The sequence below is a fragment of the Zingiber officinale genome, chromosome 10B, assembly GCF_018446385.1.
Source record: "Zingiber officinale cultivar Zhangliang chromosome 10B, Zo_v1.1, whole genome shotgun sequence".
NCBI lineage: Eukaryota > Viridiplantae > Streptophyta > Magnoliopsida > Zingiberales > Zingiberaceae > Zingiber > Zingiber officinale.
The window spans coordinates 85153253-85225341 of NC_056005.1; the positions used below are offsets into that span (position 1 = coordinate 85153253).

A 72089-nucleotide genomic window follows, 5' to 3' on the forward strand; every position below is an offset into this window, starting at 1 on the left:
ACAGAGATGAAACCGACGATGTGCTCAACAATAATGGAGCAGACTATCACGCAACATGCAATCATGCGAATGGTGCATGACACTAAGCATGACAATATCCTGAACAATATAACAATATCCATGAATAAATATAAAATGTGTATCATAGGATAATAAATCAAATCAAAGGTACACAGATCAGATAGGGTATCAAATAAACCCTAAGTCCTGAACATAATATATAACATGGTTGTGTCACTACCTCTATAAGCATGTATGCTCAGGTAAATACTAACATGATGTGCATAAAAATAAACAAACAAGCATGTAATAGATCGGGTAGTGATAAACCGAAGTAGATAAGAAAAACACAATCGTTGCTATTTGTTAAAAACATTACTATGCATATCAAATGACATAAAGTCAAAGTACCCGCCTCCAATAGAAAGGATCATATCCGGTCCAATTCCGACGTTGAGATACTCGTCTCGCGTCATAGTCCTGTAGTAAATCGTACAGTTTAGCTAAGTTAACTATAAACAAATAGCTAAACAAATTCCTAATCCACCCACCATCTAGGGTTAGCTTCATTAACCCTAATTACACCATACATATAAACAACTAATTATACATTAATCATTTCATTACCCTTCTTCTTACCTCTTCCTCACAGCTCGGATTAAAGCTTATCCTGAAAACTCACCTTAGCAACCTCTTCCTTAATGTCCTCAGCCGAAGCAAGATCGCTACAGCAAATTCCAAAAGCCCTATATCAAAAATATCATCACAACCGTATCAATGTTTCCAACCCAAAAACTAAATCGAAATACTCACCCAAACATAAATGCCCGAACTGTTGAGTCACTACCGGATGTGGTTGTAGTCGGATAACGTCGGAAACCAATGGTCAGAACAAACTCCAAGTCCAGTGGTCGCCACAGAGGAGAGCAACAACCCTCGGCCGGCAGTGAAGAACTAGCAGGGTCTAGTGGTGGCTGTTGGTGTCGACAGCGGCAATAGGGCACAAGAGGAAGGTGATCTGTGGAGGGTCGGCGCTGCTCCGTGCGACGCCGATCTAGGCAGAGGCGTCGTGAGGGAGGAGGAAGAGGGATCGGCCGGGCTAGGGCAGAGGAAGCCGCGACACTAGGTTAGCGCCTGAGCAGAGGAGCCAGTCGGCGACGCGATCTTTTACTGAGGACAGGCGCCCGGCGGTGTGCGGCTCGGGAGAGAAGAGGAGGAAGAGAAATCGACGTCGGGGATGGCTATCGCGTGAAGAGATTAGGGCAGAGACGAGCAAAGGAGATGGGGGAAAAACTCAGGAGAGGAGAGGAGAGACTCGAAGCTTCCCTTGGCTACTGCCTTTGTACCGGAGAGGAAGAGAGGAAACGACACCGGCGTCGGCGGCGCGTCGGTTGATGAAGAGAAGAGAAACGGACAGGTTGAGGAAGGGAGGAAGAAACAGCGCCGTGGGTCAGGGGAGTCTGTAACGGGTGAGGGAAAAAGAAATAAAGAAAAAAAATAAAATTAAAAAGGAAAATCAAACATTTCCTCATTAAAATGGGGAAGCCCAAATAGGCTCTCCTGGGCCCCTTTTTACCCCGTTAACTCGTCCATACGAGTTCCGAAAAATTCCCGAAAAAATTTCTAAAAATTTCATAAAATTCCCTTATGATGATTCGCCCATTTTTGGTATTTTACAGGGTCTATTGATTTAACGAGCTAAATCGCACCCTTTGATAAATTAAAGAAATAAATATTAAGTATATGTGCTTGTTATTATATCATGATTAAGAGTACGTACTTCCATAATAATAGAGGTATTATTCTTTTATATAGTTAGTATAAAAAGAAACTACCTCAGATGGTCCTGCTCAATACACTCATAATGTACTAGTATAATTTATTATTCAAGATAAACTAATACCTAATTATACTATAACCACTCCAATGGTTTGTCTCATTCCATCTTAGTCGTGAGCAACTGTTTATAATTTATAAGGAACTGATAACATGAACTTCTGTATGTGACACCATACACCATGTTATCTACAATATAAATTAATTGAACAACTACACTTATCATAAATGTAGACATTTGACCAATGTGATTCTTATATGTTTATACAAAAAGCTAGACTTTTAGTATACATTCTAACAATTTTATCCACTTGGAGGTGCTCTAGAGTACTTTGGAGGCGTCTCCAACTAACGATAACTTTTTACAGGAGGCTATAAAAAGTCCCTGGAGCTAGGAATTCAACAATAACTTTTGTATTCAATTCCTAGTTAATTTTTGAGCTATTAAAGAGTGTAAGAGGCTTCTTCGCCTTCAACAAAGGAAGTTCTTTTGAGTGGAGCTTTACAACTATCTTAGATTAACAACTGCTTAGGTTGTAACTAAGTAAAATATCTAGCCTTCTTACTTATTGTTTTTGTAAGTTGTTATTTCTTATAATGTTAATTGTTTATGCTTAACTAACTTGTATGTAACCTTGATAAGTTCAAAAAGCAAGAGATATTTCTAACTATAATCTCAGGGTTATTCACTCCCCCTCTATCCGACTTATATGGACCAACACTTGGTATCAGAGCTCAACCACCTCAGAAGGACTAACTATCAACTGAAGCAAGAAGATGATGGCCAGAGCTAGCATCTACCCGCTAAAATTTGAGAGGTGGTTCGCGCTATGGAAGCGAAAAATGGAGGTATACTTTAAAATTGATTTCGATATTTTACTAACTATGAAATATGATTTTGAAGTACCTATAGATGAGAATGGAGAAGAAAAGGAAGAGCATCACTAGAACAAAAAGCAACATACTAAGTTCATGGCAAAAGTAAGGATGAATTCCACCTCCTGAGTGTGCTACTATCTCAAGATATCAACCAAATTGGCACTTACAACTCAGAGAAAGAACTTTGGGAAAAATTATTAGAGTTGCATGAAGGAACCTCGGAGACCAAGTTGGCGAAAAGAAATGTGCTTTGTAACAAGCTCAACAATCTACGACTAGAAAAAGGAGAGTCAGTTGCTCAATTACATTTGAAGCTTAAAGAGTTGATCACCAGACTAACCAACCTTAGAGAAACAGTAATGAATTGAGATTCTCTAAGGTATGCCCTAAATGTTTTTCCAGGAACATCGACATGGACACCTATAGTAGACTCCTACTATATCTCCAAGGACCTCGAGATAAATATGCTAGAGAATCTGTTTTCAACTTTTGAACTTCACAAGTCTTGATGTGTAGATCTTAAAGATATAAAAAAAGTCAAACAACAACATTTCCCAAAAGGTCAAGAAGGACACACTAGATTTCCACACATCCATCGATGAAAATGAAAAAGCTTATGTGGTAAGAAAATTTTCAAAGTTCTTTAAAACTAATAAATCCAACAAGTCTCAGGCTAAAAAGCATCCACAGAGCAAGAGAAGAGTCTGATGCTATAATTGCGATAAGGAAGTACACATAAAAGAAAGGTTTCTGAAATTAAAAGGCAGACAAAGGATCAAGTAAGCCGAAACAAAGGAACCTCAAAGCAACTTGGGACAAGATGTCATCATCCAAATCTGAGACGAAACAATATGCTAGGCTAGCATTAATGGAGAGTCACCAAATGGAGAGCATCGACGAAGGGGGAGCTACTTCAAAGGAAAGTAATGAAGAAGGGGGAGAGTCAAACTTTGAGACTGACATGGTAAGTGAGGTATGTCTTCTTCCTCCTAACCAACTTTATGAAGGTATAAAATTAATGTTTGAATCTATATGTAAACTCAAGTCTAAGAATAATAAATTAATAAAGAACAATATGGAGTTAACAAATTATTTTAGCTAAAACATGTCAATTAAAGTATTTTGATAAAATGCAAAATTAATTGAACAAATAGAAAAGTTAGGAAAAGATTTTGCACGTTCAAACTCATATGCCCCGCAAAATAACCTTAAAAATTTTAGAGGATTAAATTGGTATTTTAGATTTCACAATGGCCAAATTTAAAAAGTGACTCAAAAAGTTATTCAAAAAATTTATCTTTTTAATACAGTAGGTAGAAACTTATATTGGGTGCTCAAATCATGTTTAGTTTGATTTAATTAATTTTTATACATGCTAAAATAAAAACTTAGTTTAATCTTGTTATTATTTAGGAAAATTAATTATTTCATATATCTACTATTTATGTTTTCTGTTTAAATATTTTTATTTGAAAATGAAATTCATTTTTTTTTAGATCAAATATTTTCTAGATTTTTTTGATAATTATCTTATTTTTATAAACTTTTAATAAAAAATGTATTTTAAAATTTTAAAATTCTTTCTGAGATTAATTTTAAAATTTTTTATTTTTTGGGAGATTATTATTTTATTTTGAATGTTGAGAAAAATTAGAAAGATTTTTTAAGTTAAAATTCATTTTTAAACATTTAAATTCAAAAATAATTATTTCAGTTTAAAATAAAGTATTTTGGTCAAAATAAAAATAATTTTTCATGAATATTTTTTTCTCCTGATCCTACTCTTTCTGTTTGACCATGACAAAAATTATCAACATTTTTCCAAATATAAAAATAATTTTAAATTATTTTTTCCAAAACTGAGGTTTAATTGACAAAAATTATTACTTTTGACAATTCATTTTGATAAAAAAAAAAATATTCCTAAAAACTCTATTTTAAACCCCAAGAAATTTTTCCTAAATTTTTCTATAAGTTTTCATTTTTTTTATTTTCTTGATTTGATAAAGGGGAAGAAAAATGTATGGGTTAAGTTAAGGGGGGATATATTGAAAATACTTTTATGTTTGCATTATTGCAAATTTTTTCCTGTACTTAATAATGTGAAATGTTATTTTATTATTTGTTATCTTAATTTAACTTGGGTTGATGTATATCGAAAAATAAAAGATTATAAGTACTTCGAATTAATTTTGATATGGTCAACTAAGTGAAATTAGGTCCTGTTGTGTTTGATGTCTTATGTCTAAGTATGAAGGAGTTTAGGAATATAAAAAGTTAAGCAGAAGACGTGGCTAGCGAGAAAGATGGAACAGGAAGCAAGTCGACGAACTCGGTGCATCCGAGAGACGAGATGCTGCAGAAGAATACACCAGTGAACGAGAAGAACGTGCATAATATTCGAGGGTTGAGAAACCAGGGAGAAAATCTGCTCGAGAAGAAGGTCGAAGTTGGGTTTAAGTGAACTCAACTACAGACGGTCGGATAATCACTCATAGAAGAGTGAGGAAGAGTTAACTAGTTTTTGGAAGTTAACTGGTCAAATTGTCGGGTTGGAGGTGCCCTTATGCCTTTTGGTGGGGATCTAGTGCACTAAACACACGAAAAGCGCAGCGAAAAATTTATCTATACCCTCTTCAGAAGATCCATATGAAAGAGAAAAATACATATCTAGATCCTTTCCAGAATATCCATACAAAGGATTGAATAATGTGATAACAAACTCAGTCATTCTGTCACGTTCTAGTAGATGACGACATGTAATATCTTCCCATTGTTTCATACAGGATATGGAAGAACCGAAGAATCACACATCATTAGACGCAGTTGTTTAGCTGCAGAAGGAACTGCCTCTTGTTGATTAGGACCCATAGTTTTATATCCTTACATTAGCCTGGTATACATAATTGGAACCCCTGTAAAGACAGTAATTGCATCTTCTACTGTGTTTCTATCTTTAGGGTATGAATCACACCATCTTTGCCATACACTTTGACCTCGAACGTACACTAAATTTTGGCATGAACTCAACCACTGATCCTGCATAAAGAGGTGCAAATAATTAAAGCATTGAAGAGACCATGCACATGGTGTAATGGTAGACAATGCAGAAAGTGGTCATAACATGTATACTCCCAAGCTTCAGTCAGAATTTGGACTAGAGAAATTATGCTGTTGTGAGTGTGGACAACACCTTTAGGTTTACCAGTTGTACCACTTGTATAAAGAATCAGAGCAGGATCATCTCCTTTCAGCAAGTTTGAATCCTCAATTTTCCTGATCGCGTCGGCAACCAAATTAGCAGTCGTTTCCCCTGAATATTGTTTCAAAATATCTCTTGATGGCATACTGGCAAGAGTTCAAAATATTTCTTCATGATTCCTTGATGGTCTTGAGTGCTCAATGTCATTGATATGTCTGAATCATTCATGGCATACAGAATTTCTGATTCTGGATAGCTGAGTGCAAGAGGAACTGCAACTCCTCCACTAAGCCATGTACCAAAGACTGCTGCAACAAATTCAGCAGAAGGTTTAGCCACAATCCCTACCCGGACACCATTAAGATACCTTGGACTATTAACAAATACAATTGATTTTGTGCACTCTTCTTTTGCATTTATGGCGTCTGCACCAAGCAATAAGTCTGAGATGCTTAAAGTAGAATCAATGAGTTAAACATCCGTATAGTTTTTTCTGCTCGGCCCTTATAGCAGCACATTCTTCGGTTATAGAGACATGAGCAAGAATTGCTTTAACAGCCTCCATATATCAATGTACTAGAGGATCTAGTAGTTTGAACAACTTCATTGAGAGCTTCATCCACCTCATCATTGTTGGTGCAACATCCCTCAGGTCAAGGTTGACCTGGTTGACCAAGCTTGAGTCTTGGTTTGGGTTTCGATGTTTGACAATGCAAGGTTGATTGAAGAAGAGTCAAGTAGGTCAAGGATGACCGGATACTTGACTGGGAAGTCCTAGTGAGTGAAGCTAGGCAGGAGGAAAATCCTGGTGAGTGAAGCCAGGTGAAAGACCTAGTGAGTGAAGCTAGGCAATTGGGAAGTCCTAGTGAGTGAAGCTACGCAGGAGGAAAATCCTGGTGAGTGAAGTCAGGTGAAAGACCTAGTGAGTGAAGTTAGGCAATTGGGAAGTCCTAGTGAGTGAAGCTAGGCAGGAGGAAAATCCTGGTGAGTGAAGCCAGATGAAAGACCTAGTGAGTGAAGCTAGGCAATTGGAAAAGTCCTGGTGAGTGAAGCCAGGCAAGAGAAATCCAGATGGGTCAAGGTTGACCAGACATCTGGTGAGAGTCCAAGTAGGTCAAAGGGATTGACCGGATATTTGACACGAGAAACAAAAGTCCAAGTAGGTCGGAGGGACTGACCGGATACTTGGCAAGAAGAGAAAAGTCCAAGTGGGTCAAAGGGATTGACCAGACACTTGGTGAGAGAGTCCTAGCTGGTCAAGGGTGACCGGATGCTTGGTCTTATGTACCAACAAGTCATGGTTGACTAGATGTTGGTTTAAGGGGCTTTGGACTTGGTTTTGGGCAAAAACCAAGATCTGGATTGATCAGCCGATTGATCCAGCAGGTTTGGATTGATCCGTGGATTGATCCAGCAGGTTTGGATCGATCCAGCAGATCTGGATCGATCAGTGGATCAATCCAGAAGATCTGGATCGATCCGCCGATCGATCCGGTAAGTCCCCGCGAACAGAACCCCTTTGGATCGATCCAGAGGTCCCAATCGATCAGTGGATCGATTGGGACGCTGCTGCTTCGCGCGATAAGCGTTGGATCGATCCGTGGATCGATCCAGGCGTTTTTCCATAGCACAGAGGCGCTCTGGATCGATCCGTGGATCGATCCAAAGCCTCCCCGATCGATTGGGAGCATTCCAATCGATCGGGATTCGACCGTTAGCGTCGATTTAAGCCGCAGGCGTTCATTTCCTTCGGCATCTCTTCACCGATTCATTCCAGATTCATCACAGCTCCTCCCCAGCACTCTCTAAGCTCCTCACCGCCAGTTCTTGAAGGTTCTTGGAGGTTCATCCAAGTCAAGAGGCGAGTTGCAACGAGAAGAAGAAGAAGCTAGGGTTTTTACTGCATCTCTTGTAAGCTTTTGCTTATTCTTTACTACCCTTTCTTCTACTTGTATTGAGAGTCTTGTAGGGCTTCTCCGCCTTTGGTAGTTACCGAAAAGGAGTGTTTATTAGTGGAGGTGTGTGTGTGTGCGTGGATCCTTGGACTAGTCACCTCTTGTGAGGTGGATACCAAGTAAAATCCTATTGTTAGTATTGTTGTAGTTTGTTTCTTTGTATTCCGCTGTGCATCACTTTGAAGAAACAAGCAACGAAGCTCGACGAGCACACGCGAAGCTATTCACCCCCCCTCTAGCTACTTTTCGGTCCTAACAGTCATAATCATAAATTGTGTTCCTATTCAAAAGTCGAAGAGATGAAAAATCGGAGATGTGGCGCTCCTGCTAGTATTAACCCTAGTACCAATTATGAGATGATTGTAAAAGGCTCATTTTGTATCATATATCATTATTAATAAAAGACAAAGTTTGTTATTATATTTATTTCAGTTCACTGCCAATTGAATAAGTATAATAATGTCCTTGGGTAGTAGGTTCTTATCTACAACATATCAATTGGTTGAATTAATAGTGAGATATTGTAGATATACATGGAAAACTACTCTTAACTATTCCTAGTCAAGTATTAATATGCAAGGACAATATTAATGCGTTGAGACTAGCATGTAGGTCAACAGATGACTTAATCTTACAAGTCATGGATATGAAATATCAGGTTAACACATGGATATATATTAGAGAATATATACTGAATGACCCTCCATGAGAATGTTTTATGGATAGTTATATGAGTGTCATAAACATTCTCATATGACTATTGGTATGAATAGTCCTTACACCTGAAGTCACTACAGTTCCCTATATAAGGATTGTGTACTTTGGTATCGACAAACGTCATCTGTAACAAGGTGGACAATAAAATCGATCACTGGATATGCAATGAATTATGCGGAGGGATGTGAGTGATGTAGATGGGATCTATCCCTTCCATATGACGAAAGCGATATCTGTGGGCCCCTTGATTAGTAAGACGCAAGAATGCATGGTCATGCTCAAATGAGTCAATATGCAATATTGAGCTTATTTGATTGAGTGTGTCTACTTAGAGATCAAGAAACATAAAAATTGATAAGAGGATGACACGTTCTATACCTCATTGATCAATCTAGATATCAAGGATAGAAGGATTGAGTCATACAAGATAATAGACACAGAAAGGTTATGTCGGATCTCGACATTCTCGCCACTTGGATAGCAATGATGCATTGCTAGATGCTACTCATTGCTTATGTTTCTAAAATGGTTTTAGATACATTATCAATATTACGAGAGCCTATTGGGTCACACATAAAGAACATGTTGATTTGGAGATGGATTATGGGGTTAAGTTTAATTCGAATTATACACATTGAGTTAGACTCGAATGAATTCGGATTAGACTTATTGAGTAATGGGTTAGACTCATTGGTTTATTGGGTTAATGGCTTATTGGGTTAATGGTTAATCCAATATTCTAAATCCAACCCATTAAGATTAATGAATATTAATAGAGATTAATATATCATTAATCAAAAGAAAGATCAAGAGACAAAAATATTTTGTATTCATTGGATGAATACAAAAGTCATTTGTAAAAGTAACCTTTAGGTGAAGTTATCTTTTTGGTAAAGTAATCTTTTTGGTGAAGTAACCTATTTGGTAAAGTAATCATTTTGTGAAGTCACCTTATATAGATGAAGTGACCTTTTAGATGAGTGTGCTCTTCTTGGCTTTTGCTCTTCTTCCTTCTTCCACTCTTGGCCAAAACTTCCATAAAAGGTTGCTAGCACAACCTTTGGTTGTTTCTTTCTCCATTTTGTGAGTTCGTGAGACGGATGGAGAACATGTTCATGTGGATACCATAGAGGGTGGACGTGTTGATCGTGCTGAGATCTACATCCTAAAGAAACGTTACTGCCGGGATTGTGAAGGGCACTCAACAAAGGTATAACTTTCTCATGTAGAAAATTAGTACTTAGTATATGGTTTCCTTTTGCATGGATCTTCTGGATAGGAACTTATTTTTCCGCTGTGCTTTTCGGCATGTTTAGCGCTATAGTTCCTTCAGTGGTATCAAAGCCACTTGCAAATGCATATACTAAGTTGTAGTAGATTTTGATATGCGATATTGAAATGCATGAGATTTTACTATAATTTAAATGATTATGAGTAAGATTTAGGCCAACGGTCTCGACTAAAGTTTTGTGGGTAGCGAGGTCTCGGGCATAGCAGCAACTCAAACAATGAGTATGCAACTCTGGGGCGATACCCCCTCACCCCGCATAGGGCACTGCCTCTTTGAACTCGCTCGCTAACTGGCTAGCGGGACCGTCGTGGCGTTGTGACTCATAAGTCTTTGTTTAAATCATAGTAGATTTTATGTCATAAAATATTATGAATGTTATGTGACATGGTGTATGGTTATGGCCCTTTACCCCGATGTGATTGGATGTGTGTTGTAATTTATAATACGGCATGCGTGTCGTGCCTCTCCTCTTTCACTTCTGTTGTAAATTTAGACTACCCTCTAATGTAACTCAAGGTTTTTTTAGGTTTTGTAATGTACAAATTAGAGAAGAACAAGTCTACTGGACGACGGTGAAAATGGAGGAGGACAACAACAAATGACGATCGAGGAAGCACTTGAAGAAGATGCTTTGACCTAGGTTGACCTTACAATATTCTCATTGGCTTGATAAGATCATAGAAAATGGGGTCATAACCATGTTACGTTTATTTTATGCATATATGTGATGTATGCCATGATATGCGAATTTTGTATGCGATGCATGTGTAGTTTAATCATGATTAGGTCTTTTTAAATATGCCTACCAAAGTTCGATACTCACTACTACCTCGATCATTTGTAATCAAGTTTAACAAAGCAAAGTGACTCGTTTTATCTTAGTAGAGTGCGATAGGACAATAATGATGTCTAACTATTGAACTTTGGGTGTGACTTAACTAAGTTGAGAACTTAGAGGCATATCCTATATAATGTAATTCAATTATACTAGTCTTGGGTGATTAGCCAAAGTTAACTCAAGATGTATTATAATGTGGATTTCATAAGATGGGCAAATGAACAAATAGTCTTGTTCACCTAATGATACAAGAGTTACATAGGATGTAATTGGTAAACGTTGTCTACCTAAGTTATACAAATCTTGGGAGATTAGCCAAAGCTAGCTCAAGAAAAGGTATAATATGGATCTTGTCCAATTGGTACATGTTGCCTACCTAAGTTATACTAAGTCTTGGGTGATTAGCCAAAGCTAACTCAAGATGAGCTATAATATGGATCTTGTCCCACATGAATGTTATCGCAATTGGATTTGAAGCTGGTAGTGTGGGTAAAACCACATCCATGACTTGCTTCTACCAAAGCTTTACAATTTAGTGGGAGAATCATTTAATTAAAGTCCTAGTTAAATGATCAAAATATGATACTTATTTCTGTATTTTATTGTTGTAGATCACCATGTCATCAAATACGTCAAATACTCTCTCTCTCTCTCTCTCTCTCTGCGATCTGTCCTTGATAAGGACAAGCTCAATGGAGCTAACTTCCTGAACTGGTATAGAAACATTAGAATAGTTCTCAAACAAAAAAGAAAACTGTACGTCCTAGAGCAGCCTATTCCTGAAGCACGCCCACGACTACTACTAGAGCTGATAAGGATGCTTATAAGAAGCATAATGATGATGCATTAGATGTATCATGTCTTATGCTCGCCATCATGAACTCTGAGCTTCAGAAGCAACATGAGAATATGGATGCTTATGATATGGTTGAACATCTTAGACAACTATATCAAGGACAAGCAAGACATGAGAGATTTGAGATCTTCAAGGCTCTATTTCAATGCAGAATACAAGAAGGAAGTCTCGTAGGGCCTTATATGCTCAAAATGATCGGGTATGTGGAGAACCTACAACGATTGGGATTTCCACTAGGCCAAGAATTGGCCACTGACCTTATTTTGTAATCATTGCCTGAAATCTATAGTCAATTTATCATGAATTATAACATGAATAAAATTGACAAGTCATTGTCTGAGATGTTGAACATGTTGAGAACTGCTGAACTCGACCTTAAGAAGGTAAAGCCTAGTATCATTTTGATGGTGCCAAAGGGAAAAGGCAAGTGGAAGCCTAAAGGTAAGGGTAAGACCCAAGCCAAAGGCAAAGGCAAGACTCATGCATTGAAACCTAAAGGCGGGGTAGCTAAGGAAGGAACCTGCTTCTACTGTGGTGAAAAAGGACACTGGAAGCGGAACTGCAAGTTATACCTAGAGGAAGTGAAACGGAAGAAAAGTGAGACTTCTGCCTCAGGTATAAATGTTATAGAAGTCAATCTATTTATTTCTTCTTCATGGGTATTAGATACCGGGTGTGCATCTCACATTTGTACTAATATACAAGGGCTGAGAAATAGTATGTCTTTGACAAAGGGCAAAGTGGACCTACGAGTAGGCAATGGTGCAAGAGTTGCTGCTATAGCTGTAGGAACATATTCCTTATCTTTGCCCACTGGGCTTGTTTTAGAACTTGAAGAGTGCTATTATGTGCCTGTCTTAACTAAGAACATCATCTCTGTTTCTTGTTTGGACAAGAAAGGATTCTCATTTGTAATAAAGGACAAATCTTATTCCATTTATTTCAATGAAATGTTCTATTGTAGTGCACATCTCATGAATGAACTCTATGTTCTAGACTTTGACAACCCTATCTATAACGTAAATATCAAACGGTTCAAGTCTAATGATTTGAACCAAACATATCTCTGGTATTGTCGCTTAGGTCACATAAATAAGAGTCGCATATCCCAACTCCATAAGGATGGACTTTTGGACTCATTTGATTTTGAATCATATGAAGTATGTGAATCTTGTCTTCAAGGCAAGATGACAAAAACTCCATTTAGTGGGTATAGCGAAAGAGCTAATGACTTGTTAGGACTCATACATATTGATGTATGCGGTCCTTTCAGGATAGCAGCTAGAGAAGGTTATCATTACTTCATTACTTTCACTGATGATATTAGTAGATATGGATACGTGTATCTGATGAGACACAAGTCAGAATCCTTTGAAAAGTTCAAAGAATTCAAGAATGAAGTACAAAACCAACTTGGTAAGCGTATTAAGATACTTCGATCAGATTGAGGTGGGGAATACCTTAGCTAAGAATTTCATGACCATCTCGTTGAGTGTGGGATCATATCTCAACTTACTCCACCTAGCACACCACAATGGAATGATGTATCAGAAAGGAGAAATCGTACATTATTAGATATGGTACGTTCGATGATGAGTTAAACAGAACTTCCTACTTCCTTCTGGGGATATACTCTAAAGACAGCCGCTTTCACACTTAACTTCGTTCCATCTAAGGTTGTCATAAAGATACCATATACAATATAGACTGGGAAGAGCCCCAAGATGTCTTTCATGAAGATTTGGGGTTATGAGGCTTACGTCAACGATAAGTCTCAGATAAACTAGGACCCAAATCAGAAAAGAGCTACTTTGTAGGATATCCCAAGGAAACAAAGGGATATTACTTCTATAATCCCACACAAGACAAAGTGTTTATTGCCAGACCTGGTGTCTTTCTAGAAAAGGAATTCATTTCTAGAAAAACTAGTGGGAGTCAAGTCGATCTTGAAGAAATTCAAGATACACAAACTAGCACCGAAGCCTTAATGGAAACTGAACAGGTACCACAAGATATTATGGATCATGATTTTGTTACACCACAAGAAATTATGGAGCAACAACCTGTTCAAGTAGTACAAGCTCTACGTAGATCTGATAGGGCCCGTCGTCAACCTAAGAGATATTCTTTTCTCTTATCTGACAATGGTGATGTAGTGCTAGTTGGTCTCAACGAGCCTACGTCTTATCTGGAAGCTGTACAGGGCCCAGATTCTGAGAAGTGGCTAGATGCCATGAGATCTGAAATGGAATCCATGTACACTAACCAAGTATGGACTTTGGTTGATCCACCTGAAGGGATCAAACTCTTTGGGTGTAAGTGGGTCTTCAAAGTGAAGACTGACATGGATGGGCATATGCATATCTATAAAGGTAGATTGGTAGCTAAAGGTTTCAAGCAAATTCATGGTATAGATTATGATGAAACTTTTTCACCAGTTGCGATGCTCAAGTCTATTCAGATTTTACTTGCTATTGCAGCTTACTATGATTATAAGATCTTGCAGATGGATGTCAAAACTACATTTCTTAACGGAAATCTACTCAAGTCTACTCACTTCTATTCGGATTTTACTTGCTATTGCAGTCAATACCATGAATCTGCTTGAAACCTTTAGCTACTAAGCAACCCTTATAGATAAATCCATCCATGTCAGTCTTTCTCTTAAAGACCCACTTACACCCTATGGGTTTTACACCCTCAGGTGGATCAACCAAAGTCCATACTTGGTTGGTGTACATGGATTCCATCTCGGATCTCATGGCTTCTAGCCATTTCTCAGAATCTGGGCTCATCACAGCTTCCTGATAGGAGGTGGGCTCATCCTCTATGAGCACAACGTCATCATGGTCAGACAAGAGAAATGAGTATCTCTCAGGCTAACGACGTACCCTATCAGACCTGCGAAGAGGTATGTCTACTTGAACTGGTTGTTGTTCCTCAACTCCTTGTGGAACAACATTATCCACAACACTTTGTGGTTCCAGTTCAACTTCCATCGAGGCTTCTGTGTTATGGTCCTTATCTTGAACTTCTTCAATATCGAACATACTCCCACTAGTCTTTCTAGAAACAAAATCCCTTTCTAGAAATACCCCAGTCTTAGCCACAACTATCTTGTGTTGACCGGGAATGTAGTGTTGGATCGAGACGTGCTAGAGGGGGGGGGTGAATAGCACTCGTGGCTAAATCATTCGATTCGTAAAACTATCGGAGTAATTAAGCAGCAGAATAAAACAAAGTAAGCACACAGAGACAAGAGGATTTTTACTTCGTTCGGAGCCTTGATCGACTCCTACTCGAAGGCCCGCGATCCTTGATCGCTTTCCGTAGGCAACAACTATAAGCTCGTTAAAAGATTACACTTATGAGTACAAATAAAAGCTATAAATATTATACCGACAACAAGAGATGTTAAATCTGAAGCTTCGGGTCGTCGGACACTTGTAGCAGCACTTCGGAACGTCTTTTGGAGCAGCACGTTGATGAAAGATCACTTGGAATTCGTTGTTCTGGTGCTGCTGCTCGAGACCCCTTATAAAGGGTGTTCAAGGCGCCTTGAAGCCCTTCAAGGCGCCTTAAACAGGCCGAGTCACCCGCGGAGATCAGCACAGACTTGGTCGAACTTCATCCAGTTCAAGGCGCCTTCAGCCTACCCAAGGCGCCTTCAACCTTCGACCCAAGGCGCCTTGAACTTCATCTAAGGCGCCTCCAACCTTCTGCGCTGGCTTTTCCTGGTTCGCACCCGAGGTGCCTCCAAGCTCCATGGAGGCGCCTCGGACACTGTTCATCCGAGTTGTAACTTGCTCCTTTGTTCCTGAAAAATGTGTTAGTCCCAAACACATACCCTGCAAAACAAAGTTAGCACAGAAACATAATGAATGATAATAATGAAAGTTTCGGACTGTCCGGGTCGACTTTGGGTTTCCCCGGAAACTCTAGGTCGACCCGACGCCTCTGTTCCCTCTACGGGGACACGTCCTCACCTACTCCACTCGGAGATTATTACCTGTTGCAGCACGATCTTCGGATCGATGGACTTTTGCTCAGCACTCGACGCTTCCGGACTTTCTGCTGGACATCCGCTTCCCGGCTAGTCCAGTCTTTCACCTGATTTGCGACACCAGGACTTTGCACATAGGGTTACCACCCCCTAGGACTTTTGCCTGAAGCCATCGACCTGCCAAGACTTTCCGCATAGGGTTACCACCCCCTATGACCTAGGGTTACCACCCCCTAGGGTTTTCCCTTTGCCTAACCGCAGCTAGGACTTTTCTCCACCTAGGGTTACCACCCCCTAGGACCTAGGGTTACCACCCCCTAGGGTTTTCACCTGCCTAACCGCAGTTAGGACTTTCCTGAAACCTTATTCAACATGTTAGATAACAGAGAATCTTAACTTTGAATCCCTTTGCCATTATCAAAACTTAGGTTCAGTCGTCGGATGCTTCCTGCACCAACAATCTCCCCCTTTTTGATTATGGCAACAAAAATTCAAAGTTAAGAAAATAATGCCACTAAAAGATAAGCATGAAAATACAAGCATAATGATAGTTAAGTGCAGAGCTAAATTAAGTGCAGAGCTCCCCCTTAATATAAAGACTCCCCCTTAATAAAAGCTCACTTTTTAAAATTTGAATTTCTTTCAATTTTCTTTAATTCTTTGAATTTGAATTTTCTTCTACTCTCCCCCTTTGCCATATATCAAAAATCAATTGAAAGCAAGTTTTAAGATTTTAAGAAAACAATCTTTTCGAGAGAAGGAAGAAGAAGGCTTGTGAAACTTAGTTAAACGGAATATTTTTCACCTAAGTTTAAAAGGCTAATATATGGATTATTTCGAATGATGTCTTTAGCCACTTTTGAGATTTAGTTGTTTTTAGAAAGACATACCTAACTAAAGTTAGAAAAACTTAGCTAGATTTTTTTTTAAAAAAAAAATTTTGGAGCCAAGTTGTTTGTAGAGAAATTTAAAGTCTCAATTTACTTAGCAAAAGTCTTTTGAAAGCAATGAGTTAAATTTTGCGAGTAAAGAAATATGTTTTTTAATACTTTTAACTTAGAAAAGTATTTTAGCATTTAGAGTTAAAATTTGTAAGGTGGCTAAGTTTGAGAAAGTTTGAAGGTTGCTCTATGAGTCACTTTAGCTAAGTCTTTTGCAAACAATGAATGTAAGTTCGGTTTAAAAGGTACTTAGCGTTAAAACTTAATTTTGAAAAGATAGGAGTAAGAATTTGTTTTTTTTTTTTTTTTGGATAAAGAGGGAGTGACTAAATGTTTAATTTAGGTTATCTATTTTAGTTGGTCTTTATGTCCAAGCATGAGGTTAAATAGATTTTAAGTTATCTGGATTGTTTTGTTCAGGTATCAGAGCCCTAAAGTATGAGCATGCTCAAACTTCAACTCTCCATTTCCTTCAGGACTAATTCCATATTCTTGTAAGTCTAGTAAGTTTAGGGGAGCAAGATTTTCAAGTTAGTTTTTCAAGTATTTTTCAAAGGATTTTGAAATTAGTTTTCCAAAGATTTTTAAAATGATTTTGAAAATAGTTTTGAAATTAAGGTTTAAAAGATTAAACTAATTTTTCAAAGATTTTGAAATTATGTTTAAAAATAATTTAAAAGATTTTGAAATGATTTTGAAATTAAGTTTAAAATGATTTTGAAATGATTTTTCAAATAATTTTGAAATTGATTTTGAAATGATTTTAAAATAATTTTGAAGTTGATTTTTAAAAGATTTTAAAATAGTTTTGAAATTGATTTTGAAAATATTTTAAAATAATTTTTGAAATTAATTTTGAAAAGTTTTTGAAAAGAATTTTCAAATAATTTTGAAATTGATTTTGAAATGATTTTGAAAAGATTTTTCAAATAAATTTTGAAAAGATTTTGAAAAGAATTTAAAATAATTTTGAAATTGATTTTGAAAAGATTTTAAAATAATTTTGAAATTGATTTTGAAAAGATTTTAAAATAATTTTGAAATTGATTTTGAAAATATTTTAAAATAATTTTTGAAATTAATTTTGAAAAGTTTTTGAAAAGAATTTTCAAATAAATTTGAAATTGATTTTGAAATTATTTTAAAATAATTTTGAAATTGATTTTTAAAATGATTTTAAAATAATTTTGAAATTGATTTTTAAAAGATTTTAAAATAATTTTGAAATTGATTTTTTAAAAGATTTTAAAATAATTTTTGAAATTAATTTTGAAAAGTTTTTGAAAAGAATTTTCAAATAATTTTGAAATTGATTTTGAAATGATTTTGAAAAGATTTTTCAAATAAATTTAATTGATTATAGAATTATAGTTATGAGTTTAATTTGAATTTTAAATTCCTTAGTCATCTCACCCGATCTAAGTTTTCAATCAGGTAATCCTATAATTTTTGTGAGATGAATTGAGGTTCAATTTAAGGGTTTGGTTTAACTTTGTGTTAGATTTAGATTTAGTTTTGGGTTCAACAAGTAAGCATTCTTTGGATAAACTTCTGGGCTATGGTGAGTCACAAGGAACTCATTAAAGTAACCATGCCTTCGAGGTTTTCCAAATAGTCCTACCCACTGAACTTAATACTAAACCTTGGTCTAACTAGTTAGGATCCATTTAAGGGTAGCTTCAGTCAGTTCCACTTGGCCAAATGCACCAGGTCGAAGCCATATCTTCCTAGACATGCGATGCCCAAGCTTCCCTAACGTACTATCATCCAAAAACTTCACCAGTACTGTGGTTCAAGTTAAACTTATCCCGTTTTAATCTAACCTTAATTACCCTACCGGGTAATCTATTCTTGTTTTACCCATTTCGGGTAAATTAGGTTCAGTTACCCTATCGGGTAGTTCAGTTGGAGGTGCCAGCTAGTTTGGATCCTCCATCTATTTTTCAAATTTTTTTTAAATTTAATTTCGAATTTTGAATTTTGAATTTAATTTCGAATTTTGATTTTAATTTTGAATTTTAAATTTAATTTCGAATTTTGAATTTTAATTTCGAATTTTGAATTTTAATTTTGAATTTCAAATTTTAAATTTAATTTTTAAATTTTTAAGATTATTTTTCTTTTTGCTCCCCCTGGATCATAGCCTCGATATGGTCTATCGAGGTAGTGTATTTGATCTTTCGGGACCCAATATTGACCAAGTCCAACTTGATTGACCAAGTTAGACTTAGGTACCCATGCTTGGACTACCTTTATATTATTTCTATTAACTAATGATAAATACGATTTGTATTTCGTTTTGGTCTTAAATCCAAGTCCGGCTTTGTTGTAAATGGCTCGCTGTTTTCCAAGAATCAGATCCAGATTCTTGGAACCCAAGGTGAACCGTTCCAATGTGTTCTTGAGTTCTTTAATTTGAGCTTTCAGATTGGAATTTTCTTCCTTAAGTTGTTGGACTTGAGTTGAACTTCCAATTTGAACTGACTCAGTTAAAGAACTCGAGTCAGTCGCTTCCTTAAGGGTTGTCACCTCCTTTTGGAGCGACTTAACCCGGACGTTGGATTTAGCCAACTTCTTAAGCAAGTATGGAATTAAATTTTGCGAGTCATCTAAGTTAATACTAGACATTAAAGCACTTACAGTGGTTTTGGGTCCTTCTGAAACGGATACGGATCCGTGGCTTCGCTCGGACTCGGTGTCTGATTCGCTCTCGGTCTCTGAATCGGACTCGAAGTCGGACTCGGTGTCGATAATGTTCGCTAGTACTGGTAGAGCGAGAAGGCTCGGTTGCTCTTCAACGGATCCGGATTCATCTGATGACTCAGACCAGGTTGCTTTCAACATATGTTTCTCTGTCTTACTTGTACCTGCAACCATCGTAATACCTTCCTCGGCCGAAGTAGTATCATTCTGTTCATCCAATTCAAATAAATCATTTAAATCATGTTTACTTGTGTTTGACATACCTTCGTGAAGTTCTATCAGATTCTCCCACAGCTCCTTGGCGCTTGAGAATGGGCCGGCACGATTCAGCTCCTTATTCGTTAAGCCGCACTGAAGTGTATACGTTGCTTTTGCGTTTGCTTCTACCTTTTTGATAAGGTTCGCCTCCCAGTTCTCGTACGGTAGTGGCTTGCCAACACCGTCAGTTGGCAGGTGAAGCCCGGTTTTGACGATCATCCAGACTTCAAAGTGAGTCTGGAGATACGCTTCCATCCGACCCTTCCAGTCTCCGAAATCATCTCCGGAGAAGAGCGGTGGGCGAGCAGTGTTATAGCCTTCTTGGAGAGCCATTGAATCTTGCACGAAAAAATGAGCAAAAAAACTTGTCCTAGGACTTAATCCTGGATTAGTAGTGTGGTAGAACGATAGAAAAAGAAATTTACGAGTTTCAAGAAAAAAATAATAAAATAATAAAAAAATATTATTAAAAAAATATTTAAAAATATTATTTCAAATTTTGTCAAATTCAATATTTTATCAATACTAATAAATCGTGAAAGGATGAAAATGTATTTTTTGAAAATAATTTTGAAGGGAAAAAAGCGAAAGACGTAAGGTTTTATTTTTACCCTATAAACACGACAAAGCCACAAAAAAAATGCTTGAATGGTGGTTGCACCAGTTCAAAGCGACCCCGCTCTGATACCAATTGTTGGATCGAGACGTGCTAGAGGGGGGGGGGGGGGGGGGGAATAGCACTCGTGGCTAAATCGTTCGATTCGTAAAACTATCGGAGTAATTAAGCAGCGGAATAAAACAAAGTAAGCACATAGAGACAAGAGGATTTTTACTTCGTTCGGAGCCTTGATCGACTCCTACTCGAAGGCCCGCGATCCTTGATCGCTTTCCGTAGGCAACAACTATAAGCTCGTTAAAAGATTACACTTATGAGTACAAATAAAAGCTATAAATATTATACCGACAACAAGAGATGTTAAATCTGAAGCTTCGGGTCGTCGGACACTTGTAGCAGCACTTCGGAACGTCTTTTGGAGCAGTACATTGATAAAAGATCACTTGGAATTCGTTGTTCTGGTGCTGCTGCTCGAGACCCCTTATAAAGGGTGTTCAAGGCGCCTTGAAGCCCTTCAAGGCGCCTTAAACAGGCCGAGTCACCCGCGGAGATCAGCACAGACTTGGTCGAACTTCATCCAGTTCAAGGCGCCTTCAGCCTACCCAAGGCGCCTTCAACCTTTGACCCAAGGCGCCTTGAACTTCATCTAAGGCGCCTCCAACCTTCTGCGCTGGCTTTTCCTGGTTCGCACCCGAGGCGCCTCCAAGCTCCATGGAGGCGCCTCGGACACTGTTCATCCGAGTTGTAACTTGCTCCTTTGTTCCTGAAAAATGTGTTAGTCCCAAACACATACCCTGCAAAACAAAGTTAGCACAGAAACATAATGAATGATAATAATGAAAGTTTTGACAGCATTCGAACTGTCCGGGTCTGACTTCAGGTTTCCCCCCGGAAACCCTGCCAGTGCGATCCTCCAGATCGACTGGACTTTTGCTCAGCACTCGACGCTTCCGGATTTTCTGCTGGACATCCGCTTCCCGGCTAGTCCAGTCTTTCACCTGGTTTGCGACACCAGGACTTTGCACCTAGGGTTACCACCCCCTAGGACTTTTGCCTGAAGCCATCGACCTGCCAAGACTTTCCGCATAGGGTTACCACCCCCTATGACCTAGGGTTACCACCCCCTAGGGTTTTCCCTTTGCCTAACCGCAGCTAGGACTTTTCTCCACCTAGGGTTACCACCCCCTAGGACCTAGGGTTACCACCCCCTAGGGTTTTCACCTGCCTAACCGCAGTTAGGACTTTCCTGAAACCTTATTCAACATGTTAGATAACAGAGAATCTTAACTTTGAATCCCTTTGCTATTATCAAAACTTAGGTTCAGTCATCGGATGCTTCCTGCACCAACATGTAGAAGTAATATCCCTTCGTTTCCTTGGGATATCCAATGAAATAGCACTTGTCGGATTTGGGTCCTAATTTGTTTGAGACTTGACGTCTAACGTAAGCCTCACAACCCCAAATCCTCATAAAAGACACTTGGGCATCTCTCCCAGTCCATATCGTATATGGTGTCTTTATTACAGCCTTAGATGGAACTCGGTTGAGAATGAAAGCTGTTGTGTCTAGTGTATAACCCCAAAGAGATGTAGGAAGATCTGTGTGACTCATCATAAACCGTACCATATCTAATAGGGTACGATTCCTCCTTTCGGATACACCATTCCACTGTGGTGTTCCAGGAGGAGTGAGTTAGGATAGAATCCCACACTCAGCTAGATGGTCACGAAACTCATGGTTAAGGTATTCTCCACCTCGATCTGATCAAAGTATCTTAATACTCTTGCCAAGCTGGTTTTGTACTTCATTCTTGAATTCTTTGAACTTTTCAAAGGATTCTGACTTATGTGTCATCAGGTACACATAACCATATCTACTGAAGTCATCAGTAAATCTAATGAAGTACCTATAACCACCTCTAGTAGTGACATTGAAAGGGCCACATACATCACTATGTATAAGACCTAACAAGTCAGTCGCTCTCTCACTATGTCCACTAAAGGGAGTCTTGGTCATCTTGCTTAGAAGGCATGACTTGCATGTCTCATATGATTCAAAATCAAATGAGTCCAGCAAACCATCTTTATGGAGCTGGGATAAGCATTTGTCATTTATATGACCTAAGCGACAGTGCCAGAGATAGGTTGGGTTCATGTCATTTGACTTGAACCTCTTGGTACTTATGTTATAGATAGGGCTCTCAAGATCTAGAATATAGAGTCTGTTCATCAGAGGTGCACTACAATAGAACATTTCATTTAAAGAAACTGAACAACATTTGTTCTTTATAATAAATGAAAAATCTTTCTTGTCCAAACAAGAAACTGAAATTATGTTCTTAGTTAAAGCAGACACATAACAACAATCATCCAACTCTAGTACAAGCTCAGAGGGCAGAGATAGAAAATAAGTTCCTACAGCAACAGCAGCAACCCGTGCTCCATTGCCTACGCGTAGGTCCACCTTGCCCTTCGTCAATGCCCTGCTATTTCTCAGCACCTGCACATTAGTACAAATGTGAGAAGCACATCCGGTATCTAATACCCATGATGAAGAAATAGATAGATTGACTTCTATAACATATATACCTGAAGTGGAAGTCTCACTTCTCTTCTTCTTAAGATCTTCTAGGTACACCTTGCAGTTCCTCTTCCAGTGGCGGAAGCAGGTAGCATCCTTGGCGACCCCTCCTTTAGGCTTCAGTGCCTTGCCTTTGCCCTTGGCTTGGGACTTTCCCTTGCCTTTAGGCTTGCCCTTACCCTTGTGTTTCTGAACCATCAGAATAGAGTTAGGCTTAACCTTCTTAAGGTTGAGCTCAGCAGTTCGTAACATACTAAGCAGTTCAGGCAGTGGCTTGTCAATTTCGTTCATGTTTTAGTTCATGACAAATTGACTGTAGCTCTCTGGCAAAGACTGCAAGATCAGGTCAGTGGCCAGCTCTTGGCCAAGTGGGAATCCCAACCTCTGTAGATTCTCTATGTACCCAATCATCTTGAGTACATATGGACCTACGGGAGCCCCATCTGACATCTTGCACTGAAATAGTGCCCTTGAGATCTCAAATCTCTCGTGTCATGCTTGTCCCTGATATAGTTGACGAAGATGTTCAACCATATCATAAGCACCCATTAACTCATGTTGTTTCTGAAGCTCAGAGCTCATGGTCGCGAGCATTAGACATGATACATCTAATGCGTCATCTTGATGCTTCTTGTAAGTATCTTTGTCTGCTCGCGTGGCATTGGCAGGAGGAGCCTCCGGAATGGGCTGCTCCAGAACGTACAGTTTACGTTCTTGGGTGAGAACTATTCTTAGATTCCTGTACCAGTCCAGGAAATTTGCTCCGTTGAGCTTGTCCTTGTCAAGGACAGAACACAGAGAGAAGGTGTTCGTGTTTGACCTCATAGTAATCTACAACAAAAAAATGCAGAAAATAAATAAACATCATATTCTAGTAATCACTTAATTAGGCCTTTTAATTAAATGATTCTCCCACTGAATTCTATAATTCATGTGGGACAAGATCCACATCATACTACGCCTTGAGTTTGCTTTGGCTAAATCGCCCAAGACTTAGTATGATCGGTAGGTAACTAATTACCAATTACATCTCTATGCAACTCTTGTTTATAGGATCAAGATCCGCATTTATATTAAAACTCGAGTTAGCTTTGGCTAATACGCCCAAGAGTTAATATAAATGTGATTGTGACCTATATACCAACCATTGGAAAATGCCTATAGTTAAACTCGATCCAATTGAGTTAACTAGTTACTCAATCTAATTGAGTTGTACTCACCCATGCGTTGATAGGCAAGACCAAAATTGTCCCTCCGTACCCTACCAAGATAGTATGCGTTGCTCTGCTTTGGCAGATTCAACAACAACATGCGATCGAGGTAGTGATAGGTATCACGGCATGGAAGGCATTACGAGTTGACACGATTGAGATCTAATCTAATCGTCGAGGTGTATCGTATACGCGATTTAGATCTAATCTAATCGTTAGGGCGCATCATGTACGCGATTTAGATCTAATCTAATCGTTAAGGCGCTAATTAATTACTATTCTAGCATGCATCACATATACACACACACAAGCAATTAATTATATATTTTGTGATTAGTCATGGCCTTACTACGATCTTCTCAAGCCAATGAGAAGATCAGATAGTCAACCTAAGGTCAATAGCTTCTCAAGCTCCTTCCTTTGGCCACCTTGTGTTGCTCGCGCCCTCCTCGTAACTCCGTCTCGAGTGGACCTTCCACCGCTCCATTTTGTACATTACAAAAGTGAAACTTGAGTTACATTTGAGTCTAAACTAATTTACAACAGGAAATAAAAATAGGAAAGGCACGACGCGCAGGTCGCGTATCACATACAACACGCACATCACAAAAAATGGCACGCAGGCCATAGTATGAATTACAACACAGAATTTCCAATCTAATTGGGTCTTTTGGGCCATGACCATCACAAAATAATACATAATTCTAAATTATGTAATTTCTATAAATTTCTGTAATTTTCTTACAATTTTTACAAATTTTTTATGAGTAAAAATTTCCTGCGGTCCCGTTTAGCGGTTTTCGGGTGCAATCGCAGAACGAAGCCCCTTGCGGGGTCAGGGGCAGCGCCCCTACCCGCGATATAACCATCTCAAGTGTTCCTAAGCAATCCTACAGCGCCTTAGTCTGCTGTCCCAAAAGGATTTGGGGCGAAACCTTGCCGTTTCAGAAATATCTTCTCGGTAGTCGAAGCCTACAAGTGTCTAAACACTTGTGCTTCGCTTCTATGAGAAAATTACCCATAAAATCAATAAAAATCATAAAAATACAGAAACTTACAGATCTATAGAATTTCATAAAATTCAAAATAAAACATGTATACGCTTCGCACGTGGCTCTGATACCACTGTTGGGATTTTCGGGCCGTAAAAACCGCTTTTACGTTGCGGAAACCCCGAAATCCCTGCCACCGGATCCGTGCGAAGAATAAAATTTCATATACATATTTTCTACTCCTAGATCTACACTAGATCTACAAGATCAGAGGGTATACCTTTGAAGCGAAGCCCTTCACGTAATCTCGCTCGTTCTAGGTTCGCCGGATCTCGAGAGTATCAAGGTAGATACTCCTCTATGCGTATCCACACGAACAAATCGATGGAGGAGAAACTTTAGAGTGTGCTAGCACTCTATGAAGTTTCGGCCAAGGGTGGAGGAGAGGGAGAGAAGAAAGAGCTTGAGGAAGAAGAAGATGGAGTTATCACACAAAATGAAACTCCTCACAAGCACTAAAAGTGGCCAACCACTTTTCATGAGGAGTTATATACTCCATGGAATTTCAAGAGTCAAAAACTCTTGATCTCCCTCATGAGGTGGCACACACATGTGCTAGCCTTGATGATGTGGCACATCACCATTAGCCACTTAATGCCAACTCACCAATGAGGTGGCAAATGGTCAAGTCAAACTTGACCCTTCATCTTCCTCTCAAGTCAAGTCAAACTTGACCACTTCTCTCCCTTGGTTGATCTAATCTAACCATTAGTTCAAGTCAATTTTAATTTAATGAATCTCTATTCATTGAATTAAATTAATTAAATGAGTCTAAGTCCAAATTAGACTCACTTAATACATAAACCAAATTGAGTCCAACTCAATAGCACAATTTGGATTACTCTTAATCCAATTTGGTTCATCACATGAACCTAATCCTTTAGGTTCATCAAATGAACCTAATCTCCATCTAATTGTCCTTTGTGTGTGACCCTATATGTTCTTATAACGTTGGCAATACTCCTAAACCCATTTAGAAGCATAAGTAATGAGCGGTATCTAGCAACACATCATTACTACCCAAGTTATAAGAATGTTGAGATCCAACATCACCTTGTGACTACTAATTGTGACTCCTCACAATATATGACAAGTGTCCTTCTATCCTTGACATCTAGATTGATCAATGTGAGGCATAGACCGTGTCATCCTCTAATCAATCTAAATCTTGAATCCCAAGTAGACTCACTCAATCAAATGAGCTCAATATCTCATATTGACTCATTTAGGCATGGTCATGCACTTAGTGGTCTCACTCTATCAAGAATATCGATGTCACTCCCGTCATAAAGGAGGGATAGATCCCATCTACATCACTCATATCCCTCCGCATAATTTGTTACATACCCAGTAATCGCCTTTATAGTCCACCTAGTTACGGGTGACGTTTGACGAAGCCAAAGTACGTAACTCCTTATGTAGGGAACCATGGTGACTTTAGGTCCAAGGACTAGTAGTCATACTAATAGCCACATGAGAAAGTATATGACACTCATATAACGATCCATGATACTTTCTCATGGCGGGTCATTCAGTATACATTCTCCAATACATACCCATGTGTCAACTTGATATCTCCATATCCATGACTTATGAGATCAAGTCATCGAGTTGACCTACATGCTAGTCTCGTCGCATTAACATTTTCCCTGAATGTTAATACTCGACTAGGAATGATTAAGAGTAGTGTTCCCTATATCATCTCACTATCGATTCAACCAATCGATTGATATAGGTAAGAACCTTCTACTCAAGGACGCTATTATACTTAGTTATTTGGCACCAATACAAGTAAGTATAATAACCAAAAACAAATGCCTTTATTTATATACAAGAATATGATACAACGAGTCTATACAACAATCATTAAATAATTGGCTCTAGGGCTCTAACTAACAGTTAGGGTATGTGTTTTGCTTAAATAGTGGTGTTGTGAGCTGGAAGAGTTCAAAGCAGGACACAGTAGTTGATTCTACAACAGAGGCCGAGTACATTGTTGCTTCAGCTGCATCAAAGGAGGCTATTTGGATCAGGAAGTTCATTACAGAGCCTGGTATTGTTCCTAGTATAGCAAACCCAATAGACCTCTATTGTGATAACAATGGGGCTATTGCACAGACTAAGGAACCTCACTCTCATCAGAGATCCAAACACATACTATGGCGATTCCATCTCATTCGAGAGATCATCGAAAGAGGAGATGTAAAGATATGCAGAGTCCCGACCGATGCTAACATTGCAGATCCTTTGACCAAGGCTTTGGCATAGAGGAAGCATGATGGTCATACTAGGTCAATGGGTATTCGATATCTTAGTGATTGGCACTAGTGCTAGTAGGAGATTGTTAGTATTAGCCCTAGTACCAATTATGAGATTATTGTAAAAGGCTCATTTTGTATCATATATCATTATCAATAAAAGACAAAGTTGGTTATTATATTTATTTCAGTTCACTGCCAATTGAATAAGTATAATAATGTCCTTGTGTAGTAAGTTCTTATCTACAACATATCAATTGGTTGAATTGATAGTGAGATATTGTAGATATACATGGAAAACTACTCTTAACTATTCCTAGTTAAGCATTAATATGCAAGGACAATATTAATGCGTTGAGACTAGCATGTAGGTCAACAGATGACTTAATCTCACAAGTCATGGATATGAGATATCAGGTTGACACATGGGTATATATTAGAGAATATATACTGAATTGCCCGCCATAAGAATATTTTATGGATCGTTATATGAGTGTCATAAACATTCTCATGTGACTATTGATATGAATAGTCCTTACACCTAAAGTCACTACAGTTTCCTACATAAGGAGTTATGTACTTTGGTATCAGCAAACGTCACCTGAAACAAGGTGGATAATAAAGTCGATCACTGGGTATGCAATGAATTATGCGGAGAGATGTGAGTGATGTAGATGGGATATATCCCTTCCATATGACGAAAGCGATATCTGTGGGTCCCTTGATTAGTAGGACACAAGAATGCATAGTCATGCTCAAATGAGTCAATATGCGATATTGAGCTTATTTGATTGAGTGTGTCTACTTAGAGATCAAGAAACATAAAAATTGATAAAAGGATGACACGTTCTATGCCTCATTGATCAATCTAGATATCAAGGATAGAAGGATTGAGTCATAAAAAATAATAGACACAGAAAGGTTAGGTCGGATCTTGACATTCTCGTCACTTGGATAGCAATGATGCATTGCTAGATGTCACTCATTGCTTATGTTTCTAAAATGGTTTTAGATACATTGTCGATGTTACGAGAGCCTATTGGGTCACACACAAAGAATATGTTGATTTGGAGATGGATTATGGGGTTAACTTTAATTCAAATTATACACATTGAGTTAGACTCGAATGAATTCGGATTAGACTTATTGAGTAATGGGTTAGACTCATTGGTTTATTGGGTTAATGACTTATTGGATTAATGGTTAATCCAATATTCTAAATCCAACCCATTAAGATTAATGAATATTAATAGAGATTAATATATCATTAATCAAAAGGAAGATCTAGAGACAAAAATATTTTGTATTCATTGGATGAATACAAAAGTCATTTGTAAAAGTAACCTTTAGGTGAAGTTACCTTTTTGGTAAAATAACCTTTTTGGTGAAGTAACCTATTTGGTAAAGTAATCATTTTGTGAAGTCACCTTATATAGATGAAGTGACCTTTTGGATGAGTGTGCTCTTCTTGGTTTTTGCTCTTCTTCCTTCTTCCACTCTTGGCCAAGACTTCCACAAGAGGTTGCTAGCACAACCTTTGATTGTTTCTTTCTCCATTTCATGAGTTCGTGAGACGGACGGAGAATGTGTTCGTGTGGATACCATAGAGGCGCAGACGTGTTAATTGTTGGAATGTATACTAAAAGCCTAGCTTTTTGTAAACATTTACTTAGAAATAAGAATCACATTGGTCAAATGTCTACATGATTAGTGTAATTGTTCGATTAATTTATATTGTAGATAACATGGTGTGTCGTATCACACACAGAAGATCATGTTATCAGTTCTTTATAAATTATAAACAGTTGCTCATGACAAGATGGAAATGAACAACCCATTGGAATAGTCGTAGTGTAATTAGGTATTAATTTATCTTGACTAATAAATTACACTAGTACACTCTTAGTGTATTGAGTAGGATCATTTAAGGTAAGTTCTTTTTATACTGACTTAATAAAAGAACAAGACCTTAGTTATTATGGAAGTATGTGCTCTTAATCCTAATATAATAACAAGCACATATATTTAGTATTTATTTCTTTGACTTATCAAATGGTGAGATTTAGCTCGATAAATCAAAAGGCCCGATAAGTTGAGAAATGATATTACTTATAGTGTGTGTGTTGTTGATTATAAAAGGGAACTGTGTCCTAGTAATCTAGGTTGATAATGTCCCCAAGAGGAGCTCATAAAGATTATCATTTTAAACCCTGCAGGTGGACTTAGTCCGACATGATGATAAGGTTGAGTGGTACTACTCTTGGACTAAGAAATTAATTAAAGTGAGTTGTCAGTAACTCATTTAATTAATGGGCATTCGACATCTTAAACACATGGAGATTAACACACTCATAATAAGAAGGAGCCCAAAACGTAATTTGGGATTGGTACGATAGTTCAATAATAATTCTTTAGTGGTATGAATTATTATTGATGAAATTAAGTTGGGTGTTCGGGGCGAACACGGGAAGCTTAATTTCATCGAGAGACCAAAACCAATTTCTCCCCTCGGTCCCTATCATAGCCTCTTATTTATAAAGTATTATATCCACCTATACTCACCTTTATACCCATCCTAAGGTGGTCGGCTAAGCCTTGCTTGGAGCCCAAGCAAGGGGTCGGCCAAGTTAATCCTTGGATGAACCAAGTGGTGGTCGGCCCTAGCTTGAGTCCAAGCTTAGGTGGCCGGCCACAATAAAATTAAAAGGATTTTATAAGCTTAGGTGGTCGGCTACAATAAAATTAAAAGGATTTTATTTTTTAAAATTTTTCTTATGTGGATTCCATGGTTTTAAAAGAGAGTTTAAAATTTATATCTTTCCTTTTATAACTTTCTACAAAAGATTAAGAAAAGATTTGATATCTTTCCTTATTTGTAGATTGAAAGGAAGATTTTAATTTTGATAAGACTTTTCTTTTTTTAACCATATTCATGATTTAAAAAGAGAGTTTAAAATTAAATATTTCCTTTTATAAGTTTCTACAAAAGATTAAAAAAAGATTTGATATCTTTCCTTATTTATAGATTGTAAGGAGATTTTAATTTTAAAGATAACTTTCCTTTTTGGAAATCATCCACATGTTTCAATAGAGAAATTTTAATTTATATATTTCCTTTTATAACCAACCATGAAGGGATAAATTATTAGAGAAATTTTTATTTTAAAATTTCCGGAAACAAATTAGGATGTTTTAATTCTTGTTAAAACTTTCCTTGTTTGGGATTATGAGGTGGCCGACCACTTGATTTAAGAAAAGGAAATTATTTTTAATTAATTAAATTTTCCTTTTCATGGCAAATAAAATAAGGAAGATTTTATTTAATTTTTCCTTATTTGCCAAGACTAAGGATTATAAAAGAGGGGGTAGGGGTGGTTTCATGGCTAACAACTCTATTCTATTTTTTTCTTCCTTTCTTCCTTGGTGGTGTGGCCGGCCCTTCTAAGTTTTCCCTTCTCTTTTTCTTTCTTCTCCTTGGCCGAAACTCTTCATCCTTTGGAGCTTGGAAGGTGGCCGGATATTGCTTGGAGAAGAAGGAGAGAAAGGAGGTTTTGTTTCTAGCACCCCTTGGAGCTTGGTGGTGGTGGCCGAACCTCACATCTCTTGGAGTTTTTGTGATGGCCGAAACTAGCTTGGAGAAGGAGCTTGGGTGGTTCTTGTCTCGGTAGATCGTCGCCCACATGACGTCTGAGATAAGAAGAGGAATACGGTAGAAGATCAAGAGGTCGTTGCATACAAAGAAAGGTATAACTAGTAATTATTTTCCGCATCATACTAGTTTTTCTTTGTATGAATTCTAAACACAAGAGGCATATGATTCTAGATCTTCGGATTAGATATTCGAGTTTGTGTTTTTTTTTGTTTTTCGAATTTGTGATTCGATTGTTCTTTTTGATTAAACCTAATGTTATTTTAGGAAATTAAATATTGAATATCTTTAAAAGGCTTTGTCGAGGTAGTGGTGGATGATCTCATACTCAAGAAGGCCTAGTGTCTTGCCATGTTTGACCTGGGAGCCGATTTTAGAAATAAATATTTAATCAACTTTGTAACATAGGTCGGACTTAGATCAATAGTGTTAAGTTCTGCTTGCGATATAAGTCTAAACCATTAAGAACAGATAAGTTAAATTTGGAATTTATAATGTTAAGTTCCGTTTGCGATTCCTAATTTAATTTCTAAAGAACATAATAGGTTGTTTAGGAAAGGTTCAACACTTGTACAAAATTTTTGTACAGTGGAACCGGTACGATCTTCCTAGGACCATCCAACAATTGATCGCGCTGAGATATACATCCTAAAGAAACATTGCTGTCGGGATTGCGAAGAGCACGCAACAAAGGTATAACTTTCTCATGTAGAAAATTAGTACTTAGTATATGGTTTCCTTTTGCATGAATCTTCTGGATAGGAACTTATTTTCCCACTGTGTTTTTCGGCGTGTTTAGCGCTATAGTTCCTTACAACTCCCGCTGACTGCCTGTAGACTCTGCTCGAACCTGCAACACAATCTACGTCAGTGTCCAACCAGGGAAGGGGTCCCGGCGTTGGCCCTCCGACGCTCAAGTCAGTCACCGATGGTAAAGTATAAGGCAGAGCAACAAGAAGACTGTAGCACAAATAGTGGATATCGCATAACTCCGTCGATGCTTGGACCCCCCCCCCCTTTATATAGAGCTCCGGTAGTGCGCGTGCACACTTCCCAAGATGAGCACGCTTCTCAAAGTTGCCCCTAAAAAGACTTGTCTGTAAAGTGTCCCTGACATAGTACCTTAACAGGTCGAGCATATCTCTGAAGTGATAGTGGAAGCTTCCGCTATACGATCTTCTGGTTGTCCATGCCGGTGTCGGTGGCATAAACTCCCAAAAGGATGTCACTGGATATCAGAGTGAGTGTGCTGCCAGGCCGAGCAGGTTGGCTACTCGACCAGGATCTCGCTGCTCTGGTGCCCCGTCCGGTCGACTGGGACCTTGCTACTCCCGTGTGTGTCCACTCGATCAAAGTTCCACTCTGCCGCTGTTGAGACCTGCTGCCATGCCGAGCGGAGTAGCCGCTCGGCCGAAATTGAACTCTTTCAATGTCAAGCTCGACTGTCTAGCTTAGTGGGGTAGCCGCTTGGCCGAAGATCCATCTGTCAATGACAAATCATGGTGCCTTGTCGCTCGGGTGGGTTCTGCACATTGTCTTCATTGAGCGTCGGTCGTTTGACTTCTCCCTGTGTCGAAGGCCGTAGTGGATTGGCCCCTTCTCCCTCGGTCGGGGCATGATTCTCCCGACCGGCTGATGATATCTTAGCATTGACCATCTTGACTTGGACCTCCTGTTGGTTGCTACTCGGAAAACCTATTGGTTCCACTATAAAAAAATTTTGTACAAAGGTCTGAACCTTTTCCTAGCTACCATATGTTCTTTTAAATTAAACTTGGATCGCCTGCGGAACTTAACACATTTGATCCAAAGTTTAATCTATTTGTTCTTTTAGGTTTTGACTTGGATCTCCTGCGGAACTTAACACGTTCGATCCAAATCACCTAGGTTATTAATTCCATTAAATATTAATTTCCAAAATTGGTTTCCAGTACTGATGTGGCAAGGCACATGGCCTTCTTGGATATGGGAGCAACCACCACCGACTAGACAAAACCTTTTAAGGAAAACTAATATTTAATTTCCTAAAATAACTTTAGGTCAACCGAAAAGAACAATCAAATCACAAGGAAAAGAAAAACAAAAGAACACTATATTGAAAACAAATTCGAAACACTAAAATCGTATGCCTCTTGTATTTGGTATTATTTCCAAAAATAACTAATATGATGCGGAAAGGAAAAATACTAGTTATACCTTCTAGAAAGACCTCTTGATCTTTTACCGTATTCCTCTTCTAACCTCGGACGTTGTGTGGACAACGATCTTCCAAGATGAGGACCACCAAAGCACCTTCTTCTCCTCCTTGCTAGGTTCGGCCAAATCGAAAGCTTCACCAAGGATGAAGAAAAACACCAACCAAACTCCAAGGGATGAAAGCTTTCTCTCCTTCTTCTTCTTCTTCTCCAAGTAGTATCCGGCCACCACAAGAGCTCCAAGAAAGAGAGGGTTTCGGCCACCACAAAGAGGAAGAGATGGAGAGAGGATGGCCGGCCACAATCACCAAGGAAAAGAGGGTGAGAATAATAGAGGTTGTGTCTCATGAAGGCACCCCAACCCTCTCTTTTATATTCCTTAGCTTTGGTAAATAAGGAAATTTAATTACAATAAAATTTCCTTAACTTTCTTTGACATGAATTAATTAAGAAAAATTAAACAAAATTTCTTAAAACTCCATGTCTTGGTCGGCCACATCAACAAGGGCAAACAAAGCAATTTCAATCAACAATTAAAATTCCTTATTTGTCTTCGGAAATTTTAAAAAATAAAATTTCCCTTTAAAATCCCTTCATGGTTGATAAAAAGAAATTTCTATAATTTTAATTTTTCAACATGTGAATAATTTACAAAGAGAAAAAATAAAATATCTTTCCTATTTACAAATAAGGAAAGAGATCTAATCTCTTTTCTTAATCTTTTGTAGAACAGATATTTTAATTTTAATTCTCTCCAATAAATTATATCTTCCACATAAGAAAATTTTAAAATTAAAATTCTTTTAAATTTAATGGGGGCCGGCCACCTAAGCTTGGGTTCAAGCTAGGGCCGGCCACCCATGAACCAAGGCTTGGCCGGCCCTAGCTTGAACCACAAGCTAGCTTGGTCGGCCCCCTTATCATGGGTATGAAGGTGGGTATAGGTGGGTATAATACTCTATAAATAAGAGGTTACGATAGGGACCGAGAGGAGGAATTGGTTTTGGTCTCCCGATAAAATTAAGCATCCCGTGTTCGTCCCGAATACACAACTTAATTTTATCAATAATAATTCATTCCACTAGAGAACTATTATTGAACTACCGCACCAATCTCAAATTACATTTTTGGGCTCCTTCTTATCATGAGTGTGTTAGTCTCCCTGTGTTTAAGATGTCAAATGTCCACTAATTAAGTGAGTTACTGACAACTCATTTAATTAATATCTTCATCCAAGAATAGTACCACTCAACCTTATCGTCATGTCGGACTAAGTCCACCTGCAGGGTTTAACATGACAATCTTTATGAGCTCATCTTGGGGACATTATCAACCTAGATTACTAGGACACAGTTTCCTTCTATAATCAACAACACACACTATAAGTGATATCATTTCCCAACTTATCGGGCCTATTGATTCATCGAACTAAATCTCACCCATTGATAAATTAAATAAATAAATATCAAATATATGTGCTTATTATTATATTAGGATTAAGAGCACACACTTCCATAATAATTGAGGTATTTGTTTCTTTATAAAGTCAGTATAAAAGAAATGACCTCTAATGGTCCTACTCAATACACTCTAAGTGTACTAGTGTAATTATATAGTCAAGATAAACTAATTCCTAATTACACTACGACCTTCCAATGGTTTGTTCCTTTCCATTTTGGTCGTGAGCTACTGTTTATAATTTATAAGGTACTGATAACATCATCTTCTGTATGTGGCACAACATACTATGTTATCTACAATATAAATTAATTGAACAACTACAACTAAATGTAGACAATTTGACCAAATGTGATTCTTTATTCAAAATAAATGTTTACAAAAGCTTAGGCTTTCAGTATACACTCTAACAATCTCCCACTTATACTAATGACTAAGCTTCCATATCTTCTGCCATACATCTGATTCTCATTCCCTCCACATGCCGATCGAAAGCTTTTGCTGGAAGGGCCTTAGTGAAAGGATTTGCCAGGTTATCTGTGTTGGTTGCTACTCGGAAAACCTAGAGGTTCCACTGTACAAAAATTTTGTACAAAGGTCTGAACCTTTTCCTAGCTACCATGTGTTCTTTTAAATTAAATTTTGGATCGCCTGCGGAACTTATCACGTTTGATCCAAAACTTAATCTATTCGTTCTTGTAGGTTTTGACTTGGGTCTCCTGCGGAACTTAACACGTTCGACCCAAATCACCTTAAGTTATTAATTCCATTAAATATTAATTTCCATAATCGGTTCCCAGTACTGACGTGGCGAGGCACATGACCTTCTTGGATATGGGAGCAACCACCACCGACTAGACAAAACCTTTTATAGAAAGCTAATATTTAATTTCCTAAAATAACTTTAGGTTAACCGAAAAGAACAATCAAATCACAAGGAAAATAAAAAAAACAAAAGAACACAACATCGAAAAACATATTCGAAATTCTAGAATCGTAAGCCTCTTGTATTTGGTATTATTTTCAAAAATAACTAGTATGATGCGGAAAGAAAAATTACTAGTTATACCTTTTAGAAAGACCTCTTGATCTTCTATCGTATTCCTCTTCTAACCTCGGACGTCGTGTGGGCAATGATCTTCCGAGATGAGAAACCATCAACCACCTTCTTCTCCTCCTAGCTAGGTTCGGCCATAAAGAAAGAAGCTTCACCAAGGAAGAAAATCAAAACACTAACCAAGCTCTAAGAGATGCTCGCTTCCTCTCTTTCTTCTTCTTCTTCTCCAAGTAGTATCCGGCCACCACAAGAGCTCCAAGGAAAGAGAGGGGTTCGGCCACCACAAGAGGAAGAGAGGGAAAGGATGGTCGGCTACACCAAGGAACAAAAGAGGGAGAGAAATAATAGAGGTTGTATCTCTTGAAGGCACCCTCACCCCTTCTTTTATATTCCTTGGCCTAGGCAAATTAGGAAATTTAATTACAATAAATTTCCTTAATTTCCTTGACATGATTTAATAAAATAAAATTTCCCCAATTAAATTCAAGTGGTCGGCCACATCATGAAGAACAAATTGGACAAGTTTCAATCAACAATTAAAACTTCCTAATTTGTTTCCGAAAATTTTAAATTAAAATTTCTCTTCAAAAATCTCTTCATGGTTGATAAAAAGAAATTTCCATAATTTTAATTTTACAACATGTGAATAATTTGAGAAAATAAAATATCTCACCAATCTACAAATAAGGAAAGAGATCTAATCTCTTTCTTTAATCTATTGTAAATCTTTTACAAGAGAGATATTTTAATTTTAATTCTCTTTAATAAATTATATCTTCCACATAATAAAAATTAAAATTAAATTTCTTTTTTAATTTAATTTGGCCGGCCCCCACTAGCTTGGGTTCAAGCTAGGGCCTGCCACCCAATCTTATACCTAGGTCGGCCCTAGCTTGGTTCCCAAGCTAGCTTGGCCGACCCCCTATTGATGGGTATAGAAGGTGGGTATAGGTGGGTATAGTACTCTATAAATAAGAGGCTACGACAGGGACCGAGAGGAGGAATTGGTTTTGGTCTCCCGATAAAATTAAGCATCCCGTGTTTGCCCCGAACACACAACTTAATTTTATCAATAATAATTCATTCCACTAGAGAACTATTATTGAACTACCGCACCAATCCCAAATTACATTTTTGGGCTCCTTCTTATTATGAGTGTGTTAGTCTCCCTGTGTTTAAGATATCGAATGTCCACTAATTAAGTGAGTTACTGACAACTCATTTAATTAATATCTTAGTCCAAGAGTAGTACCACTCAACCTTATTATCATGTCGGACTAAGTCCACCTGCAGGGTTTAACATGACAATCCTTATGAGCTCCTCTTGAGGACATTATCAACCTAGTATCTTTAGGACACAGTTTCCTTCTATAATCAACAACACACACTATAAGTGATACCATTTCCCAACTTATCGGGCTTATTGATTTATCGAACTAAATCTCACCCATTGATAAATTAAAGAAATAAATATCAAATATATGTGTTTGTTATTATATCAGGATTAAGAGCACACACTTCCATAATAACCGAGGTCTTTGTTTCTTTATAAAATCAGTATAAAAGAAACGACCTCAAATGGTCCTACTCAATACACTCTAAGTGTACTAGTGTAATTATACAGTCAAGATAAACTGATACCTAATTACACTACAACCTTCTAATGGTTTGTTCCTTTCCATTTTGGTCGTGAGCTACTGTTTATAATTTATAAGGTACTGATAACATCATCTTCTGCATGTGACACCACATACTATGTTATCTACAGTATAAATTAATTGAACAACTACAACTAAATGTAGACAATTTGACCAAATGTGATTCTTTATTCATAATGAATGTTTACAAAGCTTAGGCTTTCAGTATACACTCCAACAATCTGCTGATGCAATCTTGGCGATGACAACTTCTCCTCGCTTCACGATATCTCGTATCAGGTAGTACTTGCGCTCTATATGTTTACTTGCCTTATGGGCTCGTGGTTCCTTCGAGTTTGCAACTGCACCGCTATTATCACAATAAATTGTGATGATTTTGGGCAAACCAGGAATCACATCTAAGTCCATTAAAAAGTTCCTGAGCCATACTGCTTCTTTAGCTGCCTCAGAGGCTGCTACATACTCTGCTTCCATGGTTGAGTCTGAAACGCATTTCTGCTTAACACTCCTCCATGCAATGGCTCCACCTCCTAAAGTAAACACATAGCCTGATGTAGACTTACTGTTGTCCTTATCTGATTGGAAATCTGAATTCGTGTAACCCACAGGGAGCAAATCGTCTGCTTGGTAAACTAGCATATAATCTCTAGTCCTTCTCAGGTATTTTAATATATGCTTTACCGCAGTCCAATGTCCTTGTCCAGGGTTACTCTGATATCTGCTAACCATGCCCACGGTAAAACAGATATCAGGTCTCGTACATAGCATTGCATACATTAGGCTTCCTACTACCGAAGCATAAGGAACTGCTTTCATGTCCTCTATCTCCTTTGATGTCTTCGGAGACATCTCTTTAGATAGAGTTACTCCATGCCTAAAAGGTAAGAAACCTTTCTTGGAATCCTGCATGCTAAAACGAGCAAGGATTGTATCTATATATGAAGCTTGGGGCAGACACAACATTTTTTTCTTGCGATCCCTTATAACTTTGATTCCAAGAATGTGTGCACAATCTCCTAAGTCCTTCATATCAAATTGTTTGGACAACCATACCCTTACATCCAATAATACCTTGAGATTGTTGCCAATTAACAAAATATCATCTACGTATAGTACAAGAAATACCACCATGTTTTCGTTACACTTCTTGTATACACAAGACTCATCTGGACACTGAATAAATCCATATGACTGGATTACTTCATTAAACCGGATGTTCCAAGACCTTGAAGCTTGCTTCAGTCCATAAATGGACCGATTGAGCTTGCACACTAGATGCTCTTTGCCTTTTCAATAAACCCTTCTGGTTGCTTCATATGGATGTTCTTTTCAAGACTTCCATTAAGGAAAGCTGTCTTGACATCCATTTGCCAAATCTCATAATCCATATGAGCAGCAATGGATAAGAGTATCCGGATAGACTTAAGCATGGCTACCGGTGAAAAGGTCTCCTCATAATCAATTCCCTCTTTCTGAGTGTACCCTTTCGCAACAAGCCTAGCTTTGAAGGTTTCTACCTTCCCTTCTGTCCCTCTTTTCCTTTTGTAGATCCACTTGCATCCAACGACTTTTACACCATCAGGTGGTTCTACAAGCTCCCAAACCTTATCAGAGTACATAGACTCTATTTCAGAATTCATTGCCTTTTGCCAAGATGCTGCATCTATATCTTGGAGTGCTTCGTTATATGTTCGGGGATCAAGTTCATGTTTACCCGGGATCAAGTCCAAAGACTCTCCCAAAAACATGGATCTTTCAGGCTGGCTTACAACCCTCCCACTACAACGAGGCACTGTCTGTGGTTGTGTATCATGTGTGACACGTGTTGCAGTCTCTTGTGGTACTTCATCTTGTACTGTTGGTACTGAAGTAGACGTGTCCTCTCTAAGTTCTTCTAAAACAACTTTGCTACTGGGCGTGTGATCCATTATACAGTCTTCTTCTAAAAATTGGGAATTGGTGCTAACAATGACCTTCTGGTCTTTAGGACTATAAAATAAACCACCTTTCGTTCCTCTGGGATACCCCACAAACACGCGAACTTCTGTACGAGATTCTAACTTATCAGCATCTGGTTTCAGCACATGTGCTGGACTACCCCAAATCTGAATATGTCTTAGACTGGGCTTTCGTCCATTCCACAATTCTGTGGGAGTAGAAGAAACTGATTTAGAAGGTACTAAGTTCAGAATGTACACTGTTGTTTCCAGAGCGTATCCCCAAAATGAATTTGGTAATTCTGAATAACTTATCATCGATCTAACCATTACCATAAGAGTCCTATTTCTTCGTTCTGCCACACCATTCTGTTGGGGTGTACCAGGTGCAGACAGTTGGGATTGAATCCCAGTCTTTGATAAGTAATTCCTAAACTCTCCTAAGAGGTATTCGCCACCACGATCAGACCGTAGTGTCTTGATACTTTTACCTAGTCGTTTCTCTACATCAGCCTTGTACTCTTTGAACTTATCAAAGCACTCGGACTTGCGACGCATTAGGTAAATGTATCCGTATCTTGAATAATCGTCTATAAAAGAGACAAAATATTCAAAACCTCCTCTTGCCTGGACAGATATAGGACCACACAAATCAGAATGAACCAATTCTAATACTTCTTTGGCTCTATACCCCTTGGCCTTAAAAAGCCTCTTGGTCATTTTTCCTTCTAAGCAAGATTCACAGGTTGGAAAATTTTCCAACTCTAATGAACCCAGAAGTCCATCAGCTATAAGCCTCTGAATCCTACTTAAGTTAATATGACCAAGCCTTAGATGCCAAAGATACGCTTGGTTCATTTCCGAAGTTTCTTTTCTCTTATTTGAGTTAGAAGATGAGTTATAAATTTTCATGTTTTGCTTTGTGGGAGAAATTGGATTTAAAGTATACAAATTGCCAACTAATGTACCAGAATAGATAATCACTTTATTTCTCTTAATAATTACATCATTACTAAAAGAAACTGAATATTCATCCAAAAACAGTTTAGAAACTGAAATTAAATTTTTTCTAAAACTGGGTACATAAAGACAATTTCTTAAAACCAAATTTCTATTTCTATTAAAAGATAAGTAGACGTCTCCCACTGCAACAGTCGCCACCTTAGTAGCATTGCCCATGTAGACAGTAATCTCTCCTTCAGTTAGTCGTCGGGTTTCCTGGAACCCCTGCAAGGAATTGCAAACATGATCAGTGGCTCCCGTATCTACACACTGTTGGTGCAGGAAGCATCCGACGATCGAACCTGAGTTTTGATAATGGCAAAGGGATTCAAAGTTAAGATTCTCTGTTATCTAACATGTTGAATGAGTATTTCAGGAAAGTCCTAACTGCGGTTAGGCAGGTGAAAACCCTAGGGGGTGGTAACCCTAGGTCCTAGGGGGTGGTAACCCTAGGTGGAGAAAAGTCCTAGCTACGGTTAGGCAAAGGGAAAACCCTAGGGGGTGGTAACCCTAGGTCATAGGGGGTGGTAACCCTATGCGGAAAGTCTTGGTAGGTCGATGTCTTCAGGCAAAAGTCCTAGGGGGTGGAAACCCTAGGTGGAAAGTCCTGGTGTCGCGAACCAGGTGAAAGTCTGGACTAGCCGGGAAGCGGATATCCAGTAGAAAGTCCGGAAGTATCGAGTGCTGAGCAAAAGTCCAGTCGATCTGGAGGATCGCACTGGCAACAGGTAAATCTCCTGAGTGGAGTAGGTGAGGACGCGTTCCCCGCAGAGGGAACAGTAGGCGTCGGGTCGACCTAGGGTTTCCGGCTAGAAACCTGAAGTCAGACTCGGACAGTCCGGAGACTGTCTATACTTCATTTATCATGTTTATTGTGCTAACTTTGTGTTGCAGGATATTGTTTGGGACTGGTGTAGCGAGACTCTACATCATTCAATATACGGCTCAAAAAATATACAGGCTACTGCTCTTGGCTGTTCTTCCTAACCAGAGTTGACCCAACAGCATGTTCGTTGGATGATAGATAAATTCAAAGTGGCTCACCAACAACCGGCTTGGCCAATACAGGTAGGGAGTTTAGATATTCCTTGAGATCTTCCAATGCCCGATCGCACTTGGCGTCCCACTGAAATTTTGTAGCTCGGTGAAGCACTTTGAAGAATGGTAGGCTCCGGTCAGATGACTTGGATATGAATCTGGACAGCGTCGTGATCCGATCAGTCATCCATTGAGCTTCTTTCAAGTTCCGAGGCGGCGACATGTCTTGTAAAGCTTTGACTTTGCTCGGATTGTCTTCAATACCCTGCTCAGTGACGATATAACCTAGGAAATGGCCACTCTTCGCGCCGAATAGATACTTGCTCGGGTTCAGCTTTATTCTATAGGTCCTCAGCGTTTGGCATGTCTCATTGATATCTACGCATAGGTCAGCAGCTTGGAGAGATTTAATTAATATGTCATCGATGTATACCTCCATATTACAGCTGATCTACCATCGGAACACCTTGTTCATCAGCCTCTAGTAAGTGGCTCCGGCATTCTTGAGTCCGAATGGCATGACGTTGTAGCAGTACGTTCCATCAACCGTAATGAAGCTGACCTTCTCCTGGTCCTCACGGGTGAGTGGTACTTGGTGATACCCTTGGTAAGCATCGAGCATGCAGATCAGCTCGTAGCCTGTTGTTGAGTCCACCATCTGGTTTATCCTGGGCAATGGATAGAAGTACTTTGGGTATGCCTTGTTCAGATCATGGAAGTCGATGCAGACCTATCATTTATTGCCCGACTTAGAGACCAACACGACATTGGCCAGCCACCTCAGGAATTGAACTTTCCTAATATGGTCAGCCTCCAGCAATTTCTCTATCTCTACCTGGATGATAAAATTTTGCTCTGCGCTGAAGTCCCTCTTTCTTTGCTTCACCGGCTGAGCGTCCTGTCGAACATGAAGCTCATGTTGAGCCACGCTCGAGGAGATACCGGGAAGCTCGTGTGTCGACCAGGCGAACACATCGTAATTTTGTCTAAGGCCAGTGACCAGCTCTACCTTCTTCTCTACCTCCAGGTCGATGGCGATGAAAGTGGTTGCCTCCAGTCAGCTGGGATGGATCTAAACCTCCTCCTTTTCTTCATACGCTAGTGTAGGAGGCTTTTCATTGATCGCGTTCACCTCCAGGCGCGGATTCTTTCGAGTGCTTCTCGCCTCGGACTTGACCATCTCGACGTAGCATCGCCGAGCGGCCAGTTGATTGCCTTTAACCTCGCCTACCTGGTCATCTACCGAGAACTTGATCTTTTTGCAGTAGGTAGACACTACCGCCCGAAATTCATTGAGGGTCGGTCATCCCAGGATGACGTTGTAGGTCGATGGTGCGTCAACCACGATAAAGTTGGTGGTCCTAGTTCTCCTTAGTGGCTCTTCCTCAAGCGAGATGGCCAGTCGGGCATGTCCGAGCGGCAGTACTTCATTGCCCATGAAACCATAGAGAGGGGTCGTCATGAGCAACAACTCATTTCAATCAATTTGTAATTGATCGAACGTCTTCTTGAAGATAATGTTCACCGAACTCCCTATATCAACAAAAGTTCGGTGAATAATATAATTAGCGATTACCACCCGGATGATCAGCGCGTCATCGTGAGGGATCACCACTCCCTCTAAGTTGCTGGGGCCGAAGTTGATCTCGGGTCCTTCGGCCTTCTTCTTGCTACATCCCACCACGTGGATCTCCAGTTGTCGAGCATACGATTTCCTGGCTCTGTTGGAATCACTGCCGGTCGGCCCTCTGATGATCATGCCTATCTCTTCTCGGGATGCGTTGCTTCTGTTTTCTTCTTCCTGAGCGAAGGCTCTATTTCGCTCGGTCGGAACTCGGGAGGGATCAATGTTATCCCTCTGCTGATGTTGATGGTGAAGCTCGAGCGCCCTTCCTTCTTTCTCTCGCCGCTCGGTGGATTGATGTCTTTGCCGCCGATTGAGAGAAGGGGATCGGCAGCGGTATCCTCTTGGAGCCAGTCGACTAACGATTGGCGTTAAACCATGGCAATCACACGTGTTGTGGGTCACCGACTGGTGGAAAGAACATAACATCGGCATCCACCCCTTGCCTTTTGTTGCCTTATGCCGACCGGAAGTCACATGTTGTATAGCATGTGTCATGGCCTCCTGTTGTGGCCGAATTCCTTTGGCCCTCGGCCCCTTGGGCAGCTGATGGCTACTTGATGGTCGGTGCTTGGTCGGCGCTGATGGTTCGGTCAGCGCCTCTTTTCTTCTAGCCGCTTGGGCTTCTTCCACATTTATGTACTTGTTGGCCTTCTTGAGCATATGGTTGAAGTCCCTAGGCAGCTTCCTGATGAGCGATCGGAAGAAGTCCCCCTCGACAAGCCTTTGAGTGAAGGCGTTCATCATTGTCTCGGATGAGACCGAGGGCATGTCCATGGCAACTTTGTTAAAATGTTGTATGTACGCTCGGAGCACATCCTTAGGCACTTGCTTTAGGGAAAAGAGGTTGACGCTCGTCTTCTAATAGCGTCGGCTGCTAGCGAAATGGTGCTTGAACGCAGCTCAGAAGTATTTGAAGCTCCGTATGTTGGTTAGTCCTAAGAAAATCGTACCGGTTCCCCTGTACAAAATTTTTTTGTACAAGTGTCGAACCTTTCCTTAAATAACCTAATGTGTTCTTTAGAAGTTAAATTAGGAATCACAGACGGAACTTAACATCATTGATTCCAAATTTAACTTATATGTTCTTAATGGTTTAAATTTGAATCACAAGCGGAACTTAACACTAAGTTATTAATTCCATAAATATTAATTTCTAAAATTGGCTTCCAGGACTGCATGGCGAGGCACATGACCTTCTTGGATATGGGAGCAACCACCACTGCCTAGGCAAAGCCTTTTAAGGAAAGCTAATATTTATTTCCTTAAATAACTCTAGGTTAACCAAAAAGAACAATCGAATCACAAAATCGAAAAAGAAGAAAACACAAACTCGAAAAACTATTTCGAAAAATCTAGAATCATATGTCTCTTGTGTTTGGTATTTCCAAAAATAACAATACAAAGAAAACTAGTAGGATGCGGAAAACAATTACTAGTTATACCTTTCTTTGTAAGCAAAAATAACCTCTTGATCTTCTACCGTATTCCTCTTCTAACCTCGGACATTGTGTGGGCAACGATCTTCCGAGATGAGAACCACCAAGCACCTTCTTCTTCCTTCTAAGTTTCGGCCACCATAATTCTCCAAGAGAAGTAGAGGTCCGGCCACCACCAACAATCTCCAAGGGATGCAAGAAACAAAACCTCCTTTCTCTCCTTCTTCTCCTAGCTAGAACTGGCCACCATCAAGAGCATCAAGAGGGGTTGCCGCCGGCCACAAGAAGAAGAGAAGAGGGAGAAGCTAGGGCCGGCCACCAAGGAGGAAAAGAGAAGAGAAGAATAATAGAGTCGTTCACCATGAAGGCACCTCTATCCCTTCTTTTATAATCCTTGTTCTTGGCAAATAAGGAAATTTAAATAAAAAACTTCCTTAATTCTTTTGCCATGAAAAGGAAAATTTATTTAATTAAAAATAATTTTCTCTTCTCAATATACATGGTCAGCCACTTATTTCCCCAAAACAATGAGAGTTTTAATTAAAACAAAAATTAAAACTTCCTAATTTGTCTCCGGAAATTTATAAAAAATTTCTCCAATAATTTTTCCCTTCATGGTGGTTTGTAAAAAGGAAATTTTATAAATTAAAATCTTTCTTTTAAACATGTGGATAAAAAGAAAGTTATCTCTAAAAATTAAAATCTCTTTTAATCTACAAATAAGAAAAGATATCAAATCTTTTCTTAATCTTTTGTAGAAACTTATAAAAGAGAATATTTAATTTTTAAACTCTCTTTTAAATCATGAACATGGTTAAAAAAGAAAGTTTTCTCAAAATTAAAATCTACCTTTCAATCTACAAATAAGGAAAGATTTCAAATCTTTTCTTAATCTTTTGTAGAAAGCTATAAAAGGAAAGATTTAAATTTTAAACTCTTTTTTAAAACCATGATATCCACATAAGAAATAATTTTAACAAAAAACCTTTTTAATATGATGTGGTCGGCCACCTAAGCTTGGGCTCCAAGCTATTGGCCGGCCACCTTAAGGCTCAACCTTTAGGCTTGGCCGGCCCTAAGCTTGAGCTTCAAGCTTGGCTTGGTCGGCCCCTATTGGTTGGGTAAGAAGGTGGGTATGTGATGGGTATAAATTTCTATATATAAGAGGCTACGATAGGGACCGAGAGGAGGAATTGGTTTTGGTCTCCCGATGAAATTAAGCATCCCGTGTTCGCCCCGAACACATAACTTAATTTAATCAATAATAATTCATTCCACTAAAGAACTATTATTGAACTACCGCACTAATCCCAAATTACATTTTGGGCTCCTTCTTATTATGAGTGTGTTAGTCTCCCTGTGTTTAAGTTAATGAATGTCCACTAATTAAATGAGTTACTGATAACTCACTTAATTAATATCTTAGTCCAAGAGTAGTACCACTCAACCTTATTGTCATGTCAGACTAAGTCCACCTGCAGGGTTTAACATGACAATCCTTATGAGCTCCTCTTGGGGTCATTCTCAACCTAGATTACTAGGACACAGATTCCTTCTATAATCAACAACACACACTATAAGTGAAATCATTTCCCAACTTATCAGACTTATTGATTTATCGAACTAAATCTCACCCATTGATAAATTAAAGAAATAAATATCAAATATATGTGCTTGTTATTATATTAGGATTAAGAGCACACACTTCCATAATAACTAAGGTCTAGTTCTTTTATCAAGTTAGTATAAAAAGAACTTACCTAAAATGGTCCTACTTAATACACTTAGAGTGTACTAGTGTAATTTATTACTCAAGATAAACTAATACCTAATTACACTACGACTATTCCAATGGTTTGTTCCTTTCTATCTTAGTCGTGAGCAACTGTTTATAATTTATAAAAAACTGATAACATGATCTTCTGTGTGTGACACCACACACCATGTTATCTACAATATAAATTAATTGAACAACTACATTTATCATAAATGTAGATATTTGACCAATGTGATTCTTATTTCTAGATAAATGTTTATACCAAAAGCTAGGCTTTTAGTATACACTCTAACACCGTATTGAGCCGTCTGGTAGTCTTTGAAACCAGCGCGGTGGCGATCCGAAGAGGGTAGTGAGGAAGACTCGCACTTCACTCTATCTATATATTGGTGCAGCGTGGCTTCGTTATCAAATCTATTCAGATGGTCATCTGGATCGATCAATCCATTGTATGTCCCAATCGCCAGCGGGGTATAGTGTCTAGGCAGAGGGTCTTGTAAGATCTCCTCGGAGAACTACCGATTGATCCATTCAAGTGATGTGTTACTTTGGGGAACCTTGCCTTTTCGTGCATCCCGAACGGGAGCATCATCAGAAGACGATCCCCGCTCTTGATTTGCCTGGGTTATTTCCTAGGGGGTTTAGAACAAGGCGTGATGAAAGGGGATCAGCTTGAGCGGCGCTTCACCCTGTGTGTCAGTTGGCCTTCTATTCTGCCCCCATACGAAGATTTTCTCCGCTCGGTCTTCTTGCCCCGCTCATCTCCCTGTCATCGATGTTGCAGATTGCGGCGTTTGTCGATTGACTAACGCCCATTGTTGCTATTGCTCAATCATCTTTGCCGCTCAGGCTTGCACGAGCATGTCGAGCTCTTCCTAGGTGAGCGTCACGGTGGTGAATCATCCAGCGTCCTCCATCGTTTCACCTCGGATGCAGGCTACGTTCCCACAAACTGCGCCAAATATGATCCTGTCTGAAAGTCGAAGAGACAAAAAGTTAAGGATGTGGCACTCCTGTTAACTGCCTGTAGACTCCGCTCGGACCTGCAACACAAACTATGTCAGTGCCGAGCCAGGGAAGGGGTCACCGACATTGGTCCTCCAATGCTCAAGTCAGTCACCGGAGGTAAAGTATAAGGCGGAGCATCAAGAAGACTGTAGCATAAACAGTGAATATCGCATGCCTCCGTCGATGCTTGGACCCCCTTTATATAGAGCTCCGGTAGCGCGCGTGCATGCTTCCTAAGGCAAGCACGCTTTTCAAAGTTTTTCCTAAAATGACTTGTCAATAAAGTATCCCTAACACAGTACCTTAACGGGTCAAGCATATTTCTGAAGTGATAGTGGAAGCTTCCGTCGTACAATCTTCTGGCTGTCCATGTCCAGTGTTGGAAGCACAAACTTCCAAAAGGATGTCACTGGATATCAGAGGGAGTGTACTACCAGGCTGAGCAGGTTTGCCGCTCCACTGGGATCTCGCTGCTCTGGTGCCTCGTCCGGTCGGCTGGGACCTTGCTACTCCCGTGTGTGCCCCATCCAGAAACGATCTTCTAAACCTATTGATATTATATTCAGGAATGCACGAATATAGAATATAGAAAGGCTGTAAACACTTACAGATCCTTATCGTTCCTATGCCCACTCCAGATGGATGTGCTTGTCGTCAGAAGGGTAATCACACAATTGGAAAGCTCTCGTGATCCGTAAACCAAATCTTATGTCCTGATGTTCATTGCACTAAGTCTTTTTTCATCCTCAACTTAGCCCCCCTCTTCCTCTTTATTCCTTGGATGCACTGCACTAACTGCCCTTCGTGCAGTAGTGCTGAAAGTGCACAAAGTGCAGAAACTATAAGAAATTACAGCAACTATCAATAGTTTATTCATGCACGAGTACTAGGAAATAGAAATCCAAAACTACTCAGAGCTTTGGGAAAAAGAACGGCATAGACAAATTATTATTGATAAAAAAACTATCACTTAAAACATTAAATATGACACTTATATAGACTCCAATATTAAATATGTAAAGGAAAAAAATACTAATAGAAAATAAGAATTCTAAACATACTAAAAATATAAAATATCTTAAATATCAAACTCAACAACAATAAAAAAAAAATTAAAATTGATTTCTCGTTTTGCTCTTTTATCTACATTATTAAAATTATGATGCAGACTCAACACATGCTGAAACTTAATATGAGTTTTCAAACTTCAAACAGTCATAACTTTTAATACGGGACTCGGAATTAGGCTCTATCTGTCACCACACATGCAAAATTTGAAAGCCTATATTTGTTATCGGTGAAACCATAACTACCAAATTTTAACCTCTTTACAGGATCTTTTTCCTATTTTTAGTCATTTTTATTTTTTAGAAATGTAGGATAATTTTTATATTCCTAATATTTATTAGAGAGGATTTGTCTTGATTAACTTTTGATTTATTATTATTATTATTATTATTATTATTTATTGATGTGGGAAGCGTCTAACGATCGAACCTGAGTTTTGATTATGTCAAAGGGTCCAAAGTTAAGTTGTCTTGTTATCTAATAAGGTTGATTGAGTTTGCAGGAAAAGTCATAAGTGTTCTTAGGCAAAAGTCCTAGTGGATTGTAGGCAAGTGGAAAACCCTAGGAGGTGGTAACCCTAAGTCCTAGGGGCAGTAACCCTAGGTGAGGAAAAGTCCTAGCTGCGGTTAGGCAGGTGGAAAACCCTAGGGAGTGGTAACCCTAGGTCCTAGGGGGTAGTAATCCTAGGTGGAAAGTCTTGGCGGGTTGAGTGCTTCGGGCAAAATCCTAGAGTCGGAGACTCTAGGCTGAAATCCTAATAGTCGCGGACCGAGTGGAAGTCTGGGCGGGTCGTGGAGCGGGCGTCCAGCATGAAGACCGGAAGCATCGAGCGCTGAGCAAAAGTCTAGTCGATCTGGAAGACCGGACTGACAACAGGTAACTTCTCCTGAGAGGAGTAGGTAAGGGTACGTTCCTTGTTGAGGGAACAGTAGGCGTCGATTCAACCTAGGGTTTCGGAGGAAATTCGAAATTAAAACCGGACAATTCAAAGGTTGTCAAGTTATTGATTTATATATCATTTGTTATTTTGTCTAACTCTGTTTTGCAGAAAACTAACAATTATGCAGGGTTAGTTTCAACCTTGATCGGTCGACTGAACCAGAGATCGGTTGACTGAACCTCCAAGAAAACAGAGCAGATTTCCAGCGAACTGATCGGGTTCGACCGAGAGATCGATAGATCGAACCTCGGGATTGGTCGACCAAACCTAGGATAAGAGGTGACGTGGTCAAGCTGAGTTGATCGGACCAAATAAGCTAGGGATTGGTCGACCGAACGACGGGGTCGGTCAACCAAACAAAGGAATTCTATCCGAGCAGCAAAACCGGGAGTTGGACCGATTCAGGCAGATCAATCGACCGATCAGGAGGATCGGTCGACCGATCGACGATGAGTCAAATCCTGATCCCGAGGTAAGCGGATCTGGATCAGCCTCAAGACTAATATAAAAGGGAGTCTCGGCCAGTACTTCAGTAGACAACGAAGAACAACGAAAATAGAACAACTTGTGATCCTGTGTGCTGCTCCAAACGCTTCAACAACGCTCTGTTGTTCCGACAATCGACGACTTCTTCCATCATCTTTGTATTGTTGGTATAATCTTTTTAAATTCAATACTTGTATTTACTTGTTTGTAAACATTCTTGAGCTTATAGTGATTGTCCATCGAAAGTACTCTCACATGTGGGCTTTAGAGTAGGAGTCACCACAGGCTCCGAACCAAGTAAATCTTTGGTATTTGTGTTTTGTTTGTCACTTTCTTATTTCCGCTGCATATTTATTTTGAGTTTACTGGAAACAAACGAATTAGTCACGAGCGTTATTTAACCCCCCACCCCTCTAGCACTTTTCGATCTTACATTATTATTATTATTATTAAAACCTCATAGGAGATTTTTAGGAGGGAGTCAAAACCTTACCTCCTAATATGTATTACATACTCCTATACTTATTCTCCTAATATGTATTACAGACTCCTATACTTATTTACAAAAGAACACAAGGCTTATTAACAACCTCACCACTGATTATATCTCTATCTCTTCCCTCACAAATATAAAAAAAAACTCTAACCATAATTGAACTCCATGAAATTTTTCCTAACTTTCTGATTTGAGTTAAGATCTTTCTAAAATCTTTTTTTTTTGATAAAATTAAAATTAAGATATATTAATTATAATTTATTTCCTATTCTACGTCACATTACTTTCCTGAGATGTCTCCCTTGCTAAAACTTGCTTTCCTAATTGAGGTTCCTGTCTGCATCAGTTAGCCAGTATATATATACTATCCCTAAGTCAAAACAAAGGGTCATCATAGTTGTTAAAACATCAAATCACAGTCAAAACTAGCTGTAATTATTACAATATTTTCTTACTAATTAATTATTTAAGACAATTCATGATGATTTTATAAGAGACCTGTTTTTCTCACCTCCTCAACACTTTTCCTTCTCCTATCTCATCTTAAAATTTACTCTTATACCTTTTTATTAGTTTTATTTTTTATCCGTTAGTGTTAAAAAAAAAATTAAAAACAAAAGATTATTTTTTTATCAATTTTATTTTTTTAATATTTTTTATTATATATTTGTATTTTTTTAATAGTAGATTATATATATATATGAAATTAATAAAAATAATATAAAATTTAAAATTAAATCAAAATAAAACAAAATTGATTAAATCTAAAATAAAAATAAAATTTTATATATAAAAAAATTTGATGAAAAAAATTATAAATAAAATTGTTTTAAAAAAACTTAACTTAAATAAAAAAAAAATAGAAAGATCATTTGAAAGGAGGAGTATTAACGGGGTGAAGCAATTAGAGTCGGATCCTCTGTCTTACTCGTCACCTCCAGCTCACCACTGACGGTCTCCGGCCGCCACCCCAATCATAACTATATGCTAAGGGGAAGGTGAACACAGGGGAGTCGCCACCGGCACGATCGACGTTAAAATTTGACCGAATCTGAACAATGACTCAGATCGACGACGGAGGAAAATCTGCTCAAATCCAATCAGATTTCGGTGTCGATCGTGCCGGTGGCGACCCCCTACGTTCACATTTTCCTAGGATATAGTTTTAATCAGGACGACAGTCGGAGATCGCTGACGGTGGACTGGGGCGACGAGTGGGATATAGGGATAGGTGATATTGGGGGCAGAGAATTCGATCTCTTGTAATTTTTTTATTTTTTTATAGTAGATTTTAGGAATTATTATTTGTAAAAATTTTAAAAGTAAAAAAAATGATATATCAAAATAAAAATGATAAAAGATAAAAAAATTGATGAAAAAAATAAAAAAATGATTAAAAATAAAATTAAAGTAAAAAAATAAATAATTTTTTTTTAAAAAATAGAAGTTAAGGAGTTAGAATAAAATAATTTGTTATTTTAAAGAGAGGGATAAAAATATAATTTAAGACGGGAGAATAGAGGGTTGTTGTGAGACAGTCCAGATCTTCTAGACCGTAACTCTTGATTCACTCCTAGATCAGAGATTACTGATAAATAAAATCTCATAAACCCTACCTCTATAACAGATAAGATTCATGAATTTTTACATATAAATAAAATGATTCATCTTTTGATTGCACTTTAGGAAGGAAGCAATTTACTTTTATAATCAGCACTATTTATTTATACAAATACATGAATCAGTACGTACGTGGCGACTGGTCCGGCGGCGAGAAAATAATGGAGCAGTCAAAATCGAGCCGACAATCTTAAATGAAGGCAATCAATATGTCGAAGTCAGCAGTATTTAAGTTAACTGTTGACTTAGTCACGTTGACCTTCTCGACAGTGTTGTCGCAACTCCATGGAAAGCAATCAAACTGGCCACTTTCCCAGCACCTTCGTTTATACATATATATTGCAAATATATATCAAAATTATCGAACGAAAAGAAATTCAAAGTATTAAAGTAGTGTATTATATATGTTCAGAACAAAATGATATAGAAACATTGGGTCAACTTCAGTGTAGTTCCTTGGTCAAAGGAGAACTTGAGAGATAGTTTGCAATGACATATATTTCGATATTGACGTGAATATAATTAAGTTGTTTTATTTGTAATGGAAACACTGAAGTCCTAGTCCAGAACATGAATGGTCAAAGTATTTATATTGGCTGATATATGTCAATTAATGTATGAAGAGTATTAACGGCATTTCAGGTAGGGAAAACAAAGTTTAGAATATTTATGTTTATTTATAATATTAATTGTATACCTCAAAGTCTAGTAGCAAAACTCAATTAGAAGACATCTAGCAGACAAATGAATGCGTATAAATAGAATTTATTAATTAATGAGTAGATTTCAAACGATCTGGATCTAGTTTGCATGGTTTGTGTAATATAATTAGTTGGATTGAGTGTTCTTGAGGTGACACATTCAAATGCTCCTGTTGGCAATATCTGTAGTAGTTAGGAATTGAATTGATAATTGATTTCCATTACTAAGGTTTTTGTTTATAATGGGGAGTGAATAATGATTCACAATTTTTCTCGATCGTGTCTTTATCTATAAAATATTAACACACAGCGGGAAAAAAATAAAAGAAATAAAAATGAAACAAAACAAGCATAGAGACATCTTGATTTTACATGGTTTGAAATTTTGATCCTATTCCACGGTCTACCTTCGTAGCCATAACACCACAAAACTTTGTTTTTTTTTAAAATATCTTTGAGCGGCGAAGAAACTTCTTACAAAACTTTTTTTTTTTTTTTTTACAAGCAAAACAAACAAATATAAAAACATCATAATAAGAAATACAGATCATGAAATACTTTATAGTAATAAATCCTTACTAATCCTGTCCAAAAATTAAAGAGACGAATATTGAAGATGTAGCATTCTTATTGACCTCCGATAGACTTCGCTCCTACCTACAACACAAGCAACGTCAGTACCAAACCAGGTAAGGAGTCCTGATGATGGTCCTCCGACCCTCAAGTAAGTCTCCAGTAAAGCAAGAAAAAACAAGAAGCAAGAATTGTAACGTAACAGTAGAAATCACGTAAAAGCATACCACCGCCGATGCCTGGACCCCCTTTATATAGGGCTCTTGTAGCGTATGTGCATGCTTCTTAAAGCAAGCACGCTTTCCCAAGTTTTTCCTGAAAAGATATGTTAGTAAAGTATCCTTGACATAGTACCTTAACGGACTGAGCATATCTCTGAAGTGACAGTGGAAGCTTCCGCTATACGATCCTCTATCTGACCATGCCGTCTGTCAGCGACATTAGCTCCTAAAAGGATGTCGAAGGATATCCCACTGTGTCTGTTGCTTGGCCGAGCGGAATGATCGCTCGACCAGAATTCAGATATCCTTGCGTTATCTGCTGCCACGCCAAGTGGGATAACCGCTCAGCTGAAAGTCCTTTATCCGTGTCATCCACCATCAGGTCGAGTGGGATAGCTGCTTGGCATGATGCCCCCCATCCACATGCTCGGTGAGTATCTCACTATCTGCGTGCGAAGCCGATGTCAAGTCTGCTGTTAGGCTGAGCGGGGGAGCCGCTTGGCTCGGCTTCTACGTGTCCCTTGAGCGTCGGTTTGATTACTCCCTATGCCCAAGACGATGGGTCGATGCTCAACCCCCGATCAGCGTATAACTCGCCCGATCGGCCAACAACATCCACCCGTTGACCATCTTGACTTTGACCTCCACGCGGCAGTAGGGTGGAGCCCCGCCTAATCACCGCATCACTTGCCTTGAGGGTTTTTGGTTGTTTCGCATTGACTCTTGAAGGTTTGAAATGCAACAACATTTTCCCTTTAAAGTTTTTAAGAATGGGCGTATGAAATGCTCCACGAAATGCTCTTTTTTTGGGTTATTCTTATAACTAAAAATTGTCTAGCAGTCAACTGTTTATCACTATCAATTGATTATTCTTCTAGAATTCAAATGTTGTACCTGCAAAACGACTCTTCCAGCTTAGCATTGACCATAATAGTCGACTATTGAATCAGCAGTCGAGTTTTAAAATTGACTCAGAAACTCTTCGTTCGCTACAACAATGTCATTAGTGTTGGAGCAATCTGGGTACCCTAGGTTTTGATATTTGGGCAAGGGTTTAAGTTAGGTTTATTGTTGTATTATATATGCATTGTGAGTGTGCAGGATACAGGTACAATAAGGAAAGTCCAAGAGTGATCTTGGCAAAGGAGGAAAGTCCAAGGATGAGTCTTGGTGGTGTAAGTCCAAGCATGTAGTCTTAGCAGTGTAAGTCCAAGTGTGACTTGGCAATGGATGAAGACCCGGAGGCGCGACCTCTTGGCAAAGTAAGATCTGACAACAATGATAGGGCTGATAGAAGCTCTAGAAAGCAAGACATGAAGGATTGGGAGGCATCCGAGGGACGTAAGGCTGATGGAGGAGGCTAGAAGGCTAGGTCTAGGTTGATCGGGTGAGGACGAGTGCTGAGTGAATGTACTCGGGGGTTAAATCCTAGGATTAAGGTTTTACTGTAGTAATACTGTAGCGTTACTATAGCAGTACTATAGCAGTCGACTGGTGTTTTCATCAGTCGACTGGTGCGGTTGACCAGGCAGTCGACTGGGAATGAACATAATGCTTTTGTTCGTTCGGTTAGTATGGAGCAGTCAACTGATGGAAATATCAGTCGACTGGTATCGAGTCGTTGGGTTGTAACAGTCGAATCTCTACAAGGGGTAGTCGACTGATGGTTTTGACAGTCGACTGGCAGCCAGAGTTTTTCAACTCGTGGCCTATATAACCAAGCATTAGAAGCTTGGTTAAGGTTGACTAAAATAAAGGTGGTTAACCCCTATTAGAGTCTCTAAGATCTTCTTGAGTGATCAAGAGCTTGTGCGAGTTTGTGGCGAGGTTTCTCCACCCACAAGGAGCTACTCGAGCTAGCCGGAGGTTTTCTGGGGAGTCATCCACCGACGGATCGGGATCGTCCACCTTACAGATAGTCATGGAGTAGGAGCTTCATCTCCGAATCACATTAAACAATGTGTTAGGTTTGTCTTCTTTTGTTAGTGTTTGTCTTGTATTTTCGCTGTGCACACTAACCATTGTAGAAAGTGACGTTTTGGGTGAGACGTTATCCCCCCCCCCCCCTTCTAGCGGGCGTCAAAGTCCCAACAAGTGGTATCAGAGCGAGATTAGCTCTTGTTCGATTAATCGCCAAGAGAGCAGCTAGAGGAAGAAGATGGAGTCGGAGAGACCTCTCGGATGGGACATCCGAATCCCAACTCCATACGAGCGCGAGGACTTCGACTATTGAAGGAAGCGCATGGAGATGTGGTTCCAAATGAATTGGAACCAATGGATTATGTTGGAAGAACCATTTAAAGCTCCAACGGATAAAAAGGGAAAGCGTCTTCGGCCTCGATATTGGACTGAGGAGCAAAGGGAGCAATCGAAGACGGACAAGGAGGTAAATAGAATTTTAATTAATTTATTACCTCCTAATGCGGTATTGAATGTAGGTGAATACAATAACGCAAGCAACCTTTGAAAAAAGGTAATTGCACTTCATGAGAGTCCTACACAAATCTAAGAAGAGGAGGAGCCCAAGGAGAAAGACACATTGGTCCAAGAAAAGAAGAACAAATCGGATGTTGACACGTGTTCAACATCCGAGGAGAAGGAAGATGAGGAGGTATCATCCACATCTACAAGGGAGGAAGAAGTGGAATCATCCACATCTTCAAGTGAAGAGAAAGAAGAGCAATCCAAGGAAGAGGAGATCTTGGAAGCCAGGGGCGTAGCCAGCAATATTTTTCCTGGTGGGCACTGGGCAAAGTGTTTTTACATATTAATTTGAACTTCACATAATAAAAATAAAAGAAACTAAATAAACATACCAAATTCTTATTTAAGCCGTATTTTACGAGTTTTTAATACAACAAACTTGTTTATGATAAATTCTTTATCAATACCTGAAGCAATATCCCTCTCTATATAAACAACCATGGTATTGGCCATAAGGTCATTTTCCATTTTATTACGAAGTGGCGTCTTAATGAGTTTCATCCCTGAAAAGGCTCGTTCTGTAGTTGCTGTAGAAACTGGAAGAGTCAAAACCAATCGAACCAACCTATCAATCAAAGGATAGATAACTGACTTTGTCATTCTGGCCAATGTTTAGCACAAATGATGCAAAGAATTAAGATTCTGAAACTGCGCATGACGCGGTATATCAAATTTATAATGATATAATTCTCTCTCCAAATCTCCTCTTTCTTCTAAATTGAAATCATAGTAGTAAAATTTATCAACAAGAGAACAAATGTCAGGCAGAGAAAATGATTTGAATCCATCAACGGGACTCAAAGCATTACTGAGAGTAAGAAGTTCTATTGTGCCCTCTGGAAATCTTTCATTCAATTCCATCAACTGAAAATCTATTACTGCATTAAATATTTCAAAATGATAGTGATCATGGACTGTTATATTGTTTTTCTGCTGCCAAGAACGTTTTGTACCTCGTGTGTAGCAATCATCAAAGTCTGGCACCTCAACATCATTGCTTTCACAAAACTTCAACACACTCTAAAGAAATCCTTCCCATCTATCATCTCGGATCTGTTGAAGATTTAGTCTAGTAGTAGAAACCAAATTTATAGCATTCAAAATATCTATGCCATTCTTCTGTAATGTCTGACACAACTTATCTGATATTCCCAAAATTTCATGCATCAGAAATAATACAAATACAAAGTCAAATGATTTTATATCCAAGTACAAACCTTTAGCCTCTCCTCGAATGTTACTATTGGGACCTTTGTCGACAAGATCTTGAAGAAGTGTACTCACTGAACCAAACAAACCAATGAATCTCCTAACAGAGTTGAAATGTGAACTCCAACGAGTAGCTCCAGCTCGTACCAAAGAACAATCTTGATTAGATCCAGTACTAGTGTCAATTTCTCCCAATTTTATCAAATCATTAATTTCAGCTTTTCGGATAGGTTTCAATTGAAACTGACGTTTAGCAGATGAACCAACAAAATTAATAGCCGAAGTTAATGTTGAAAAGAAACGCACCACATCATGCACCTCTTTAGAAACTGCAACTAAAGCAAGTTGTAGTCTATGAGCAAAACAATGAATATAATAAGCATGTGGAGAATCTTTAAGAAATAAAGCCTGGAGTCCATTCCATTCCCCACGCATATTACTTGCGCCATCGTAGCCTTGCCCCCTTAGATTTTCAGTTAATAGATTGTATTGGTTGAATACATTGCATATCTCTTTTTTCAAAGTTAATGCACTTGTATTTTCAACGTGAACAACTTCAAAAAATCATTCTCTAATGAACCTATCCCAATCAACATATCTTAAAATGATAGTCATTTGTTCTTTACTTGACTCATCAATTGCTTCATCAACGAGGATACAAAACTTGGCTTCTCCAATTTCTGCACGAATTTTATCCCTCACAATATCAGCAATAATTTTCAAAATCTCTCTTTGAATTTCTGGTGATGTGTACTTTGTATTTTTAGATGCTTTTTCCAAAGTACTACCAATTTCTGGATTCATTCTTCCCAACAAAGCTACCAATTCCAAATAATTTCCACGGTTTTTAGAGGCAACTGATTCATCATGACCCCTAAAAGCACAACCTTGCATAGCAAGAAACTTCACACTTTCTATGGACACCTTTAAGAGCAACCGATTTTGCTCAATTTGCTTAGAAGATTGTTTTTCTAATCTTCTATCAATATGCTGATCAAGATTTTTCAAATCTCCCCATTTTCGCATGGCAAAGCTATGTCTTGAATTCCCATCTCCTTCATGTCTCTTGAATGGACAATTTTTACAATTAACTCTTTTCCAATTTCTAAATCCCGTGACAGTGAATGTGTCAAATTGTGCTAAGTTAGTGTCAAAAACATAGCAAGGGAAACAAAATGCACTTTGTTTCTCAATAGAAAATTCAAGCCAAGGATATTTTTGAAACCAAGAAGATTGGAATCTACGCTTTTGACCTTCACATTCAGTAAAAGGATAATCATATATAGGTTGAATTGGCCCTTTATCAATATATGCTCTTCTTACCTCATCTTGAAGTTCAATGGCATGTTGTAAAATTGGGATGCGAATTCCAGGATCAGAAACATATTGCAAATTGTTACTCGAATTCGGAAGCGGTTCATCAAGAGTCTCATTTTCAAGTCTTGGTCTTCTAGTAGATGCTGGTTCTGAAATACAAGGAGATATGTTATTTGGCCCATTTAAATCACTTGTTGATTCATCATTCTTCTTTCTGAAGAAATCAAAGATTTTTTGATTCTTCATTGTAATATTTCACCTGTAATCAAAATAAATTTTGTAAGTCTAAATTATTTAAGCTAATTCAATTCAAATTGCAAATTCTTTACTTTTTTTTAACCTATAATATAAGTTCAATTAAAAAGAATCAGCACAATTATAAATATAAAATAACAAGTAAAATCATTTTTCAAAAATAATTTTTTAAAAAATACACTTCGAACATGTGGGAAGCTAACAAATGAAACAAATTTGTCTACATTTTCAAATATGAAGATAAAAATTTCAACCATACACAACATTTTCAAATTTCAACTCTAAAAATTTTCACAAATTTATCTTCTTTGAACAAATATAAACTAGATATCAATGTTTACATTTTCAATCCTAAATATTAGAAATTTTAAAATCCCCAATGTTCAATTTCAACCCTAGAAAATAAAAATCTTAATATATTCACATAATATTAAAAAATGTAATCTATATATTATGTAATTGATTATACTATTATATATAAATAAAATCGAAACACAAACCTAAGAGAATTTTAGTTTCTTCAAACTTTTCCAAGCCGCCACTTTTTTGTAAGCCGCCACTTCTTTGTGAATGATTTAGGGTTTAGTGACTTTAGTCGGTGGCTTTAATGGTTTATCTAATAATGATTTAATAATCAGCTATTAATAACCTAGGCCTTGAATTGGGCTTTAAAAATGAATGGGTTTGATTTAATAATTACAACTGGACTTTAAATATATATACCTAGGCTTAAAATTTTAAAATTTCTACTGGGCTTGTGCCCAGCTTTGCCCATATAATTCTCCGCCCTTGTTGGAAGCTCAACCCTCCACCTCAACTACCAAGAAGAGCACAAAGGACCACATCAAATGCTTTGAGTGTGGTAAGATGGGGCACTACAAGAGTAGGTGTCCTTCGCTCAAGAAGATAAAGGAGAAAAACCCTAAACTCACTAAAGTTAATTTAGAAACTAATGTAAGTTGTAGGAAGAAGAAGGAGAAGAAGCACATTAAGTGCTTTACATGTGGTGAGTGGGGTCACTACCACACAAAGTGCCCAAGGAGAGGAGAGCTCAAGAAATTAGCGCACTTGAAGAAATGACACAAGTTAAGGGGGAGCTTCAAAGGTAAAAGGAAAGGCAATCCCTATTTTGAAGTTTAATCCAAGCTCTAATTCTTATATGCTTGTTTGAAATAATGTAGATTATTTACCCAAGCATAATCGTGGATTTAGGTATAATGATAGGAATAGGTTTAACATGATAGATAACCCTAAGAAATCATATACTAAGGGTAGACCTAATAAGACTCAAACTACTTTGCCTAAGGGAAGAAAGTGGGTGAAAACCTTGTTAGGATGTATACTAAAAGCCTAACTTTTTGTATGAATATTTATTTTGAAATGAGAATCACATTGGTCAAATGTATGCATTTACTAAAATACAATTATCCATTTAATTTATATTGTAGATAACATGGTGTGTGGTGTCACACAGAAGATCATTTTATCAGTTCCTTATAAATTATAAATAGTAGCTCACAACCAAGATGGATTGGGACAAACCATTGGAATGGTTGTAGTGTAATTTGGTACTAGTTTATCTTGACTATAAAATTACACTAGTACACTATGTGTGTATTGAACAAGACCATTTGAGGTTGTTCCTTTTATACTGATTGCATAAAAGAACATAACCTATGTTATTATGGATGTGCGTACTTTTAATCTCGATATAATAACAAGCACATATACTTAGTATTTATTTCTTTAATTTATCAATGGGTGAGATTTATTCATTAAATCAATAGGCCCGATAAGTTGAGAAATAATATTATTTATATGGTGTATTGTTGATTATAGAAGAAAATTGTGTCCTAGTTATCTAGGTTGATGATGTCCCCTTGAGGAGCTCATAAGGATTGTTATGTAAACCCTGCAGGTGGACTTAGTCTAACACAACAATAAAGTTGAGTGATACTACTCTTTGAGCTAGATATTAATTAAGTGAATTGTCAGTAACTCATTTAATTAATGGGTATTCGATATCTTAAACACAGGGAGATTAATGCACTCATGATAAGAAGAAGCCCATAATGTAATATAAGATTGGTGTGGTAGTTCAATAATAACTCTTTAGTGGTATGAGTTATTATTGATGAACTTGAGTTGGGTGTTCGGGTCGAACATAAGAAGCTCAAGCTCATCAGCAGGCCAAAACCAATTCCTCCTCTCGGTCCCTGATGTAGCCTCTATAAAGTCTCGCGTTCACCCTTTTTGATTTTCCTTCTTACCCAAATGAGGGGTCGGCCACATCCTTGTTTGGTGCCCAAGCAAGGGGCCGAACAAGCCCTCTTGGTGCCCAAGATATGGGTCGGGCAAGCCATGCTTGGTGCCTAAGCATGGGGCCGACCATACAAGAAAAGAAAAGGAAGTTTTGTTGAAAATAAAATTTTGTTAAAATCTTTCCTTTTATAGCTTTCTACAATGGATTAAAAGAGAGATTTTAATTTTGTTTAAAATCTTTCTTTTTTTGTAGTTATCTACAATGGTTAAAAGAGAGATTTTAATTTTGTTAAAATCTTTCCTTTTTTGTAGTTATCTATAATGGTTAAAAAAAATATTTTAATTTTGTTTAAAATTTTTTCTTTTTTATAGTTATCTACAATGGTTAAAAGAGATATTTTAATTTTATTAAAATCTTTCCTTTTTGTAGTTATCTACAATGGTTATAAGAGATATTTTAATTTTGTTAAAATCTTTCTTTTTTTGTAGTTATCTACAATAGTTAAAAGAGAGATTTTAATTTTGTTAAAATTTTTCTTTTTTTTGTAGTTATCTACAATGGTTAAAAGAAAGATTTTAATTTTTTAATATCTTTCCTTTTTGTAACCAACTATTATAGGAATAAAAGGAAGATTTTGTTTAAAACAAAATTTTGTTATAATATTTCCTTTTATAGCTATTTACAATGATTTAAAAGAGAGATTTTAATTTTGTTAAAATCTTTCCTTTTTTGTAACCATCTACAATAGCAAATAAAAGGAAATTTTATTAAAAACTTTCCTTATTAGCCACTATCAAAGATTATAAAAGAGGAGGAGGGAGGTGCCAAAAATCTAACATAACCTAAGCCCTCTCTCTTTTTATTCTCTTGGTGGCCGGCCCTCTTCTTCCCTCTTTTCCCTTTCCTCTTCATAAGGGTCGGCGACACTTGGAGAAGGACCTTCACCTTGTGGTCGGTTGCTTGGAGAAGAAGGAGGAGGAGGAGGAGGCCTCTTCACTTTGTATTCTTTGGTGGTCGAAAGCTTGGAAAAGAAGGAGAAGGTCGGGTGTCTTCGTCTTGGTAGATCGTCGTCCACACGACGTCCAAGAAGATGAGAGGAATACGGCAGAAGATCATGAGGTCTTTAGCTACAAGGAAAGGTACAACTAGTTCTTTATTCCGCTACGAAATAGTTTAGTTTTTCTATGTATGGATCCTGAAATACCAACACAAGAGGTTATCGATTTTGTGTTTCTATTGTGATCTCTATAGTTAAACCTAAGGTTACTGTAAGAAGTTTAAATATTCAATTTCTTTGAAAGGCTTTGTCTAGGAAGTGGTGGATGATCCCATACCCAAGAAGGCCGAGTGTCTCGCCATGTTTAACCTGAAAGCCAATCTTTGAAATAGATATTTAATCAACTTCTGTAATATGGTTTAACTTCTGAAGAACACATGGGTTGAACTTAGAGTAAAAATATTAAGTTCCGTTTCCAATCTAAGTTTAATTTCTAAAGAATAACTTGGATTAAAAATGTTAAGTTTCGTTTGTAATCCAAGTTTAACTTCCGTAGAGCACATGGGCTGTTAGGAAAAGTTCTGTTCTTGTACAAATTTTTGAACAAGGGAAACAGAATGGAATTCCAAGTAGCACCCAACAAACCTAAGCATTAATCCCAAGAAAGGGAGACATATGCCAAGGAAAGTGGGTAGATCTAGGGATATCCAAGATGGATATGCTGATTCTAGGGTTAGAAACCTAGAATTGGAAAATCAAGGCTTGAAGTCAAGGCTTGAGAAAATAGAGAAAGCCCTAGGTAGATTCATTGTTGGATCTCAAGGACTTGATAATGTTATGGGTTGCCTAAGATCCAAAAGTGATATATTGGGTTTGAGATACCAATCTAGTCTCTCCAAGGCCAAGAAGAAATCGTATGCTAGGGTAGCAAATGATAATGGAAAGGGAGAGTCATCCAAGGCCAATAAGAAGGAATATGCTAGTATAGCATATAATTATGGCAAGGATGATTATAGCAAGGATGAGGTGTCCAAGGTGAAGGACAAGAAGAAATTAACCAAAGACAAGGTGTCTAAGGTTAAGAAAGTCAAGTTTATAGGCCAAGTGTCACCTATGGTGCATCATGTGGGTATAGCCATAGTGGATGAGTTACCAAGGGAGGTGACTAAGGTTAAGATTCCTAAGGTTAGGAAGAGCCTTTAGGACCCATGGTAGATGGATTATCAAATGTGTCAAATGATTAGGAGACAGACTTGAGTCTCTAACCTAGTGGGTTGGCACAATTAGGATGGTATCATGCATGAAAATATGACATTGGGGTTGTTGGGTTTTTCGGGCCGCTAAAACCGCTTTTTTGCATCGCGGAAACCCCGAAACCCCAAGCTACGGATCCGTGCGAAGAATAAAACTTTCGAAAAATACGAGTACGAGTTTACTAACCTATAGATCTACACTAGAGCTATATGTTAAAGAGATTTACCCTTAATGCGCACCCTTCTCGAATCCCGCTCGTCCAAGGTGTCGAATCTCGAGAGTGTCAAAGTAGACACTCCTCTAGAAGTATCCACACGAACAAGTAGGTGGAGAAAAACCACACAAAAGGTGTGCTAGCACCTTTGGATGGTTCGGCCAAGATAGGAGGAGAGGGAGAGAAGGAAGAGCTTGAGGAGGAAGAAGAAAAGAGAGATACACACAAAAATGAAAACTCCTCCTCAATTACCTTGATGTGGCCGGTCACATTAGGAGGTGTAACCCCCTTCACATTAATCACAATTAATGTGGAGGCCATTAAAGTGAAGAATTGTAACCTCCATGAGATGGCATCTCACTTAAGTAACCATGATGATGTGGAGCATCATCATTGGTCCACATCTTGCCAACTCACTAATGATGTGGCATAAAGTCAAGTCAAACTTGACTCTTCCTCTTCCTCTCAAGTCAAGTCAAACTTGACTTAATCTCTCTCATGGTTGATCTAATCCAACCATTTAATTCAAGCCAACTTAATATAATGAATCTAATTCATTAAATTAAATTGATTCAATGAGTCATAATCTAAATTAGACTCATTGAACACATGAATCAACTTGAGTCCAACTCAATTAGCCCAATTAGGATTACTCTTAATCTAATTTGATTCATCAAATGAATCTAATCCTCTTGGTTCATCATATGAATCTAATCTCCATCTAATTGTCCTTAGTGTGTGACCCTATAGGTTCTTGTAACGTTGGCAATGCCCCTAAACCCATTTAGGAGCATAAGTAATGAGCAGTATCTAGCAACACATCATTACTACCCAAGTTACAAGAATGTTGAGATCCAACATCACCTTTGTGACTATTAATTGTGACTCCTCACAATATATGACATTATCCTTCTATCCTAGACATCTAGATTGATCAATATGAGGCATAGACCGTGTCATCCTCTAATCAATTTGAATCTTGAACTCCAAGTAGACTCATTCAATCAAATGAGCTCAATATCTCATATTGACTCATTTGGGCATGGCCATGCACTTTGTGGTCTCACTCTATCAAGAATATCGATGTCGCTCTCATCATATAGGAGGGATAGATCCCATCTACATCACTCACATCCCTCTGCATAATTTGTTACATACTCAGTAATCGCCTTTATAGTCCACCCAGTTACGGGTGACGTTTGACGAAACCAAAGTACATAATTCCTTATGTAGGGAATCATGGTGACTTCAGGTCTAAGGACTAGTAGCCATACTAATAGCCACATAAGAAAGTATATAACACTCATATAACGATCCATGATACTTTCTCATGGCAGGTCATTCAGTATACATTCTCCAATGCATACCCATGTGTCAACTTGATATCTCTATATCCATGACTTGTGAGATCAAGTCATCGAGTTGACCTACATGCTAGTCTTATTGCATTAACATTGTCCCTGAATGTTAATACTCGACTAGGAATGATTAAGAGTAGTGTTCCCTATATCATCTCACTATCGATTCAACTAACCGATTGATATAGGTGAGAACCTTCTACTCAAGGACGCTATTATACTTAGTTTATTTGTCACCAATACAAGTAATTATAATAACCAAAACACATGCCTTTATTTATATAAGAATATGATACAATAAGTCCATAATACAATCATCAAATGATTGACTCTAGGGCTCTAACTAACAGGGGTAATATTACATGAAAAATAGTTTTTGATGTATAGATGTCATACAAACTCATGCTAGGGTTGCATTGTGTTTAGTATGGACAAATACATCAAGAGGAAGCCAAAACTAGGACTTTAGGTTAAGGTTCAATTGAACCATTTAAATAGTTTTAAATTTTATATCATTCTTGGGATTCGTGATAAATATAATTTTGTATATATTTTTTCCAAGTAGACATTAGTAAAATAGATCTCTCCTTAAAATTAGAGAATATTTTAAAATCTGTGGAATTTTCTAGTGCATTTCTAAAATTGGGTCAGAAAGGCTAATTTTTGCAGAAATAGAGTACCAGTCAACTGGTACAGTTACTGTAAGGGATCGGTGGCCGGCTTGAAGGGGGGTTGGATAGCTAGGTCACCCCCAAATCAATTTCTTCTCTATAAGGTTAGTGTGCAAGTGGAATATACTAAAACTAAAACAATGAATGCAAAGCAAGAATATAAACACTAACACAATTCCTTTACGTTGTTCGAAGATTGTTTGTTCCTACACCACGGCGTGTCCTTGAGGTGGACGAATCCTTGATCCTTCGGTGGATCAATCTCCGACAATCTCTGGCTAGAGCTTTCTCCTTCTCGGTGGAGCAAACCTCTCACAAAGACTCTCTTCTTCTTTACAAAGATGAAGTTTAGGTTTTGGGAAGAAGAGAGTAGACTTGGAAGCATTGGGCAAAGACAAGGAGTTATTCAACAAGTATGAGTAACCTGCTTCATGCGCCAAAGCTTCCCTTAAATAAGTGGAGAGAGCTGATCATCAAATCAACCCAACCCAACATCAATCGACTGGTCCATGCACCAGTCGACTGATGTAGCCGTTAGACACAGCCAACGGCTCTCTGCAGAAGTCATCTTCTGCCAACGACTATGTACCAGTCGATTGGTCATGGGACCAGTCGACTGATCCCCTTAACCGAAGAGCATAGAAACATTCTGTGCTTTCTGTGAATTTGTACCAGTTGACTGGTCCAAGTACCAGTAGACTGGTACCTTACATTCACTCTCACTCATCCTCTTCGGAGTTGCCTTTGAAGCCCTCTTCCTTGGCCTTCATCCCTCAGATGCACCCGAGCCCGCGGCTCCTCTCGATGTCATCCTTCACGTTGCCTTGAAGTCCGCTTCCCTTAGCTCCACTCCATTGCTCCTCGTCAGACGGTCCCTCGGATGTCTTCCACACCATCCTTCACCGACTTAAGGATCTGAGCCCTTAGATGAGCTTTTCCAATCTTGGCCGCACCAAGTTCCTCATGTATTTTACCAAGTCCTACAAGACTCAAACACACATATCAAACCAAATATGAAAGTCTAACTTAAACTCTTTGACACATATCAAAATCATGATCATATCGATCAAACTTGGGTCGATTGCACCAACAATCTCCCTCTTTTTGATGTGTGGCAATATGTTTAAGTTAGGCACAAATAATAACTTTGAAAATTACAAGCAATATCTAAACATGAAGCATAAAACCAAACTCCCCCTAAACATATGCTCTCTTCCTTAATTTTCAAGTTTTGCACACAAGTATGGGAATAAAGGTTTTTAACTTAAACCTATCCATTGCTCCCCCTTTGACACCATCAAAAGATTGTACCAAACAACCATATACTATATGACATCAAGTATGACCAAATTTTGACCAAAAAATGGAGTTAAGAAAGCAATATAATGTTGGAAGGCTGGTACCAGTCGACTGGTAGCTGACACAGTCGACTGGTACACTCTGAAATTGAATTTCAGCCTTCTTTAGTCAACTTCAGAAATTCATAAAAAAATTCTAGAAAATTCGAAAAATCATGAAATTTTGAACACATATTTCTTATAAGGTCCTATAACTAGGAAAAATATGTTTCCATGAAAATTCATCATATTTTTGAAAATTTGACCAAATCTCAAAAACCTTGAAAACATGAAAGTTTGTATCAATTTTAAACATTGTTTTGAATTCATATGTTTTAAAATAACTATACCACAGTAAGTAAAACATAGAATTGTTTTTAAAATATTTAGAATATCCAACTATGATCTATGGGAAAGATGTCCATTAATTAAACACTTATTTTCCCTATAGTTGGCCTATGATCACTAAAAATTTTATACATTTCATAACTCATCAAAATGCCATAAGCATAAGTGAATTATTTGTATCATCCTAGAATCTCATCTTTATGGTTAGAAAATAATGCAAGTCATTGTTAGATGAAATAAGATAACCTCTACTTAGCCTTCTTTATCATGAATATATGTCAAGGCTAAGTGCTCCCCCTTAAGGTCTCAAATCAGCCATTTTTCAAAGATTTGAATTATGACTATCATGGTTGACTTGACCTAAAATCTTCTAACCCTTGAGAATTGATTTTGGTACACAATAGAGGTTCTTCTTAATTGGGTTTATCAAATACTCCTTAGGAATCCATTTCCTATCTATGGTTTTTGTCTTGGGTTCCCCCTAGCAATTAAACAATGATAGACTTTTTCATTATTGGATTCCTTATACTCTAAACCTTTTTTGTTGAAACTTGCCCTTTGGCTCTTAATTATCATGTTTAGGATTTTGGATCCAATTTCAAATTTTCTAAGGGCATTGATAAGGTATTTTACCTTTTCCCTTAAGGCCTTATTTTCTTCTAATAAACATAAATCATTTGAATTTAAATAAGAAGCATGCATATCATTGTCCTTAGAACACATGGATTCTAATTTTTCTTCAAGCATGCAAATATCATGTTTCAAAGACCTATTTTTCCTTTTAGCCTTAAACAAATCATCATTTGTACTTGAAATAATTTTAATTAAAATATGGGGAGGAAGATTATGTACCTCACTTACCGAGAAGTCCGAATCTGAAGTTTGACATCCCCCTTCACTTGAGCTCCCTTCTTCATCTTCACTTGAGCTCCTTCCTTCTTCTCTTTCGGATGAGGTGGAGGCAACATCATCAATTCTCATTTGAGCAAAATGGGATACGTGGTGTTCTTCTTCCTCCGATGATGATGGATCATCCCATGTTGCGTTTAGGTTTTTTACTTTCATCCCTTTTTCTTTTGACTTCTTCTTTTCTTCATTTTTATTCAAGAGAGGACAATCATCTCTTATGTGTCATTCTCCTTGACAATTATAGCAAATGATCTTCCTTGTCCTACTTTTGCTTCTTGATTTTTTTCCTAGCACGAGATTTGTTAGAAGAAAAAGATTTAAATTCTTTTCTCATCTTCCTTACCATATATGCCTCTTGATCACTATCCATTGAGACACTTGACTCCTTGGAATCAGAAGATGATGGAGATGGAGCTTTCTTCTTCTTGCCTTTTTCCTTGTTTGCCACAAGGGCTACTCCTCTTGATCTTTCTCCATCTAGCCCTTCAACTCGTGTCTCATGAAGCTCCATCGTTGAAAAGAATTCATCTAGAGAGCTCTTTTCTAGGTCCTTTGAAATGTAGAACGAGTCTACAATTGAGCTCCATATTGAGTTTCTTAGGAAAGAATTGATGGCTTTCATTATGATGTCTCGGTTTGTAAGTATATCTCCTACACTTGTTAGTCCATTTAAAATTTTCTTAATTCTAGAATATAAAATTGATACCTTTTCTCCTTTTTCAAGCTTGATATTGGTGAGTTGAGTTCGAAAGAGGTCTCTTCTTGCTAGTTTCACTTCCGATGTCCCTTCATGAAGCTCCACTAACTTTTCCCACAAGTCTTTGGCACTTGTGTACTTTCCAATCCTAGTCACCTCTTGTTGGGGAAGAACACCTAGGAGGTGATGCATTACTCTTGAGTTTGCTACATGCTCTTCCCTTTGCTTCTTGCTCCACCTTACTTTCTCAATTAACTTATTGTCTTGGTCCCTAGGTATCTCAAAATCATTTTCTATAATTAGCATTATATCGAAATCGGTTTCAAAGAATACCTCCATCTTCTTCTTCCACCAAGAGAAATCTCCTTCAAATTTGGGTGGATGGATGCTTTAGTCGGCCATTTGATGATGTTGCTCTTCTTGGCGATTAGTCCGTTGAAGAGCTTCCTTGCTTTGATACCACTTGTAAAGGATCAGTGGCTGGCTTGAAGGGGGGTTGAATAGTTAGGTCACTCCCAAATCGATTTCTTCTCTACAAGGTTAGTATGCAAGTGGAATATACTAAAACTAAAACAATGAAAGCAAAGCAAGAATACAAACGGTAACACAATTCCTTTACGTGGTTCGAAGATTGCTTGCTCCTACTCCACGACGTGCCCTTAAGGTGGACGAATCCTTAATCTTTCGGTGGATCAATCCCTAACAATATCCGGCTAGAGATTTCTCCTTCTTGGTGGAGCAAACCTCTCACAAAGACTCTCTTCTTCTTTACAAAGATGAAGTTTAGGTTTTGGGAAGAAGAGAGTAGACTTGGAAGCTTTGGGCAAAGACAAGGAATTACTCAACAAGTATGAGTAACCTGCTTCATGCCCTAAAGCTTCCCTCAAATAAGTAGAGAGAGTTGATCATCAAATCAACCCAAACCGATATTAGTCGACTGATGTAGCAGTTAGACACAACCAACGACTCTCTGCAGAAGCCATCTTTTGCCAACGGCTATGTACCAGTCGACTGGTCATGGGACCAGTCGACTGGTCCCCTTAACTGAAGAGCACAGAAACATTCTGTGCTTTCTGTGAATTTGGACCAGTCGACTGGTACCTTACATTCACTCTCACTCATCCTCTCCGGAGTCGCCTTTGAAGCCCTCTTCCTCGGCCTTCGTCCCTCAGATGCACCCGAGCCCGCGGCTCCTCTCCATGTCATCCTTCACGTTGCCTTGAAGTCTGCTTCCCTTGGCTCCACTCCATTGCTCCTCGTCCGGTGGTCCCTCGGATGTCTTCCACACCATCCTTCACCGACTCAAGGATCTGAGCTCTTGGATGAGCTTTTCCAATCTTGGCCGCACCAAGTTCCTCATGTGTTTTACCAAGTCCTGCAAGACTCAAACACACATATCAAACCAAATATGAAAGTCTAACTTAAACTCTTTGACACACATCAAAATCATGATCATACCGATCAAACTTGGGTCGATTGCACCAACAGATACCAGTCGACTGGTAACAGTATTTTTTAGCACAAACTGTCTCTGTGAGCTCATTTTGACAAGGGCAATCGACTGGGGTTTATACCAGTCAACTGGTAACACTGTTCATGAGCACAGAATGTCTCTATAAGCTCATTTTGAAAATGGCAGTCGACTGGGACTTATAGCAGTAGACTGATACGGTCTGAAAATGTTTTTCAGCATTAAAAAATGATCAAAAAAGTGGTGAACATGTATGTAATCTTATGAGAGATTAATATATGATGTTTATGGTCATTAGAGGTCAAAGAGTCTAATAATTGGGATATTGTTGGAGTTCTTTTTAATGTATGGCAAAGGGGGAGAAATTTAGGTTTAAGTGGGAAATCTATACACCTTTGCAAGAAATCCTAACTCAAGAGGGAGCTTAGATGAAGGGGGAGTGATTGCTCATTTATTAGCAAAGGGGGAGAAGTTTACCTTTGCAAGAAATCCTAGCTCAAGGAGGAGCTTAGGAAAAGGGGGAGCCTAGGGATTTAGGTTCCATTATTTATGCATGAGTTGATTTACATATTTATTTACATATGTATTACTATATTGTTTCCCTAACTTAAACAGGCTGCCAAACATCAAAAAGGGGAAGATTATTGGAGCAATCTGGGTACCCTAAGTTTTGATGTTTGGGCAAAGGTTAAAGTTAGGTTTATTGTTGTATTTAATATGCATTGTGAGTGTACAGGATACAGGTACAATAAGGAAAGTCCAAGGGTGATCTTAGCAAAGGAGAAAAGTCCAAGGATGAATCTTGACGGTGTAAGTCCAAGCATGTAATCTTGGCAACATAAGTCCAAGTGTGACTTGGCAATGAATGAAGTCCCAGAGGCGCGACCTCTTGGCAAAGGAAGATCTGACAACAATGATAGGGCTGATGGAAGCTCTAGAAAGCAAGACATGAAGGATTGGGAGGCATCCGAGGGAGGCAAGACTGATGGAGGAGGTTAGAAGGCTAGGTCTAGGTTGATCAGGTGAGGACGAGTGATGAATGAATGTACTTGGGGGTTAAATCCTAGAATTAGGGTTTTATTGTAGCAGCACTATAGCGTTATTGTAGCATTACTATAACAATATTGTAGCAGTCGACTGGTGTTCTCATCAGTCGACTGGTGCGGTCGACCGGACAGTCGACTGGGAGCGAACATAATGCTTCTGTTTGTTCGGTTAGTATGGAACAGTCGACTGATGGAAGTATCAGTCGACTGGTATCGAGCCGTTGGGTTGTAACGGTCGAATCTCCACATAGGACAGTCAATTGATGGTTTTGACAGTCGACTGGCAGCCAGACCTTTCCAACTCGTGGCCTATATAACCAAGCATTGGAAGTTTGGTTAAGGTTGACGCAAATAGAGGTGGTTAGCCCCTATTAGAGTCTCCAAGGTCTTCTTGAGTGATCAAGAGCTTATGCGAGTTTATGGCGAGGTGTCTCTACCCACAAGGAGCTACTAGAGCTAGCCGGAGGTTTTCCAGAGAGTCATCCACCGACGGATCGGGATCGTCCACCTTACGGACAGTTGTGGAGTAGAAGTTTCATCTCCGAACCACGTTAAACAACATGTTAAGTTTGCCTTCTTTTGTTAGTATTTGTCTTATATTTCCGCTGTGCACACTAATCATTGTAGGAAGCGATATTTTTGTGTGAGACGCTATTCACCCCCCCCCCCCTTTAGCGAGCGTCAAGGTCCCAACAATCAGTTGACTGATGGTCTCCATCAATTGACTGATGGTGTTTAGTCAAGTTTCTCAACAAAGTTTCAAACATTTTATTTTCTTTAATGGTGTCATTAATAGATTGATGAACCACAACAGTCGATTGATCGCACTGTAAACTCCCTTAAATCATGAACTTAGAGTTTCAAGATCATCTATCGATTGTTACTCTCCCTAGTAGTCGACCCATACCTCTATTATAGTTTTACTAAGGTTGAATTCTCAGTTTTCCTAGTATTTAATTGATCTCAACCTATCAAGATTTCCTTTGATTAGCAAATAGTCAATCTTGATCTATCAGAACTTCGTTTGTCTATCATATGTTTAACCTTACTTGTCAACAATGGTGTAGCCAGCATCTTCAACTGCCTGGACTGTTGCTATTCTGTGATTGTGTTTT

General features: G+C 38.3%; 1 pseudogene; it reads right to left on the reverse strand.

Moving 5' to 3' along the window:
- Window positions 1-5683: 5683 nt before the first annotated feature.
- LOC122029238 lies at window positions 5684-58400 on the reverse strand (annotated as a pseudogene).
- Between the last annotated feature and the right edge of the window lie 13689 nt (window positions 58401-72089).